Below are 72,089 nucleotides of genomic sequence, written 5' to 3' on the forward strand. Positions count from 1 at the left end.
GGAATCCATTAAAGGCCATTTAGATCATCAAATAAACAAACAAATATGTCAAGAAAAACTATGATCTAGATTAAACTCATATGAACAAGACAGTTCAAATCAAACAATTTTCATGTAATTAGCATAACCATTAAACTAATACAAAACATGAATCTATTGACAATTATCTTTGGAATTGGATTAGAATGATCATTACCACATCAAAAACAGGTTTATAGGTTCAAAAACAGCTTAGGGTAATGATTCTAGTCCAATTTCAGCCTTAAAAGTCGAAAATATGTTGTCAGGGGCTCCCACTCGTCGTGTGTATGAACCTACTCGACGAGTATGATGAATTTCTTCATGGACTCAGCGAGTTCATTAGTGGACTCGGTGAGTCCACAACCCAGACAGCCAGAAAATCGATTTTTTCAGCTTTTTTCAGCAATTTGCATCAAGTATAATTGAAAACAAGTCTAGGCTCTGATACCACTGATGGGTTTTGAGCATTCTAAAACTCCTATGGTGTACATGCAACCCTAAAAACCTTGGATCTATGTTTTCTCTATTATACATGCAAATATTTGATATTCCAAGGTTTTAATCCTAACTAGCATAATATGAAGTAACTATACTACAAAAGCCTAGTTAGATGACATACCTTTTGATGGAGCTTGAAGTCTTGAACTTTAAGAGCTTATTCCCAATCGTGTGGAAGCCTCAAGTGGAATCACAAATCACCAAAAACACCTTGGAAAGCTTGAGAGAATAGTAACCACACTAGAAATCGGCCCACTCTTGTATATTCACACACTAGTGCAATTTTATGTGCGAAAGACCTCTTTATATAGTATGGAGGATTAGGGTTATATCCATGTAAACCCTAATACCCATGACCTTTCATTTCCATAGGATCCATGGGTTAAAAACTCCATGGACTATCCATGCAAGCTTAGCTCAACCTAAATGAACTTTGCCCATGCTATATATATATATATATATATATATATATATATATATATATATATATATATATATATATATATATATAAGAGTCCATATTTAATTAGTTCCTGTTGATCACTAAATTAATTCTTGATCAATACTAATTAAATAATATGATTCCATATTAATATATTAGAACTTATACTATATTAATATAAATCATAAACATACTATTCTCAAAAGACCATCCATATAAATTGTTCCGGTGAAGTGCAACCCAAATGGACCATGCTACTCTCGGGTCGAATACATACCAATAATAGTTATGGGCTTAGACATCTAATCCAACACATATATGATTACCATGTTGAAATGATTCAACATAAGGAAATTCTATATATGGAAATATTATAGCAAGAGACTAGTAAAGTATCATGTCTTTATGTAAGACATTATGTATCGTATCCTTCGGGTATAGGATCGATTGCATATGCTATAATATTTGTGTGTTCTGAATTTTCCAAATGCCTAGGGCATTAAGATGGAAATGGGAACAAAACCAGATATGACTAAAGTTTTTAAACAATTGCTAAGAACAATCCAAGGTTCGCCAAAGATTGGTTGCTTATGGACAGCTGGAAGTATGGTAATGGATGGACCATATTGACATGATTATGAATAGATAGGACTCTATTAAGAATGGATTGTCATATGGCAAATATGGAAATGTTTCGATAATGGGAGTTGTATATTAAGAATCTATGTGTAAGCTAGAAACTTTTATGCAAGAAGGATGTTCAAAGGAATGTGCTTTGAATTTGAGACTTCGGTTCCATGGAATTGCTCTTCATTGGAATACTTTGTAACATCTTTTGCCAAGTCTCTGTGACTTTTGTGCATAGTCATTACAAAAAGAGATAATTGCATATAAGTTAAGAATCTAACAAATTACAGTAAATGGCAAGAATTTAGTATTCTTACATTTACGATAAGGACTTGGAATTGTGAAATAAACATCATTAGAAATGTGTTCAATTGATTTATTTCACAAAGCAAGGACCATAGGTAAACATAGTGTGCATGCTTGGAGCATGGGATAACTATTGTTTTAATTCAAGTATTAAGTAGATTAGTCAAAACATTATACAATGAATAATGTGTAGTCAATATGGTGATTAAATAATAAGCGTTATGTTTATATTCAAAAGTGTTGAGACCATATTGGATTCGATTATTCTTGTGTTTCACTTTGCATGGTTTACTTCCCGAATAACTAGGTTATTCAAACATCCACAGTCAATCATACTTTGGAAGTAAGTAATGAGGTAAGACTGTCATGAATCCGACTGTAGATTGTCTAAGTGCTTAGACATAGCACAAGTTTGCTGCAGTGTTCATGATTGCTCCTGAAATAGGATTTAAGTATTGGACTAAACCCACGCTCACGTGAATCACTTCATGGATTTTATCACGAGTGATTGTGAGACGATAATATCTTATATTCTTGAAACCAAGACATATGAGTTGTAGTTTACAAATCGGTTGCGCATTGATGATATGTAAACGCACCAGTAACTTGGTGTTATAAAACGTATTGTTGTGTGTGATTTGATGAGTAAATTAAGCAAGCATATGCGTCGAAGTTTATCCATTCCTTTTACCCAATGCGGGGTAAAAGCAATATCTATGGGCCCCTCGATGATTTAGTGATGACAACCCTAAGCGGTTGGCCAAGCCTGGACTGATTTGATTTGTTCAATTAGTTAGTCGTCATAAATCGGAAATCGGGAAACAACACATGGACAGAGAGAATGATTATAATCTATGTCTCAGTTCATATGATATCTTGAAGAATGGAGGAATATATTATCCCTTTTCTAAAGGACGCATTACTGATAAGATCAGAGTTCAACAACGGCTTTTCAGAGCTACGATTGCTAATCGATTTTAAAGTCGTACTTGCAGTTATAGTTATTGGACTTATCCAAGTAGGAGACTGTTGGATTAGGTGTCTAAGCCCATAACTATAATTGGTATGTACTTGACCCAATAGTAGCATGGTCCTTTTGGGTTGCCTTCACCGGAGCAATTTGATAGGATGAATATTTGAGAAAGATGTTACTTGTGATTTATTAATATATTATAAGAATAATATATTAATTGAGAAATCATATTATTTAATTGGTATTGGTCAAGAATTAATTTGGAATTAATTTAGTGATCAAAAGAGACTGATTAAATTAACGGGGACTGATTAAGTAAATCAGTAATACATATAGTTTGGGCTAATGATCCATGTTGATTAGGATCGACTAATTTTATGTGGGAGTCCATGAAGAGTTAGTCCAAAGGGATTATCATATGGATTATTGCACTAAAGGCCCAAGGAAGTGAATTACGTTTACAAGTGAAACCATAGGAATTCCACACTATAAATGTAACCCCTAGCATCACCAAAAAGCCCCTAAGAGTTCCAAGAAGAACCCTAGTTGTTTTTGTGTGCCTCCTAGCCTCTCTCTCATTATCCTCCATTTGCTTATGGTGTTTGTGACTTATTAGAGGCATTACATTTGAGGTGCTAAGCTCTTGAAAGGCCAAGTTCTACAAGCTACAACAAAGATGTAATCATCTAACTTGTTTTATATTATAAAATATCAATGTTGTATGCTAGTTAGGCTTCATGCTTTGGATAATATGAAATTGCATGTATAATTAGAGAAAACTTAGATCCAAGGCATTAGCGTTGTATGTGCACCATAGGAGTGTTATAGTACTTAAAACCCAACAGTACACCCAGCATACTAGGGCACGCCCTAGTACGCTCAACGTACACACTAATACGCTTGGTGTACTTCTCCTTGCCAAAATTATGAAAATGCCACTAGGTCTCCAATGTACATTTTCTTGGACTTAGGGACCAAAACGCAATATAATAAAACTAGAGGGTTGAAGATTGAAGTACCTTAACATCGGGATGTTAGAAAAAATCCCCGAAGAACCCACCATCATATCAACATATGAAATACAATTGAAAATTCAAATTGAGGGAAATAAGCTTAGATTTAATTACCTGAAGAAACAAAATACAAGCCCTAATATTCAGATTAAAGTAGAAGTAACAATTCCATAAAGGAAGATGGTTTCTAAAGGTGTGTAACATCCCGACTCCCAGGTATAATATTTATATATTTATTTATGAGTTGTTTGAGCAACTCGGTGAGATGGCGCCCCAACTCGTCGAGTAGAGAAGAGATTGGCTACGTGAGTTTTATGACAAACTCGATGAGTCGGAGAGCCAACTCGATGAGTTGGCGCTGTGAGAGGAAACCCTAAATCTCCAGGGTTGGGTCCTATTTAAAGGACCTTAAGCACTCATTTCTGCCTCACCAGTCACCTTACTCCCCTGTGTGAAATCCTAATCGCCTATATTAAGCTAAGAGAGAGAGAGAGAGAGAGAGAGAGAGAGAGCTAATATTTGGGCATTTTAGTGCACTTTTTAAAGACAAGAGTGGAGAATACAAGCAAGGAACGAGAAGAGACTGTTGGATCTGGTGTTATTTCATCTAGAGCTTCTTTTGAAGGTAAAAAGTCTCCACCTTGCTCATTAGTTTGATTAGATATCATTTTATGGAGTTTTAGGGCTTATTCCATCTTTCCTTAAGGCTTTGAGTGTGTTGAGCTTAGCAAGAGATTGAGACTTCAGATCTGGACCTTGTGAGGTCCCTAGAGTCCAAAGGTCCCAACTTTATCCAACTAATAGAAGAGCTTTCATGATTAAGACCCTAAATGGAAGTTGTTTTGGCATTTCAAGCCCTAAGTGCCATGCATGGACGTAAAGCTTGAAGCTTTACGAGGTATATTAGCCTTGGGAGGCTAGATCTAGAGTTTGGGGTTGTAAATCTACCTTAAAACGTCTGAATGAGACTAGAGTCTGAAAGGACTTGACGAGTCGGAGAATTTACTCAATGAGTCGGTTGGGGTTTTCCCCGACGAGAGTGGACATGTGTGACTCGGCGAGTTGATGAGACAACTCGACGAGTTAAGGGGGACTTTCATGACTTTTATGAAGGAACAAGGGGACTCGACGAGTCATATAGATGCACTCGACGAGTCGGGTCAACATGGATTGTTGACTCGAGTGTTGACTTTAGTTGACTGTAGGGTTTGGTCAAGACAGGGAGTATGGATACCATGGAGGGGTAGAATGGTCTTTTACCCATTCCAAGAGTTAGAGAGAGAGAGAGATAATAGCCCGGGTTTATTTAGAGTTGTGAATGGAGTGTTAATTAGAGATAATTATCATATGTGTTAGGCGGAGGCTAGATCGGTGATTCGTGTACGAGATTTATTTGCTTGATTACGAGGTGAGTCTTCTCACTATACTTACCTAGAATGGTAATCTTTGTGTGACCGGAGGGTCTTATGTGCTTGTATTGAGTATTGTGATATCCTGCATTATGTCTTTGTGATTTATGTTGTGTATTATTCTGAGCTTATTGAGTTAGGACCCAAGGGTCCACCCGAGTTGTGGGACCGGAGGGTTCCACTGAGACACATTGACCGGAGGGTCTTATTTGAGATATAGCCATGAAAGGCTAATGAGCTATGTGTGGTCTTTTGGGGAACTCACTAAGCTTCGTGCTTACCGTGTTATGTGATATGTGTTTCAGGTACTTCTTTGGATCGCGGGAAGGCGCCGACTTGATTGTACACACACACGAGATGGAGTTTACATTTTGCTGATACTGGATTGTGCTTAAACAATTTATGAGCATGTGTTTTTGATAAATTGTCATTTTGGAGATTTGTGAACTGGGTTTATGAGAATTATGTGATTTTAAAAACGAAAAATTTGTTTGAAAATTTACGGTGTCAGAAGTTGGTATCAGAGCCTTGGTTTGAGGGATTCAGATGTACCCTCGGGTATGTCTGGACTCAACTGAGTATTTGAGAAAAAATTTCAAAAGAAATGATTTTTTTTAAAATAAGAAGGAGTTTTAAGAGAAAAACGAGTTGGAGCAGTGTGTACAATCAACCAGAGCCCGAACGGTGATTTCCCAAAATACCCTTACTTATTTGTGTTATGAGATATTTATGAGATGTTAGGGATGCTTGCTAGAGGATTGGCTAGGTATTTCATATTGTAGGGCTGAAGTTGCATGATTCGTGATGCCTTAGCCTAGGAGTTGCTGCTATCTATTGTTTTCCTTGAGTATGTGCTGAGTAGGAGTATCTAGCAGGAATCACTTAGAAAGAGTTCCGAGTCGAGGGATAATATAGGAGAGATATCTAGATGAGTATATGAGGATTCTACTGAGAGAGTAGTCTGATATTCGTGAGGGATAGAGTACTTGTGAATTGGAATCCTAGGAGGAGGACTTGGGGTGACTACAGGTTGGTGTGGAAGGTAGTATTGGGCCCGTACTACTGAAAACACCGGATCTGTATGTAACCCAAGTAAGAATCTTTGGGATACTAAGGAGCATGTAGGGGCGGGAAATCAAGTGTGAGTATGCTCGAATGAGTCTCTGATTATTTTCGTGTTGTGTTTTAGAGACATTATGGTGGGTACACGCCACAACCCCGAGGGCACCAGTGGTACCAGTAACGAGGAGATCCGTAGGATCATCCATGCTGAGGTGGGCGCAACTATCCGAGAGGCGATACCGAAGATGTTTGAGTCTATTAAGACCACATTGATTGAGACCTTCGATGAGCGCTATGCTGCTGTTACTGAGGTTGTTGCTGCCGCAGCCACCGCAGCCCTAGCTGCTTCGAGACCACATGGGGGTTACTCGTTGTTGTTTCGGGAGTTCAGCAACACGAAGCCACCAGAGTTTGATGGGACACAAGATCCGATTGCTGCTATGAGATGGATCTCCGACATTGAGGGATGTTTTTACACGTGTTCATGCCCTGAGCACCTGAGAGTTTGGTTTGTACCGAACCAGCTTCGCTTGGGAGTGAAGGACTGGTGGAAGTTTGTGACTGCCAACTTTACTCCTGCAGATCATGCTGCAGTGACATGGGAGAGGTTTACACAACTGTTCCGAGATGAGTATGTTCCCCAGGTGGAGAGGGAACGGTTGGCCCAAGAGTTTCTGTCTCTCAAGCAGAAGACAGAAACTGTGACCAAGATCACGAGGATGTTCCATGAGAGGGCGTTGTTTTGCCCTGAGCATGTGTCTACTGAGCAGGCACGTGTGAGCCGATATTTGAACATACTGATGAGGGATATACGAGAGTTCGTGGTGAACACGTCATACTGGACATTAGCTGAGCTTCAGACCAATGTCAGGCGCAGGGAGATTGAGCTAGAGTTACAGGCTAGGGAGGAGGGGGAGTCTCAGGGGAGAGACCGGAGGCCAGTGCAGTCGCAGCCAAGGATGAAGCGGGCAAAGCCCGCTGATACGAGAGTTGGGGGCCAGAAGGGCCGCACTTGTGGCAAGTGAAGCAAGAGTCACGAGGGATCGTTTCGGGCAGGGATTTGCCACAAATGTGGCAAAGAGGGGCACCTGGCGAGGGATTGCCCCAAGGGGTTTGCAGTTTACTTTCACTGCAACCAGACCGGCCATCGGAAGGCCGAGTGCCCTCAGCTCATTCAGGGATCAACCCAGGGTTCCGCTCCTGCTACTTTGCGAGCTACTGATAGTCGACCAGCGAAGGTCGAGGCACCGAAGGCTCGCGAGAGAGTTTTTCAGCTGACAACGGAGGAGGTCCGCGCAACACCTGATCTCGTGGCTGGTACGTATTTCCTTATTCCTGTTATTTTGAGATTTGTTTTGCTTACATTGTGTTGTATATAGGTACTTTTCCTATGAGTTCTGTACCTGCTTTGGTGTTATTTGACTCGGGTGCGAGGCGATCCTTCGTGTCTTTAGCTTTTAGTCGTCACATCAGTGTCAGACGAGAGGTGTTGAGTCGACCTCTGAGGGTTTCTATAGCCAACGAGCATGCGGTTTTTGCCACTGATGTATTCCGAGGATGTGTACTAGAGATTTTTGGTGTTGAGTTTCTGATAGATCTGATGCCGATAGCCATGGGTGATGTCTGTGTCATAGTGGGCATGGATTGGTTGAGTCGGTTTGGAGTTGTGATCGATTGTGAGCGTCAGATGGTGACCATACGAGACCCTAGTGGGGGAGTACGTATGGTGTATGGCGAGGGTACCAAATCTGGATCAGCTTTCTGCTCTGCTGCCAGAGCGAGATTGCGTATACAACAGGATTGTATGGGCTTTTTGGCGTGCGTGACGGATACGCGGGTTGCTACAGAGAGGCTGAGTTCTATCTCCAAGGTTCCGATAGTGTGGGAGTTTCCGGATGTATTTCCCGAGGAGTTTCCGGGTGTGCCTCCCGAGAGGTAGGTGGAGTTCCGGATTGATTTGGTTCTGGGTGCGGTGCCTATTGCCAAGGCACCATATTGCCTTGCACCGCCTGAGATGCAGGAGTTATCCTCACAGCTCCAGGAGCTGCTGGGGAAGGGTTTTATCAGACCGAGTAGCTCACCATGGCGAGCTCCGATCCTTTTTGTCAAGAAAAAGGATGGTTCACAGCGGATGTGCATCGATTACCGGGAGTTGAACAAGCTGACGGTCAAGAACCGTTATCCACTTCTGAGGATCGATGATTTATTCGATCAGTTGCAGGGAGCATCTTGGTTTTCCAAGATTGATTTGAGATCTGGATATCATCAGATGAAAGTTTGCGAGGAGGATATCCAGAAGACGGCCTTCAGAACTCGTTATGGCCAATGAGTTTGTGGTGATGCCTTTCGGGCTCACCAACACACCGGCAACGTTCATGGATCTCATGAACCGGGTGTGCAGGCCCATGTTGGATCGATCAGTGATCGTGTTCATCGCCGATATTCTGCTATACTCGAGGTCCAGAGAGTAGTACGAGGAGCATCTTCGGGAGATTCTTGGAGTATTGAGGACGGAGAGGCTTTACGCCAAATTCTCCAAGTGTGATTTCTGGTTACGAGAGGTCCAGTTCCTGGGGCACCTTGTTAATCAGAATGGGATTTTGGTCGACCCGGCCAAGATTGAGGTAGTTATGCGGTGGGAGGTGCTGAGATCCCCATCCGAGATCAGGAGTTTTCTTAGCCTGACAGGTTACTACCATAGATTTATCAGGTATTTCTCCAAGATTGTCGTTCCTCTTACGAGATTGACCCGGAAGGGTGTTACTTTTTCCTGGGGGCCCGAGCAGCAGGCCTCATTCGAGACTCTTCGCCAGAGAATGTGCGAAGCTCCAGTGTTAGCCCTTCCCGAGGGAGTGGAGGACTTCGTGGTTTACTGTGATGCATCTATATCAGGGATGGGAGCTATGTTGATGCAGAGGGGACACATGATTGTATATGCATCGAGGTAGTTGAAGCCTCATGAGACGAGGTATCCCACCCATGATTTGGAGTTGGGGGCGATGGTGTTCGCCCTCAAGATCTAACACCACTATCTGTATGGAGTCCGGTGGACCATATACACGGACCATAAGAGTTTGAAGTACCTTATGGATCAGACCAACCTGAATATGAGACAAAGGAGGTGGTTGGATGTAGTGAAAAACTACGACTGTGAGATCTTATATCATCCATGCAAGGCTAATGTGGTAGCCGATGCCTTGAGCAGTAGAGCAGAGAGTGCTCCGATTCGGGATATGTGTATGAGGATGACGGTGATGACTCCAGTCTTAGATACCATCCGAGAGGCCCAGGTGGAGGCCGTGAGACCGATTAGTCGGGGGCTTATGACTTTTCGAGTTTGAGACGGATAGTCGGGGGCTTATGACTTTCCGTGGGCGGATTTGGGTTCCCTATACCGGTGGAGCTCGGCGCATACTGATGGAGGAGGCACATAGATCGACATTCTCGATCCATCCAGGAGGCACTAAGATGTATTTGGATCTGAAGAGAGATTACTGGTGGCCCTGTATGAAAAGGGATGTGACATGGGTAGTCGAGAGGTGCTTAACCTGTCGTCGGGTTAAGGCGGAGCACCAGTGCCCACATGGCCCGTTACAGCTTCTAGAGATTCCCCAATGGAAGTAGGAACATATTTCCATGGATTTTATCACCAAGTTACCGAGGACCGCGCGAGGTGTCGACGCGATATGGGTGATTATGGACCGGCTGACGAAGAGTGCTCACTTCCTTGCTTTCAGTGAGAGCTCTTCTGCAGAGAAATTGGCCGAGATCTATGTGAGAGAGGTGGTGACACGACATGGAGTGCCAACATCGATAGTGTCAGATCGGGATGTGAGTTTTACCTCCTGGTTCTAGAAGAAGTTTCGTGAGGATTTGGGTACCCGATTGCACTTCAATACCGCATACCACCCACAGACAGACGGGCAGAGAGAGCAGATGATTCAAATGCTTCAGGACATGTTGTGTGTATGTGTTATGGACTTCGGAGGAAGTTGGGACACCTATTTGCCCTTGGATGAGTTTTCTTATAACAACAGCCATCATTCCAGTATTGGCATGCCTCCCTTTGAGCTCTTATATGAGAGGAGGTGCCGGACTCGCATCTGTTGGGGAGAGGTAGGGTAGAGAGTGATGGGTAGCACTAATATAGTGCTCAAGAAGACTGAGCAGATTCAGCAGGTCAGACAGAGGTTACTGATAGCTCAGAGTTGCCAGAAGAGTTACGCAGATCGGCGACGATCCGAGCTAGAGTTCCAGGTTGGAGATTTTGTCCTCCTGAAGGTATCCTCGTGGAAGGGGGTGATCCGATTCAGGAAGCGGGGAAAGTTGGGTCCCAGATATATCGGTCCTTTCAGAGTGACTGCCAGAGTGGGGAACGTAGCTTATCGGTTGGAGCTACCGCAAAGTTGAGCCAAAATTCATAACACCTTCCACGTGTCCCAGTTGAGGAAGTGTGTAGCCGATGAGATGGCAGTGGTACCCTTAGAGGACATTCAGGTAGATGCTAGCCTGAATTACATTGAGAGACCGATAGCAATTTCGGATAGAAAAGTTAAGACCCTGAGGAACAAGGAGGTGCGACTGGTTAAGGTGCAGTGGCAGCACCGCAGGGGATCCGAGTGGACTTGGGAGCCGAAGTCCGAGATGCACGAGCAGTACCCACAGTTGTTTCTGGAGCATGACTTCGAGGGCGAAGTCTGATTCTAATGGGGGAGAATTGTAACATCTCGAATCCTAGGTATAATATTTATATATTTATTTATGAGTTGTTTGAGCAACTCGGCGAGTTGGCGCCCCAACTCGTCAAGTAGAGAAGAGATTTGTTGCGTGAGTTTTATGACCAACTCGATGAGTCGGAGAGCCAATTCGACGAGTTGGCGCTGTGAGATGAAACCCTAAATCTTCGGGGTTGGGTCCTATTTAAAGGACCTTAAGCCCTCATTTCCGCCTCACCAGCTACCTTACTCCCCTGTGTGAAACCCTAATCGCCTATATTGAGCTAAGAGAGAGAAAGAGCTAATATTTGGGCATTTTAGTGCACTTTTTGAAGTGAAGAGTGGAGAATAAAAGCAAGGAACAAGAAGAGACTGTTGGATCTGGTGTTATTTCATCTAGAGCTTCTGTTGAAGGTAAAAAGTCTCCACCTTGCTCATTAGTTTGATTAGATCTCATTTTATGGAGTTTTAGGGCTTATTCCATCTTTCATTGAGGCTTTGAGTGTGTTGAGCTTACCAAGAGATTGAGACTTCAGATCTGGACCTTGTGAGGTCCTTAGAGTCCAAAGGTCCCAACTTTATCCAACTAATAGAAGAGCTTTCATGATTAAGACCCCAAATGGAAGTTGTTTTGGCATTTCAAGCCCTAAGTGCCATGCATGGATGTAAAGCTTGCAACTTTACGAGGTATATTAGCCTTGGGAGGCTAGATATAGAGTTTGGGGTTGTAAATCTGCCTTAAAATGTCTGAATGAGACTAGAGTCTGAAAGGACTCGACGAGTCCGAGAACTGACTCAACGAGTCGGTTAGGGTTTTCCCCGACGATTCTGGACATGTGTGACTCGACAAGTTGATGAGACAACTCGACGAGTTAAGGGGGACTTTCACGAATTTTCTGAAGGAACAAGGGGACTCGACGAGTCACATAGATGCACTCGACGAGTCGGGTCAACATGGACGGTTGACTCGAGTGTTGACTTCAGTTGACTGTAGGGTTTGGTCAAGACAGGGAGTATGGAGACCATGGAGGGGTAGAATGGTCTTTTACCCATTCCAAGAGTTAGAGAGAGAGAGAGAGAGAGAATAGCCTTGGTTTATTTAGAGTTTTGAATGGAGTGTTAATTAGAGATAATTATCATATGTGTTAGGCGGAGGCTAGATCGGTGATTCATGTACGGGATTTATTTGCTTGATTACGAGGTGAGTCTTCTCACTATACTTACCTAGAGTGGTAATCTTTGTGTGACCGGAGGGTCTTATGTGCTTGTATTGAGTATTGTGATATCTTGCATTATGTCTTTGTGATTTATGTTGTGTATTATTCTGAGCTTACTGAGTTAGGACCGGAGGGTCCACCCGAGTTGTTGGACCAGAGGGTTCCACTGAGACACATTGACCGGAGGGTCTTATTTGAGATATACCCATGAGAGGCTAATGAGCTATGTGTGGTGTTTTAGGGAACTCACTAAGCTTTGTGCTTACCGTGTTATGTGATATGTGCTTCAGGTACTTCTTTGGATCGCGGGAAGCTGTCGGCTTGATTGTACACACACATACATGAGATGGAGTTTGCATTTTGCTGATACTGGATTGTGCTTAAACAAATTATGAACATGTGTTTTTGATAAAAAGTCATTTTGGAGATTTGTGAACTAGGTTTATGAGAATTATGTGATTTTAAAAATGAAAAATTTGTTTAAAAATTTACGGTGTCACAAGGTGGGGTTCATGGCAGGCGGTTGTATTGCTAATGAAGAAGATTGTACCAGAGCGACCATATGAACCGGTAAAGGGGAGGGACGCTTACGACCGAAGGTAACTGAAAATGTGTGTTGGTTCTGAACCCGGTGACGCTACTATGTTTCCGACGATGAAATTGAAGTGTTCGTCATTTTACGGAAAGAAAGAGAGATACCGAGGAAGGGGAAGGAGAAGGGAGGTGGACGTGTGTGAGTTTTCTTTTCACCTGAGTTGAAACATGGGTACCATATTCCTTTAAAAGGGGATGGGGGTGGTGGTGACGGAGGAGGCCGGGTAAAAGGAGGGAGGAGATAGGGTGAAGACGAAGAAATAGGGAAAGAGAGAAGTGAAAGGTGTGGTCGGACCAATTTATGGGTAGGATTTTCGATTATTGTTTTTCCTTTTTTTAAAAAAATGATTAAAAATATCATAAAATTAAAAAAGAAATGCACAAGGGGATAATAGTCTTTTTACATCAATCAGTGACCAACGACGCAACAAAATCAAACTATAGGGACGATCCGAGTTAAAAAAATAAGTTATGGACCAAACGTGCAAATTACCCTAAATCACATGTAACAACCGAAAATTCCAAGAAAAAATTTTCTTTTAAACATTAACAACCCAGGTTTAATAATTAGAAATTACCATCACAATTTGTTTCCAAATCTATTACATCATCATATTATTCGAAAAGATCAAAGTGTCCATAATAACAAGTCGGAAAAATGTTGGAGAGTGCACGCTGCACTATAAAGTCGGGCCCTTTCCCTTAGAGCTAGAAGTACCTGAAACAATAAACAAAACTATAAGCATACGCTTAGTGAGTTTCCCAAAACACCAAAACATATAATCACATAATGCCATGCACACATACATACAAGACTGCCATGGACTCCCTCCATGGTCTTCATTTGGAATGCCATGGGCTCCCCCCATGGTCTTACATCCCCGAGCCATGGGGTCCTCCCATGGTCTTACCAAGTGTGATGGGCTACCCCATGGTCTTCACATAATTCAGCATATAGATTTAGTAGCAAACCATTACATATTCTAAAACAACATAACATATCAATAAATGGTTCGGCATTGGCGCCTTCGACCCATGAGTGCAGTGAGAAGACTCACCAAGAATACTGAACGATAGCTAACTAGGTCCAGACTCTGAATATCAGCTCTACTCAATCCCTAAACAATAACAATTTCTTAGATTCAACTCAAAATGCCCTAAAACCCCTTATAGGTCAAACTTGGTCAAAGATTAAAGTCAAAGGTTGAAGTGAACGGTCCGAGTTGACCCAACTCGCCGAGTTTTACTTCAACTCGTTGAGTTCCTTCCTTAACTGCACGAATCGGGAAAACTTCCATCAACTCACCGAGTTCACTAATGAACTCGCCGAGTTAGACAGAAATCCAACAACTTAATGCATTAAGTTGTTTCCATCTAATCTAGGAACTCCAAATCTTAGAACCTATGAAAGTTTGCAACTTTAAGCCAAGAGAGGTCATGAAAGGGCCAGATCTAGCATAATATCCCCTGTAACTCTCAACTTCTTGGACAACCCAACTATAATCCCAAAATCAAGATAAAACTTCAAACATATAGATGTAGATGATAACAAAGCAAGGTGTCGACTTTATATTGTTAGATTAGGTGTCTAAGTCCATAACTATATTTGGTATGCACTTGACCCGACTTGGCGTGGTCCATTTGGGTTGCATGGCATTTCAACAATTGGATAGAAAAAATGAGAATAAGGACACTTATGATTTGTTGATATATTCTAATATATTAATATGAAATCATATTATTTAATTAGTATTGATAAAGAATTAATTTGGAATTAATTTTGTGATCAAAAGATACTAATTAAATATATGAGGATTGATTGTGTAAATCTTTCATTCTTATATAGTGGGCTTATGGTCCATGATTCACTAGATTGGGCTAGGACCCATTGGGTGCTCAATAGATGCTCCATGGAGGTTAAAACCCATGGATCATGGGGGAAATGAAATGACATGCACATTAGGGTTTACATGGTGTGACCCTACATGTGACACACTATATAAAGAACCTCATATGGAGCAAAATCGGGATCTAAGACAAAAGAGTGAGGGCAAGCTGATTTTGTGCTCAAGTGTACTTCTCTCAAGTTATTCCAAGAGTTGTGGTGTTGTGTGAAGCATTTGAGGCATCACATTTGGGGTGCTAGGCTCACAAGGTCTTAAGGAATCCAAGCAACAACAAAGGTATGTCATTCTACTAATTTTTATATTACAAGTACCCCTTGGTATGCTAGTTAGAATGAGAACCTTGAAAAAATCATATTTGCATGTATATTAGAGAAAACATAGATCCAAGGTTTCTAGGGTTGCATGTACACCATAGGAGTGTTAGAATGCTCAAAACCATCAGTGGTATCAGAGCCTAGGCTTGTTTTCTATATACTTGATGCAAACTGCTTGAAAAAGTCGAAATTATGTTCACTGTTCAGTGGACTCGCCGAGTCCATGGGGGGACTCGACGAGTCCAAGTGAAAATTCATCCTACTCGTCGAGTAGGTTCTTGCACTCGGCGAGTAGGAGGCCCTGTGTGCAGATTTTTGAGTTTTGCTGCTGGAAATGGACTAGAATCATTACCCTAAACTGTTTTGGACTTATAAAACCTGTTTTTGATGTGGTAATGATTATGCTAATTCATTTACAATGGTTATTATCAAATTTTCAAGTTTTATATATGTTTTATATGATTCTTGAAATTGTTGATTTGAATGTTCATGCTTATGAGTTTTAGTAGATCATAGGAATTATTTGCAAATTGTTTGTTAGTGTAATTCTTGATCTTAATGCCAATTAATGGACTCCATAACTTGTCCTCAAGTTATGGAATTCCAAAAGTCTTTTCTTGAAAGTTATTAAAAACTCATAAGTTATTGAATATAAAAGGTTTTGAATAGTTTCAAAACTTGCCCTCAAATTTTGGAATTTGGAAAGTCACTTTAGAAAACTTTAATTCCAAACCCTAGAGTTTTAAAAGTTAAAATTCAACCCTTATACTTTATAGTATTATAAGTTAATAATATATATATGTATAAGAGCAAGTCAGTTTTACCGTTAGTAGGCCTCATTCACAAAGCCGGTCTATAAGGGGGGTATAAGGTTGTTGTCTATAAAATGGCAGCTTAATGGGTGTCCACTCTCACCCACCGCTTCCTTGACTGGTGGAGGGTCGTTAGCCGAACGGGTAGGACAAGGACTATAATTCTCATTAAAAGTATAATGATAAATATAAAGTAACTAAATCTTTTATAAATTCCCAATCTTAGTTACTTTAGGAAAATGTGAAATTTGTGCTAACCCATGAAATTACACTTTGTACCGTACTAAGTCGTTGGTGGAGCGTGTGTGGGTAACCGGCACACTAACATGGACTAGTAAGAGTGGAAAAGGGCGACTTAATGTTTATCATAGATCGGTGGAGCGCGTGAGGGTAACCGGCACATCAATTAGGTGATAAAGATTAAGGGTACCAAGCTAATTTGCATGGTTATTCACACCTTGTTTGTGATCCTCGACATCCCAGTCACAAACTTGAGAGGGCACAATCAAGATTTAAACATGCCATTGAAAAGTTCAATAAATCTCAAAAGATCTAGGAGTTTCAATCCAATTAAAACCTAATAATTTATTTCGTTTTTCATGGTGGAAATTGGTGAATCGTCATTCGCCTACCTTCAAATATTTTATAGCTTGGATTACGGCATCCCTCTTCCAAGTTATAAAGTATGGTGTTGGGTCCTAGCCTTTATTTTACATTTGGGTGTCTTATTAAGGATTCCATATCTAATCTAAACTTGTCTTTCTTCTTTTTAGATGTCTTCCAACTATGTTGCTTCTGGCTCAAACCCTACCGACTCCTTCTCTCTCATGAACCTTTGTGGGAGAGTCATCTTTGATGGTTCAAACTTTAATGATTGGATCAGGAACATCAGGATGGTCACACGTTACGAGGACAAGGAATATGTCCTCGATAAGGAGCTGAAAGAAATTGATGAGTCTACTGCTACTCCAGAGGAGATCGCTGACTTTAGGGCACATGAGAGAGATGCTACCAAAGTGGCATGTATCATGTTGGCCACAATGACAGTTGAACTCCAGAAGTCCTACAAGGACTTTTACCCTTTTGAGATGCACATGGACCTGATGGACCGCTACCATCAGAGTGCTCATCAATAGAGGTATGAAATCATCTCTTCCATGATAACAACCCGAATGAAGGATGGTGAATCCATCACGGGCCACATGCAAAAAATGCAAAGGTTTGTGGACCGTTTGCTGAAGTTGAATGTGAACTTCCCTGAGGAGTTGGCTATTGACATCATACTGCACTCCTTACCTACTTGTTATGATCAATTCCGAATGACCTATCACATGAACAAGGAGGAGGTCACACTCAGCAAGCTTCAAGGACTTTTGAAGACCACCGAAAGTGGTCTCAAATGTACATTCGGTTGTTACTACTCCTACTCCTAACACCGCCCCTGTTCTGGCAATCGGGCAAAGTAGAGGGAAGAAGAGGAAGACCCCTTCGAAGGGTACCAAGGGAAAGTCTCTTGATGGCTCCTCTTCGAGTGGAACCAAAGGTGGTTCTGTCACTCCTTCTTCCAACCCAAAAGAAGCTCAATGCTTCTATTGTCAGGAAAAGGGGCATTGGAAACGAAACTGCCCCAAGTGCCTGCAAGATGTTAAGGATGGGAAGGTCAAACTGACCCATGCAGGTATTTACACTATATTGTCTAATAACTCACCACATACTACTTCTTGGGTTCTTGATACAAGTTGCGGTATTCATATATGTTCTGATTTGCAGGGCATAAGAAGAAGTGAGGATGTGGAGCACGGAAAGATAAACTTGATCATGGGGAATAGGAAAGCTTCACCTATCACCAATATTGGAGTTTATTCTTTGTTGCTAAGTAGTGGGTTAGTGTTAGATTTGAATAAGTGTTGTTACTCGTCCGAAATGGCGAGAAATATTATTTCTTTTCACGGTTTATACAAACAAGGATTTACTTTTTCATTTGATAATGAATATGGTGGTATTAATGCTTTTTTTAATAATGTTCTTTATTTTAAAGCATTACCTTGTGATGGTGTATATGAAACTGTGTCGGTTATAGATAACTTGGGAAATAATGTATTGCATATCGATTCTTCCACTAGTTTGGATAAAGCATCCTTGTGGCATTGTCGTCTTGGACATGTTAACAAGAAGCGCATAGGCCAACTCCAGAAGGCTGGAGTCTTGGGGTCATTTGACTTAAGGTCAGATGATAGTTGTGAGTCTTGTTTGCTTGGAAAAATGAAAAAGTCACCCTTCACTGGTACTTGTGCTAGGGGTGAAGGTTTGTTGGACCTCATACACACAGATGTATGTGGACCCTTCAGAACCGCCACAACGGATGCTAACCGCTTCTATGTGACTTTTACCGATGATTACAGTAGATATGGTTATGTCTACTGAATCAAGCATAAGTCAGAAACCTTTGAAAAGTTCAAAGAGTTTAAACAGGAAGTGGAGAATCAGTTGGGCAGGAACATTAAGATGCTCTGATTCCCAGAACACCACAGCTTAATGGTGTGGCTGAGAGGCGCAATCGAACCTTGTTAGACATGGTTCGTTCCATGATGAGTCGAGCTTCGTTACCAATCTCATTCTGGGGGTATGCCTTAGAGACTGCCGCCCATATCCTTAATCTAGTCCCTACCAAGAAGGTTGCCAAAACACCTCACGAGATGTGGACTGGGAAAGTTCCTAGTTTAGACCACATCAAGATTTGGGGTTACGAGGCTTTCGTGAGACGTGAGACTTAAGACAAGCTCGAACCTCGTAGTGAGCGATGTATTTTCATCGGCTACCCACATAATTCTTTTGGTTACCTCTTCTACAGACCCAATAAGAATGTGGTCTTTGTGGCAAGGAGAAGAGTCTTTCGTGAGAGAGAACTCATAAGCCAAGGAAACAGTGGGAGGCAAATTGGCCTTGAAGAACTTCAAGAGTCAAGCGATGAAGGAACCTCAAACCCTAGCAATCAACCTGAGGAGGAAACTCATATTGATGAATCCATACCTCTGAGGCGTTCCACAAGAGTTAGGAACCCACCTGAGCATTACTATGGTTTTCATATTACTGTGGAAGGTGATGTATTTATCAGTGATAGTACACTGGTAAATTTGGATGAGCCTAACAACTTTAAGAAACCCATGGCAGGCCCTGAGTCTGCCAAATGGAAAGAGGCCATGGATAGCGAGATTCAGTCCATGTATGACAATCAAGTTTAGAACTTGGTTGACAATGTACCAGGTCGTAAGACGGTCGGGTGCAAATGGATCTTCAAAAAGAAGACCGACATGGATGGGAATGTACACACTTATAAAGCGTGAATGGTTGCGAAGGGCTTTACTCAAACTCCGGGAGTTGACTATGATGAGACCTTCTCACCAGTAGCGAATATTAAGTCTATTAGGGTTTTGCTAGCCATAGCTACATTTCATGATTATGAAATATGGCAAATGGATGTCAAAACCGCTTTCCTTAATGGAACGTTGGCTGAGGATGTTTACATGAGTCAGCCAGAGGGTTTTGTAGATGCAAACCACCCTAATAGAGTGTGTAAGCTTGAGAAATCCATCTATGGATTGAAACAAGCATCTCGTAGATGAAATCTTTGTTTCGATGAGAAAGTCAAAGAGTTTGGCTTTTTGAGGAGAGAGAATGAGTCCTGTGTATATGTTAAGGCTAGTAAGAGTATAGTTAGTTTTTTGGTATTGTATGTGGATGACATACTACTCATAGGAAATGACATCCCAACGTTGCAGGAGGTTAAATCCTGGCTTGGGAAGTGTTTTGCTATGAAGGACCTTGGAGAAGCTGCCTATATCTTAAGAATAAGGGTATTGAGAGATAGGAGTAAGAGACTAATTGGACTTAGTCAAAGTACCTACTTGGATAAGGTGCTGAAAAGGTTCAGCATGTAGGATTCCAAGAAAGGTGACTTACCAATCCAGAGTAACGCCAAACTGAGTAAGACTCAAAGCCCGAGTACAGAGGCTGAGATAGTTGAGATGAGTCGAGTGTCGTATGCTTCCGCTGTAGGCTCGATCATGTACGCTATGACTTGTACTCGCCCTGATGTGGTTTTTGCTTTGAGCATGGTCAACAGATATCAAGGGAATCCGGGCAAGGCTCACTGGACTACGGTGAAGAATATTCTCAAGTACCTACGGAGGACTAGGGACTGGGTCCTTACCCTTGGTGGGAGTGATGACTTGAGAGTAGTGTGGTATAGTGATACTAGCTCTCAGACTGATCGGGATAATTTCCGCTCTCAGTCGGGCTGGGTCTTTACCCTAAATAGAGGAGCAATTACTTGGAAAGGTTCCAAGCAGGAGACAGTAGCTGATTCAACTTGCGAATCAGAGTACATAGCAGCAAGCGAGGCGGCGAAGGAGGCAATATGGCTGAAGAACTTCATTGGAGACCTTGGAGTTGTACCAGCTATAAAGGAGCCTATGGAGATTTTCTGTGATAACGAGAGTGTAGTTTCCTTAGCCAAGGAACCAAGGGATCACAGGAGATCCAGGCACATCGACAGAAAATACCACTTCATTAGACATCGAATAGAAGAAGGACTCCTCGTGGCAAAGAGGGTATCATGAGATGAAAACCCAGCAGACCCCCTCACGAAGGGACTGTGTAGGGTTAAGCATTTGCAGCATAAGAGGCGCATCGGGCTGAAGGATGATATTAGTTTTAGTAATTAGATAGCTATTTCTGAAACTTGTAAAATGTAATTGACATTTGATGATTAAATAAAAGTTGTTGTTTATATATAAGTAAAGTGTTACTATCTTGTGTCAATTGTTTACTATTGTTTAAATTTTGCTTGTTTTGACTTCCAGAATAATTACTTTATTCAAACTCTCCACAGTCAGTCATATGTTGGAAGTAGGTATGAATTAAGACTGTCATGAATTGGGTTTGTAGATGTCTACGGTGTTAGACATAGCAAAAGTTTCTACAACATTCATGAGTGCTCATAAGTTCTGAGTATTGAATTTAAACCCACGTTCACTTGTATCACTTCATGGAATTTATCTCGAGTGATCGTGAGACGGTAATATCATATAAGTCTTCAAACCTAGAGATATGAGTTGTTGATTATGAGTTGGTTGTGCATTGATTGCACGAAAACACATCAGTAACTTGATGTTATAAAACGTGTTTTTGTGTATGATTCAACAAGTAGTTAGTACAAGCATATGATTCGAAGTTTATCTATTCCTTTTAATCCTTGGAGGATTAAAAGCGATATCTGGGCCCCTCGATGATTTTGTTTTGACCTATGTGACGGGCCCGGTCAGAACCAATTTGATGTGTTCAGTTTAGTTCTATGTCAAACAAATCGGAAATCGGGAAACAAACTGCTGGACAATAAGTACGACATTGTTCCATGTATTTGTCCGGCTGATATCTAGAACAGAGGAGTATATGATCATTTATCTTAAATGGCGCATCATCATCTTAGTTCCACAAGACTTTGAAAGAGCTACGATTGTTGGTCGGATCCTGAAGTCATACCTGTAACTATAGTTATTAGACTTATCCAAGTGGGAGACTGTTAGATAAGGTGTCTAAGTCCATAACTATATTTGGTATGCACTTCACCTGGCTTGGCATGGTCCATTTGGATTGCATGGCATCTCAACAATTGGATAGACAAAATGAGAAGAAGGACACTTATGATTTGTTAATATATTCTAATATATTAATATGAAATCATATTATTTAATTAGTATTGATCAAGAATTAATTTGGAAATAATTTTGAGATCAAAAGACACTAATTAAATATACGAGGATTGATTGTGTAAATCCTTCATTCTTATATAGTGGGCTTATGGTCCATGATTCACTAGATTGGGCTAGGACCCATTGGGTGCTCCATGGAGGTTAAAACCCATGGATCATGGGGGAAATGAAAAGCCATGCACATTAGGGTTTACATGGTGTGACCCTACATGTGACACACTATATAAAGAACCTCATATGGAGCAAAATCGGGATCTAAGACAAAAGAGTGAGGGCAAGCCGATTTTGTGCTCAAGTGTACTTCTCTTAAGTTATTCCAAGAGTTGTGGTGTTGTGTGAAGCATTTGAGGCATCACATTTGGGGTGCTAGGCTCACAAGGTCTTAAGGAATCCAAGCAACAACAAAGGTATGTCATTCTACTAATTTTTATATTACAAGTACCCCATGGTAAGCTAGTTAGAATGAGAACCTTGGAAAAATCATATTTGCATGTATATTAGAGAAAACATAGATCCAAGGTTTCTAGGGTTGCATGTACACCATAGGAGTGTTAGAATGCTCAAAACCCATCATATACCTCAAAAAGACTGCAACAAGTTGAGATTTTCTGGATCTATAGCCCTCCTTCCAAACTAGAGACCTCCAACTTCAAATCTCCTTCCAAAGAATACCAAAAATCAACTCTCAAAGCTCACTAAAAGCTCACACACACACAACCTTGAAAGATGATGCACGAATTTGGGGTTTCTGGACAGGGGAGGCTGGTAAGGTGGCCAGCCAAGGGACTTAAGGTCTTTAAATAGGGTGCAAAACCCTAAAATTAGGGTTTCTTCACAGCCGCCAACTCGCCGAGTTGGGACACCCCGACTCGCCGAGTTGGTCCATAAATGTACGCGGCCAAAATCCCTCTCGACACGACGAGTTGGAGCTTCCAACTCATCGACTTCCCATTGAAAATACAATTAATTAAGGAATTAAGCTTATACCGGATCCAAGCGTTACAAATTTGTAACAGCCCAAAATTCCAAGTAAAATTTTTCTTTTAAACATTAACAACCCAGGTTTAGTAATTAGAAATTCCCGTCACAAATTGTTTCCAAATCCATTACATCATCATATTATTCGAAAAGATCAGAGTGTCCATTATAACAAGTGGGAAAAATGTTGGAGAGTGCACGTTGCGCCATCAAGTCAGGCCCTTGCCCTTAGAGCTAGAAGTACCTGAAACAATCAACAAAACTGTAAGCATACGCTTAGTGAGTTTCCCAAAACACTAAAACATAAAATCACATAATGTCATGCACACATACATACAAGACTGCCATGGACTCCCTCCATGGTCTTCATTTGGGATGCACAGGGCTCCCCCCATGGTCTTACATCTCTGAGCCATGGGCTCCTCCCATGGTCTTACCGAGTGTCATGGGCTCCCCCATGGTCTTCACATAATTCAGCATATAGATTAAATATTAAACCATTACATACTCTAAGACAACATAACATATAAATTAATGGTCCAGCCTTGGTGCCTTCGACCCATGAGTGCAGTGAGAAGACTCGCCTCGAATAATAAACGTTAGCTGACTAGGTCCCGGCTCCGAATATCATCTCTACTCAATCCCTAAACAATAACAATTTCTTAGATTCAACTCAAAACGCCCTAAAACCCCTTATAGGTCAAACTTGGTCAAAGACTAAAGTCAAAGGTCAAAGTCAACGGTCCGAGTTGACCCAACTCACCGAGTTTTACTTCAACTCGTCGAGTTCCTTCCTTAACTGCACGAATTGGGAAAACTTCCATCAATTCGCCGAGTTCACTAATGAACTCGCCGAGTTGGCCAGAAATCCAACAACTTAATGCATTAAGCTGTTTCCATCGAATCTAGGAACTCCAAATCTCAGATTTCCTTCAAAATGATGTCTAGAAGGGTAAAGTTTCCAACTTTACCCTTAGGAACCCCCACAAAGAGCCCAAACCCGAACCATGGACTCAAAGGGGTGAGGCTTAACCCATTAAGCCCTTAAACTCCAAAAGCGTAGACCCAAAATGCAGATCTGACATCCAAAGGCTTGGAGATCACGTAATGTTTCCAACTTTACGTCCATGCAAGCTAGAAGGAAGCTTTAAGACTCAACATGGGCTTAATAAATAACTTATTGCATGAATGGGACCTAGAACCTATTAAAGTTTGCAACTTTAAGCCAAGAGAGGTCATGAAAGGGCCAAATCTAGCATAATAGACCATGGAACTCTGAACTTTTTGGACAGCCCAACTATAATCCCAAAATCAAGATAAATCTACAAAGAAAGAGATCTAGATGATAACAAAGCAAGGTGTCGACTTTATACCTCAAAAAGACTGCAACAAGTGGAGAGTTTCTGGATCTATAGCCCTCCTTCCAAACTAGACACCTCCAACTTTAAAGCTCCTTCCAAAGAATACCAAAAATCAACTCTCAAAGCTCACTACAAGCTCTCACACACAACCTTGAAAGATTGCATGAATTTAGGGTTTCTGGACAGTGGAGGCGGTAAGGAGGCCATCCAAGGGACTTAAGGTCTTTAAATAAGGTGAAAAACCCTAAAATTAGGGTTTCTTCACAGCCGCCAACTCGCCGAGTTGGGACACTCCGACTCGCCAAGTTGGTCCATAAATGTACGCGGCCAAATTTCCTCTCGACAGGCCGAATTGGAGCTTCCAACTCATCGAGTTCCCATTGAAAATACAGTTAATTAGGGAATTAAGCTTATACCGGATCCATGCGCAAGTCTCCCCCACTTGAATCATACTTTGTCCTCGAAGTCCGCTACATCAAACAATCCTGGGTAATGCTCTCTCATCTCCTCCTCGGGCTCCCCGTCCATTCTGAGCCCTTCCGATGTTGCCGTTGCACCTTCTTTAACTTCACTTCTTTGTTCCGCAAAGCTTTTGTTTTTCTATCCAGAATCGCAATGGGCTTCTCCACATAATTCAGGCTCCCATCAACCTGAATATCATCAAAATAAATGACTGTGGCCTCATCAGCAACACACTTTCGAAGTTGAGACACATGGATGGTATTGTGGATCTGAATGAGCTCATTCGGTAGATCCAATTGATAAGCAACCCTGCCAACGCGGGCAGAAATCCTGAACGGACCAATGAATCGGGGCCCCAGCTTGCCCCTCTTCCGAAACCGAATGACACCCTTCCATGGGGACACCTTCAACTAAACAAAATCCCCCACCTAAAATTTGAGATCCGATCGACGCCGATCAGCATAACTTTTCTGACGGCTCTGCACGACTCGCAACCTGTCACGCACCTGTTGAATCAACTCACTAGTCTTAAGTACCACCTCAATGCTTCCCATAACTTGATGTCCAACCTCCCCCCAACAAACTGGAGTCCTACACCTCCGACCATACAACATCTCAAATGGGGGTCGGTCAATAATAGCATAATAACTATTGTTATATGAGAACTCTGCTAGTGGAAGATAAGTATCCCAACTCCCTCCGAAATCCAATACACATTCCCGGATCATATCCTCGAGTGTCTGGATCATCTGCTCGCTCTAACCATCGGTATGGGGGGTGGTAAGCAGTTCTGAAATGCAATTGAGCACCCAAATCCTCATCAAACTTCCTTCAAAATCTGGAGGTGAAACGAACATCGCGGTCTAAGAACATTGATACTGGCACTCCATGTCTAACCACCACCTCCCGCACATAAATGTCTGCTAATTTCTCGGTGAAGATACTCTCGGAAATCGGAATAAGATGTGCACTCTTAGTCAACCTGTCCACATTAACCCAAATGGAATCCACACCCCGCGTCGTCTTAGGTAGCTTCGTGATAAAATCCATGGTGATCTCTTCCCATTTCCACATGGGAATAGGTAGCGGTTGCATCTTTCCGTGAGGCCTTTGATGTTCGGCCTTGACCTTCCTACAAGTAAAACACCACTCGACAAACCATGCAACCTCCCGCTTCATGAAGGGCCACCAATAGCTCAATCTCAGGTCTCGGTACATCTTTGTGGCCCCCAGATGGATAGAAAATTTGGATTTGTGTGCCCCTCCAAGATTCTTTGCCTCACACCTCCAGATGTCGGAACCCAAATTCTGCCACACTGAGTCAATAAACCCTGACTATCTCGAACAAACAACAGAATTTGCCCCCGAATCCGCACGATCTTCCAGTTCTCCTTTTTTAAACCCTCTACCTGAGCCTCCTTGATCATATCCAACAATGGTGAAATCACCGCCATCCTCAAGCAGACATCTCGGATCGGGGTACTTGCCGCCTTACGGCTCAAAGCATCGGCCACCACATTGGCCTTTCCGGGATGATATAAAATCTCACAGTGATAATCTTTCACCACATCTAACCATCTCCTCTGACGCATATTCAAATTCTGTTGATCCATCAAATACTTCAAACTCTTGTGATCGGTGAAGATGGTACATCGTACCCCATATAGATAATGCCTCCAAATCTTGAGGGCAAAAACCACTTCCCCTAATTCCAAATCATGAGTGGGGTAATTCGCCTCATGAGGCTTCAGCTACCTCAAGGCATAAGCGATCACATGCCCCATCTGCATCAGCACAACTCCTAACCCTGAAATAGAAGCGTCGCAATACACTACAAAATCATCCAATCCCTCGGGCAGAGCTAGAATCGGGCCCTCACATAATTTCTGCCTCAATGTCTCGAAGGCCGAATGTTGATCTGGACCCCACCGAAAGTTCACACTTTTCTTGGTCAAACGGGTCAAGAGTACAACAAATTTGGAGAAATCCTGGATGAATCTCTGATAATACCCCGTTAATCCCAAGAAACTTCTGATCTTGGATGCGTTTCTCGGAACCTCCCAACACATTACCGCCTCAATCTTGGCGGGATCCACCAAAATACCCTCTTCGTTGATGATGTGCCCCAAAAACTGCACCTCACACAACCAAAACTCACATTTGGAGAATTTGGAATAAAGCCACTCCCTCCTCAAGGTCTCCAACACCTTTCTCAAATGCTGCTCCTTGGTGTTAAAATAGACAAAAATAGCATCAGTGAAAACGATCACGGACTGATCCAACATCGGTCTGCAAACCCGGTTCATGAGATCCATGAACGCTGTTGGAGCATTGGTGAGCCCAAATGGCATCACCACAAACTTTTAATGACCATAACGAGTCCTGAAAACCATCTTCGGTAGATCCTCATCCCTAATCCACATCTGATGATACCCTGACCGAAGATCAATCTTGGAAAACCACGAGGCACCCTGAAGCTGATCGAACAAATCATCAAACCTCGGAAGCGGAATACGGTTCTTCACTGTTAGCTTGTTCAACTCCCGATAATCAATACACATCTTGTGCGACCCATCCTTTTTTTCACGAATAGGATAGGTTCTCCCCAGGGGAACTGCTCGGACGAATGAATCCTCGGTCTAGCAGCTCCTGAAGCTGCGTAGACAACTCCTGCATCTCACTAAATCAATATGGAACCACTTGCCTCTCGGGAGGCACCCCAGGCAACTCCTCTGGAAATACATCAGGAAATTCTCGTACAATCGGTACCCTGCTCCTATCTGGCGTGGCCCCCACCCTTGTATCCGAAACATAAGTCAATTATCCAGAACAACCCTGCTGAAGGAGTCTCTTAACTCTCGCAGCCAAATAGAGAGTTGGCTCATGGAAGGCTCTCTCTCCATGAATAACCAGTTCTCCCTCACTTGGGTTTCGAACTCTCACCAGCTGACGCTCGCAATCTATCATGGCCCCAGTCGGCCCCAACCAATCTATCCTGATGATCACCTTCAATCCTCGCAAAGGAATCGAAACCAAATCGATAGGAAACCTCTCCCCGAACATATTTAGAACACTCCTTCGAAATACCCTCGAAGCACTCGCGGTGCGGTCATCTACGATATCCACCTCAAGTGGGGAATTCAAAGTCCCCAGTGTATCACGAAACTTCTTGCTGAGCGCAAAAGATACAAACGATCGGGTAGCCCCCGAATCAAAAATAATCTGAGTCGACAAACCATTGACCAAAAAGGTCCCTATATAAAATCATAACATCATAAGCATAATAATAAAATAAACCAGACGGAAATAGATCACATACCAGACACGATATCAGGCATTGCTCGAACCTCCTCATTAGTCAGCTGAAATGTGAGGCTCTTCACCGCAGGAGCTTCCGCCTTGATCGAGCGGCCATCTGTAATCCTTATCGTGGTGGGCGCAGGCACCGCCACCGCTCCTCCTCCTCCTCTATCCAATCTCGGACAATCGGCCTTTTTATGGCTGGTCTGGTTGTAGTGAAAACAAATCAAGCCCTTATTGGGGCAATCCCGACTCATGTGACCCGGCTGGCCATACGCATAAAATGCTAAGCTTGCTGCTCGGCAGGCTCCACTGTGCGGCTTACCACACTTAGCACAATAGCCACGACCCTACTGACTCCTGATGGGAGGATCAGAGGTCTTAGGCTTCTTCTCCTGACCTACTGCTGCCTGAACCTGCTCCGGATTCCGCTTCGTGCGGAGCTCTAACTCGATTTCCCGCTCTCGGGCCTTCTCCACCATCTCATTCAGGGTCTTGCACCCCGAAAAGCTCACAAACTCCCGAATATCATCCTTCAGCATGGAATGATACCTCGTCTTCTTCATCTCCTCATCCACAGCGTACTGCGGAACCAAAAGTGCCCTCTCTCGAAACTTGGCGGTGATCTCCGCCACAGTCTCGGTAGTCTGCTGTAAGTCCTGGAACTCTCTCACCAAACGTTGCACCTCGATGGATGGTGCAAACTCCTGATCAAACGTCCTCACAAACTCCTCCCAAGACATCTCAGCCACACCCGCGGATCCCACCTCGCGGGTCACCTCCTCCCACCAATCTCGTGCTCGATCCCTTAACATACACGATGAAAATCCCACCTTTGCCGCCTCAGGGAAAAAGCTCGTGTGTTGGGAATTCTCCATGTCTGCCACCCAGCGTCGACTAGTGATGGGATCCCTGACCCCGAAGAACTCAGGCGCTCCATACACCTTGGACTCGCCCAATCTGGTCTGCAACAATCTCGACTCGGAAAGATCTGAGCCGCTCCTCCATGATCTCCATGATGCCCTCCTTGACGGTACCAAAGATCACCGGGGTAGCGTCAAGTATGCCACGAGTAACCTCAGCTGTGATAAGATCGTGCAGCCTCTTGTCAATGGGCTCTACACTAGAGCCTGAACCTGAACCTGATCCTGAACCTGAACCTCGCGTGATCATCACCATCCCCAACTGAAAATATTGCAAATATTATGATAAGGAATTCGAAATGGATTCCTTCTCGTCGGACTCCTAAGAGCTTTCAGGTCTGTCATTGATTTGGGTACAGGTCCTGTGCTTTCAGTAGTACGGGCCCAATACTACCTTCCACACCAACCTGTACCTTCCCCAATGCCATACCTAATAACCCTAAATCATCTAATCATAAATCATGACTCATAAACACAACACTAACTCAGATCCTAGAGTGCTCTAGGATTCTGAACCCTCACCAAACCAGAAACTCAGATTAATCATAACACGTTTCTCTATGCATGCAAGTTATACACAAAGAGAATCACATAGACTGTCAAATAAAGCTTTTACCCTAAACCACAACCAAACAAGGAATAGGAATAAGGCAAATTCCCTCATTCTAGGGCTATGCAATCCTAAGCATGTACAACTTTGAAAGCATACACTTGGCAAATAATCCATTTAACATCAATTTCCATATATACTATAGATATGGCTAAAACATTAGGAACAGTTACTGGAGCTCGGCCGATTCCGCGCATTGCACTCTCTCCGTTTACTTACAAAAATCGAATTCAAGAAAATTTTAACTTTTTTTTTTCTTTTTGAAAGATAATTTTACAATTTCCCCAGTTTGAGTTCTAACACACCCAAAGATGTGCCCGAATCCCTCAAACCAAGGCTCTGATACCAACTTGTAATAGCCCAAAATTCCAAGTAAAAATTTTCTTTTAAACATTAACAACCCAGGTTTAATAATTACAACTTCCCATCACAAATTGTTTCCAAATCCATTACATCATCATATTATTCGGAAAGATCAGAGTGTCCGTAATAACAAGTGGAAAAAATGCTAGAGAGTGCACGCTGCGCCATCAAACCGGACCCTTGCCCTTAGAGCTAGAAGTACCTGAAACAATCAACAAAACTGTAAGCATACGCTTAAGAGTTTCCCAAAACACCAAAACATAAAATCACATAATGTCATGCACACATACATTCAAGACTGCTATGGACTCCCTCCATGGTCTTCATTTGGAATGCCATGGGCTCCCCCATGGTCTTATATCCCCAAGCCATTGGTTCCTCCCATGGTCTTACCGAGTGTCATGGGCTCCCCCCCATGGTTTTCACATAATTCAACATATAGATTAAGTAGCAAACCATTACATACTCTAAGACAACATAACATATCATTTAATGGGCCGTCCTTGGTGCCTTCGGCCCATGAGTGCAGTGAGAAGATTAACCTCGAATACTGAACGATAGCTGACTAGGTCCCGACTCCGAATATCAACTCTATTCAATCCCTAAACAATAACAATTTCTTAGATTCAACTCAAAACGCCCTAAAACCCCTTACAGGTCAATCTTGGTCAAAGACTAAAGTCAACGGTCCGAGTTGACCCAACTCGTTGAGTTTTACTTCAACTCGCCGAGTTCCTTCCTTAACTGCACGAATCGGGAAAACTTCCATCAACTCGCCGAGTTCACTAATGAACTCGCCGAGTTGGCCGGAAATCCAACAGCTTAATGCATTAAGCTGTTTCCATCGAATCTAGGAACTCCAAATCTCAGATTTCCTTCAAAATGATGTCTAGAAGGGTAAAGTTTCCAACTTTACCCTTAGGAACCCCACAAAGAGCCCAAACCCGAACACTAGACTCAAAGGGGTGAGGCTTAACCCATTAAGCCCTTAAACTCCAAAAGCATAAACCCAAAATGCAGATCTGACATCCAAAGGCTAGGAAATCACGTAAAATTTCCAACTTTACGTCCATGCATGCTAGAAGGAAGCTCTAAGGCTCAACATGGGCTTAATAAAGAACTTATTGCATGAATGGGACCTAGAACCTATTAAAGGTTGCCACTTTAAGCCAAGAGAGGTCATGAAAGGGCCAAATCTAGCATAATAGCCCCTGGAACTCTGAACTTCTTGGACAACCCAACTATAATCCCAAAATCAAGATAAAACTTCAAACAAAGAGATCTAGATGATAACAAAGCAAGGTGTCGACTTTATACCTCAAAAAGACTGCAACAAGTGGAGAGTTTCTGAATCTATAGCCCTCCTTCCAAACTAGACACCTCCAACTTCAAAGCTCCTTCCAAAGAATACCAAAAATCAACTCTCAAAGCTCACTACTAGCTCACACACACAACTTGAAAGATGATGCACAAATTTAGGGTTTCTGGACAGAGGAGGCTGGTAAGGAGGCCAGTCAAGGTAATTATGGTCTTTAAATAGGGTGCAAAACCCTAAAATTAGGGTTTCTTCACAGCCGCTAACTCGCCGAGTTGGGACACTCTGACTCGCCGAGTTGGTCCATAAATGTACGCGGCCAAAATCCATCTCGACACGACGAGTTGGAGCTTCCAACTCGTTGAGTTCCCATTGAAAATACAATTAATTAGGGAATTAAGCTTATACCATATCCAAGCGTTATAAATATTTTACCCTAAATATTTTACCCATGGTTCACGTGTCTATCTATCACCATTTTTTCTGAAAAAGTAAAATTACTATTATACCCCTGCTTCCTCTATCTCGGTTTCAGACCTTTTTTTTCAAGTGATCTATTATAATATAATTTTTATTTATTACATACCTTATTCAAATAGTTACCAAAAGCATTCTTCAATCTCGGTATAAATTACTTCTGCTAGCTTTGAATTTTGATCACCGAATTTGTCCCCACCTTTTTAGACTCTGTATTCTCTTTTTCCCGCTTAAAGATGTATCTCCTCATTCATCCCTTAGACTGGAGGGTGTGTGTGGCAAACTCCCCTCACTTTCTCCATGCCACGTCATCTTTTTTCCCACTTTCCTTTCCCTCACTAAAAGCTAGAGTGTGTGCGGGAAGTTTCCTTCACTTTTTTTATTTAAATAAAAATAATTGATTTTTATTATTTATATATTTTTTTAAAATTAATAATAAACATAAAATTAATTAAAAATAAAAACCACTTCATTAATTAAAATAAAAATTACATAAAAAACACAAGATTAAAATAATTAGAAAAAAACCAAAAATAAACAAACAAACAAACAAACAAACACCAATCTAAGAAAAATATGTTTGCATAATCCGTTCCTTTTTCTTCAAAACGAGTTCCAAAGCCGATCTCAAAAGATGGTCGGTTTTTTTCTATCAAGAACCTCATATCCTTCATTTCTTGTCTCTCCGCGCTCTTCTTTATTGTTTATTCTTTTTCTTTGTCGAACACCAAACGTTCAGCGAAATTAAAATTATATCGATGAAACGTCTCCGTCATTTTCTGCATTTCCTCCGCGTCCATGCTGAAATCCGAAGCACCCGAAGAAGTCCATTTTCCCTTCCTCTTTGCTTTGTCCCTTCCTATCGGGCGGACAATTTCTTCTAGCTCGAGTTCGTCTCCTCATTTAGATCTAGACCGACCCGAGCATCGGAGGAAGTTGTGTAACCACTAGAGCCCGTTTTCGTTCACTTTGATTGTTGTACTCCAAAAATAAAATCTTGCTCGTATTTTTTCCACTTGGGACTTTTAATCAATATTTTCTAACAATCGTGCCACTTGAATGGTTTTCCGACTTCCTCAAGATAAAAATGTAAAGCTTCTTGAAGTATTTCTTCATCTCCTTAGCCGTTTCTTCTTGGGTTTTTAGGTTGTTGTACAACCCGCTTATTTTTGAAACGCCCTTCACTATTTATCGAAACTTCGAATTCACTTGATGTTTCGTGCAGTACTCGTCACCTTTTCCTATCTCCCCACGAAACCTCTCTAAAATGCGAAGCCAAAAATGATCCCCTGGTTGTGCATTTCCCGTCCTCGAATCTTCTAAAATGTCAACTCAAGCTTTTACGACAACTAGCTCTTCATGTGGAAGCCATGGTTTTGGCTTTTGTCTACCCGGTTGTGCGACACCCTCGCGCAGTTGTTGTTTTCCTTTGCGGCGTTGTGGGGTGGTGTGGGTTGAGTTTCCCGAACAATCTCTTCATCCGAGTCATCCAACTCATCGATGAGTTGGTATTGTGGTTGGGGTTGGGTTTGGGTTTGGGTTTGAGATTGAAAGAGTGGGATTTGAGTTTGAGGATGATTTGGCGAATGTTGATCGGGAAAAACAACAAAGTTTGAGAACATTTGGGAAGTAACATTTGGAGCTTGGACCAAGTAAAATTGTTTAACATTTTGGTATTGGAATTGTAGTGGAGATTCAGTGGGAGCATCGAGTTGGGGATGATAAACCCCTTGTGATAAATTGATAGCGAAAATGTTTCGAGTAGGGGTGCTTGAACTCGAAACATTAGTTTTTTTTCCATCTATCGGAGATTGGGGTTTGATTGTAGGGAAAAAATATTTAAATTAGGCTTGTAGCCGTTGAAAAAAAAATTATATTTCATTTCCTACCGTTTTTTAACGGTTATTTAAAAAAAATTGGTGGACCAATAGGAGGAAGAGAGAAACAGCGGCACCCCCTCACCCACCACTTTCCCTCACCCGGCTTCCCTCACCGGCAGTACGGTGTTCCGGTGAGTGGGAAGCGTCCCGCCCTCCCCTCCCGCATACACTCCGTCCAGTCAGCAGATTCCTTAAAATCAACAAGAAATCGTTAAATGGTTGCCCGCTGCTTTGACGGCCCTCCTAATTTATCGTACTTCCCATTTTCTCCAATAAACAATCAAATTTTGAATGAACTCTTTCTATCTCTCTCTCAAACCCTAACGTCGAAAAATCTCCTTTATCAACAACCACCCTCAAACATATAGCGTTAAACTACAACTGCACCACCGGTGATTTTGCCTTCCATAATTTTTTATTTGAATTTTGAAATTACAAGAACAACAAACTCACCGTCTATTCAAATCAGTATAAATTTCTCGGTCAAGTCGATGTACACTGTAATACTAAATCTTTGAACCTTCATTATTTTGATTATCAGTTGATACGCTGTTGAAGCTAATTAAAATTATGGTGTATATTTTTCATCATCATTTGTCTTCTTTCTCTATATCACGTTCCTTTATAACAAATAGGTTTGCGTTTCTGTATAAACAAATCTGTTTTTTTTTTTTTTTTTTTTTTTTTTTTTGCATATGACTGTTTATTATAAAGCAATTTCTGGTATGAAGTTTAAATACTTATTACCTGTTTGGTAAAATGTCACACTGAGTTCCCTTATGGAATTCAAAAAATGAAATGTAGTTTCAAATATTGATTGATTTAGTTCATTATGCATTGTTTGGAAACAGGAACAGACATCTTGTGTATATAAAAATAGGGCTAATTATCTTGAGATGTTTTTCATTATTTTCAGAATTATTTGTCAACCGTAACCCTTTGATAATATTTTAATTTCAAAGTTTTGTGAGATATGCATTTGCCTATTATGGTAAGGCCACAACTTCTAATTTTTATGTTTGTGACATGTTATGATCTTTTATTGTATGTTATCCTGGTTTTGTTTTTCTAGCATTTACATGTCTTCATTTAGTATTAGCATTTACCTGTTTCATTTAACAATCAATTTGTATTTTTTTTCTTATTAGATTGTTATGTACTTATTTTATTTGACTGGTTCATTTAGGATTGTGTTGAAAGTGGTAGAATTTTATGTATTTTTAATAGATCTTTAACTAATGTTTTAGATGCTATTTTTTCATAACATTGTGGCAAATACAATGATGTTAGTAGAGGAAGCTATTGCTTTGGATGACGTATATCACATTTTCATTTTTTTTCATATTGGTTATGGTTGGGTTTTATATTTGCATAAGAATGTATGGGTCTTATCTGGTTTATTGATCAAACACAGTGCATTGGTATCTTGGGTTATATAGACTTTTTTTCTCCTATTCTTCATATAACACTGTAGCTTAAGATTTTATTCTATAATTGAAAAAATTTGCCACTATCTTTTTAATTCAAAATAATGTGCATGTTATTCTATTAATATCAAAACAATTTTAATTTGTACATGTTTTGTATCAACGTCATCCATTATGATATGTTTATTTTAAGTTTTTAATTTCACCTAAAACATAAGTATGCAACTCCAAATTTTCATCAAAAAGATCATAAGGATCTTGAACTTTCTAAAGAATAATTTACATGTGAGAATTTACCAAATAAAAATATATTGATAATTTGTAGATTTTATTTTTTTATATCATATTTTACTTATATTTAGTAAATCATCTTGAACTTTCTTAATCATTTTAATTTGGAATTTATTGTGTTGAGTTTATGTATGAATATTATATACCATAATTTCTAATTTGTCATATAACAATGTCATTTTATTCTATTTAAATTTATATTGCATTGTACAAAATCATGATTTTATTAAGATATTCATATTAATGTATATATTAATTTTTATGAACTTAGAGACTAACTTTTATCTTTTTAAATTAATAAATTTTTGCAAATCTTTGATTAATCATACGATTTGAAGTTATAATATTGTTTTTTTTTTTAACCGTGGTTTCCACGGGTATTAACCTAGTGTATAAATATAATAACAGCTCAACAATAAATAAAATGTAGAATGAAGAACAGCTAAACAGAAACTATAAGATGATCAACAATTACAACATCAACATAAAGCAAGTAATAAACAACATAGTTGTATCTTAACCATGCTTGTTTGCAATACTTGAAGTTAATGAATGATAAACAACATAAATATCAAAAAGACAACTTGTATTACTGATAATGTGAAGAGTACAAAACACATTTATAAGTATTATTAAATACATGTGTAAAAACGGTTAAATGAAAAAAAAAACATTAAAAATGTTTTTTAAAGGTAAAATTATTTAAATACATATGAAAAATGTATATATATATATATATATATATATATATATATATATATATATATATATATATATATATATATATACCTTAAAAATTGTTTCTAAAGTTTTTCTATTTAACTTTTTTTATATATGTATTTAATAAAATAATAAAAATATATAAATATATAAAAATTTCCATATATATATATTTATACGTACTTTTTATATATAAATATGTTTTTATATGTATAAATATGTATTTAAAATTTTATTATACATGTATTTATTTAATAACATTAACAATAACGAATTTAAAAAAAATTATATATTTATTTTTGTTTTTAATAAAATAATAAAAATAAAAATAAAAATTTTTGCAGAAAAGTCTCAATATTTTGATTTAGTTTATGAAATAGTTTCAAAGTAATTTGTTACTGGCTGAAATAGAAAAAATTGGTCATTATGCAACATTTTATCGGTTTTTATGATTTTTTGTAAAAGAAAATAATAATAATAATTTGAGACTATCTGGTAAACCGACCGAAGATATTGAAATTTTTCTAAAGATTTTGTTTTAATTTTAACTAGTAAAGAACCCGCGGCTATGCCGCTTTTGGGGTAATATAGAAAAAATCGGCCAACATTAAAAAATATGTGCTGAAATTGTAAATCACTATAAATAGGGAGAAAGTCGACAACCCCTAAAATTAGATGTCAAAAGTGTACAACGAAAAGAAGGGACATTGGTGGAGAAAATCCAAAAATCTTGTGGCAATAATGTTAAAGTGGTCAAAGTTGGGAAAATATGGTGGCAAAATTTTAAAGGAAGTTTTCTGTGTTTTTTATGTCAAAATGTAAACGTTTTGACTACAAGGACGAAAAGTGTCAAATTCATTAAAGATTTGTGGCAAAAACACCAAAATGTAAAACCTTTGACTGCAAGGACTAAAAGTGTCAAAGTCATTAAAGATTTGTGGCAAAAACCTTAAGGCACAAAAACTTAATTAAAAGGCAAAAATGTAAAAATTTTGACTTTAGGTACTAAAAGTGTCAAATTCAGTAAACTTTTGTGGCAAAAACCTAAAGCCTAAAAAGGTAGTATTCCTAAGCTCATTTGGATTTAATATATATATATATATATATATATATATATATATATATATATATATATATATATATATATATATATAATATAATGTGCTAGGTGGCTGGCTATTTATTTTGAAGATGGAAGAAGCCTAGTCATTATTCGGCGCACTTCAATCTCAATGTTAAGGCTAAGGATCATGTATTAACCTAAGAATGGGGGTATTAGTAAGTATGTTTCATTACTTTTTACTTCTATTTACCCACATCATATACTGGGGATTTTGATTATTGTGTTCAAACATATCTTCTAATGAATTTAATTTAAATGTATGCAATTTGGGATTTTTTTAGTCACTATAATCTGTGATGCAAGTTTGAATTTATTTTTTGTGATGCAAAATGGATTTTTTTTTCTTTTTTGTCATCATATGGTCAATTATTTTCACATAAACAGTGGATTGTTGAGTTTTACCTGGACAACAAATTTGATTGATGAGTGCTTTATTGCTTATCAACTTCGTAAATTTGATTGATGGATGCTTTATTGCTTATCAACTTCATTATTTGGTTCGTATATTAGAAAACTAAAGTGATATATGATTTGAGAAATTTTATACGACCCCTAAATTGTTTTGTGTACCCTCATGTGTGAATGTAATAGTGTTTATATACCCTCTCCCCTCCTATGATGTAACGATTTATATAAGTGGGGTACATATAGTAACACATATGATTTTTCTATTTTTATTTTAAATTTTAAATTGTAAATCTTATTGTTTTAGTTTTTTTTATATGGAAATTCCAAGTATCATTACACAGTTTTTTTTATATGGAAATTGTAAGTCTTATAACCACGTCATAACATCATCAAAGGGATTTAAAGGTCGTTCAAAGAGTTCCGACATTTACTGGAAAAATAGAGATTGTGTTATTTGGAATGACATTCTCTCATTATTCTTTGAGAATTCATAGAAAGAATATATTATTTACTGCATATTCTTCAAAAATATGTTATACCATGTAACATCTAATTATGTGTAAAGGAATAGTTCATATTTTGTTTGGTGTTATAGTTTTGGCGAATCATTGAAATATTATATAAAAAAAATATTACATATTGCCTATATTTTGAGAGAATAGTTATATTCTCAAAGAAAACACATATTTTGAAAAATTCTTATGTGTTGTTTTTTACATGATTTTTTTTTTTAAAAAAATGTGTCTGAAATTGCAATAAAAACGATTATTATTTTGATGCAAATTGTTAATTCTTGAGATATGTAGGAGTATTCTTTTTAAGAATGTTAATTCTTAAAAAACACTTCGATAAGCATGAAAAAAGAAATATGTGTTCATAAAATGATAGGAACTTGGGTTTTAAAAAAATGAGGTAATGATTCATGTAACCTATAAAATAAGATAAATAATTATTTAATAAAATTTTATCAAATTAGGATGTAAATAAGGAATCTTCATTTTTTTTAAATATATGTTAATAAATTAGAATACAGTATAATTATATAATAAATGTTATCTCATGTTAATAACATAAATTTTCGTATGACAACCATTCATTGTTTTAAATTTAATAGACAATAAGTGATCATACATTCACACAATATATGTATTTCACATTTATTCTTTTATATATATATATATATATATATATATATATATATATATATATATATATATATATATATATATATATATATAGGTGCAACTACTATTTTATCGGTGTTACTACTATCTAAAAATCCTGTGTCCGTCACTATATATATATATATATATATATATACATACATACATACAATCCCTATATATAGACCACCTTATTACTTTCTAACATATATCTTCCTTGATGGCTTCGGTGTGCTTTTTTTATGGGTCAATACTCAATTACAACTATAATCATAGCAAAACTAGATCTTTCCGCATTTGTAAACCATCATCTTCATTACAATCGACATCAAAGGAATTCATTGCAGCTGAACCCCTTGTTAGACGATCTGCAAATTATAAGTCATCATTATGGTCCTATGATCATGTTCAATCGCTCTCTAGCAAATACATAGTAAGATTCCCATTTTCTTTTATATTATGATTGGTAGTATGTCACATTCAAGAATTTAACCTATACAGGGAGAAGATTACACGGCAAGAGCACATACTCTAAAGGAAGATGTGAAAACGTTGATACAAAGTGTGGGAAATCCGTTGGGTACTCTGGAGCTGGTTGATGAGTTGCAGAGACTAGGTATATCATATCACTTTGAAGATGAAATAAATGTGGTATTGGAGATGATTTACTATAATTACTACAAAACTCAAAACAAGTGGAATAACTTGGATTTGAACACTAAAGCCCTTGGCTTTCGACTACTAAGACAACATGCTTATCAGGTTCCTCAAGGTAAATCTAATAAATGATTCATATTCATTGAGAATTTTAAGATTGTATAAGGTTAGGCACCTGAAAAAAAAAGGGGACTTTCATCACCTTGTGTACATCTTCATTGGTTCCCAATGCACTAGGTTTAGTTTATATTAAAATATACACTAAAACTTTTTTTATTTTGCTTTATATTTAGAGATATTTCTAAACTTTAAGGACAAGACACAAAATCTAAACCCACAATTACTCGAGGATGTGGTGGGAATGCTGAACTTGTATGAAGCTTCTTATTATTCATTCGAGGATGAAAGCATATTGGACGATGTTAGAGACTTCACAACCAAATATTTCGAAGAAAATCTTGAGAAACTTGATGGAAATACGTCATCATTAGTAAAACATGCTTTGGAGCTTCCGCTGCATTGGAGATTACCAAGGGTAGAGGCGAAATGGTTTATGGAAGTATATGAGCAAAGAAGTGGCATAAATCCCACATTGATAGAGCTTGCAAAACTAGATTTTAACCTGGTCCAGGCTATCCACATCGAGGATCTAAAACACTCCTCAAGGTATATCATCATATGGATATAAATTATTTTATCTTGACTTGTTATACATGTACATGGTGTACCCCTTAAATAGGTGGTGGACAAATACAATGTGGGACAAGAAGTTAAGCTTTGCTCGAGACCGGTTAGTGGAGAATTTTTTGTGGGCAGTTGGTGTTAGTTACTTACCTCACTTTAGTCTTGGAAGGAGAACGTTGGCAAAGGTTATTGCCATGATTACTACAATTGATGATGTCTATGATGTATTTGGCACTTTGGATGAACTTGAACAATTTACTGATGTTATTAGCAGGTAAATGCAGTCGATTGTATATATATATATATATATATATATATATATATATATATATATATATATATATATATATATATATATATATATATATATATATATATATATATATATATATATATATATATATATATATATAGGGGATGATTCATTTGAGATTTAAAAACTCAGCCACATATTTCTCATTTGCCGCTCTAACGCTCCAGCGTACCGGTAGTAGTGGGGTATGCCTAATCATAAATGATTACACATATATCTCTGTTCACAGATTGAGTAATCATATATGATTATGACAGTCGGTAGCGGAAGAGTTGTGATGGCAGAGGTGGCGGTGGTATAAGTGACGGAGATGACAATAGTGGGGTCGAATGGTGTCAGAGGTGGTGGTAGTGGTGGTGGGGATGATGGTGGAGGAGAAAAGAACGAGCGGCGCTATATAATCATTTATGATTATAACATGTTTGTCGCGCCGGTACGCCAAAGGGTTAGTGCGGGAAATATGAAATATGTGGCTGGGGTTAAATCCCAAGATCTCTATTTTATTTTTAATCTCAACGAAACTTACCTCTCTCTCTCTCTCTCTCTCTCTCTCTCTCTCTCTCTCTCTCTATATATATATATATATATATATATATATATATATATATATATATATATATATATATATATATATATATATATATATATATACACTCGACACTTCTGTTAGAATTACATGCTTAGTTATTTATTAACTGCTATTTGCACAAATTTAATGAGAACTAAAGAATTTTTCTTTCATAGATGGGATATCCATGCAATAGGAGAACTCCCAGATTATATGAAAATATGTTTCCTTGGATTCTACAATTCGGTAAATGAGATTGCATATAACACCTTGACGAACACGGGATTTCTCATCCTTACGTACCTAAATAAAGTAGTAAGTAATCCTTCTTCATAATAGTCACACTATTATGTTGAGTTAATTACTAAAATGACCAATAGAGATAAAGATCGACATAACACCATGCATGATTACCTTTTTAAAATATATTATGAAATTGATCACCAATTATGTGTAAAAGATTTGTAAATTTACAAAATTATACTATTTCAGTGATCGATGTTGACATTATATTTTATAATGTTTAATTTTTTTCCCAAATAGGATATTATATCCTGAAAATATCATTTTAACATATTAAAAAATAGATTCATTAAGAAAAGAAATATGGCACACTTCTTTTTGCAGATCTCTATCTAATTTGTTTATGTAGTTGGGAATCAAACGTGTTTTCTTTTCATGATCCAAATCGGTTTGTCTTCTGGAAAAGGAAAAAGGACACCTCCTTTTGATTAATTTTAATCAACTAATGATCCAAAACCCACTCTCATCCGTCTCTTCTTTCCTATTTCCTCATATATCACTCTTTTATAGGCTTATTTCCGTTATTATTAATTTAGAAAAACAAAATTTACATTTTGTAAGAAAATAACATTACTTGTGAAATTTTACCTCAATAACGATTGGCAACAGTTTTGCTAATCCTCATTTTGTTTTAAAGAAATGTGATTAATGTTGAAAATGTTGTGCTTTGGTATTACACTCTTTCCCTTTTTGGTGATTTTTGTGACAAACATCCGTCTCCTCTTTCCCTTTTTGCTAATCCTCTTTTATGTTTTGAATGCCAACATTGCAGTGGGGAGACTTATGCAAGTCATATCTAGTAGAAGCACAGTGGTACCACAATGGATATACACCCACGCTCGAAGAGTACTTGGAAAATGCTTGTGTATCGATATCGGGTCCTTTAGTACTCATGCATGTTACCTTTTTAACATCAATTACTTTAACCAAAGAAATCCTACAGTGCATAGATATGTCCAATAATATAGTTCGCTACTCATCAATAATCTTCCGACTTGCTGATGACTTAGGGACATCCTCGGTATGCTCTAGCATTATTCATATTTTGCCTATTTTCCTTTGCACACGTACATTAAATTTGGAAGTGGAAGTGTTTTCAATGATATAGAATATAAACAAGTTAAACATTTTCTTCTTCCTTTAAGGATGAAATGGCAAGAGGAGATACTCCAAAAGCAATTCAGTGTTACATGCATGAGAGTGGTGCAACAGAAGAGGAAGCTAGAAGGTATATAAAAAAACTAATCAGCGAGACATGGAAGAAACTTAACAAAGAACGAGCAGCTGCTAAATCAAAGTTTTTATGGGAGTTTATAGACCATGCAACAAACCTGGATAGGATGGCACTATTCATGTATGCTAAAGGAGACGGGCATGGTTGTCCAGATGTGATTAAATCTCATGTATTATCATTGCTGTTCAATCCAATTGAAGGACAACAATGGTAATTTTGAATGTGTGTTTTTATTTAAAATGCCAAATAATCCCACGTTATATGTTGCTAGAAGATCTATGAAGGACATGGAAATTATGATATCTTAACATGTTAACGTTGATGCTACTTTGAAGTCGACTTCTATGTAAGGGACTGTTTGGCAGGATCTGAATTTTTAATAGCTGAATTTTTAAGAGGTCTGAATTTCTAAGAGGGTCTGAATTTTTAAGATCTGAATTTTCAAATACTGTTTGGTTGAAACCTCTGAATTATAGTGTTAAATTATAAAAATGACCATTTTACCCTTCTGTGTTATTTTTTTGTTGAATTTAACGTTTTTGTTTATAAAATAACCGAATCAACTACTTGAATAATTATAAAAAAAAATATACAAACACCATATAAAATCCAAATTAAACATTAATGAAAATTAAACATATATCCAAATCAAACATAACTCTATCATTTCTTGATTATATTCAAAGCAACCAATTACAATAATACAAGAAAATCAAGATTTCATATCACAAATGACAAACCTATTTCTTAATTGTTGTACCCAAAACAATTAAAAGCTCCAAAACAATGATAACCTAAAACATATCTAAAAAGGTAAAAATCTTCTATTCTCTTGTTAATTTTCAATTATTCCCCAAAATACCCTTTCTGTGTAAAACATAATTTCTTTACTTCAATCCATAATAAATGATGTTAATGAATGCCTGTTCAAGATATAGCATCATACTTTTAGTTAGTGAATCCATAACATGTTTATAATCAATTTCACAGATTTCAACATAATTTCGCAAGATTTCACAGATTTTTCAGAATTCATAAGCATACTTTCATAACAACATTTCAGAAAAACAACAAATCAAAAGAAAAAATACGTCATTTGTTGTTGTTGGAAAGTAGAAAAACAAGAGACACAACAAAAATCAAGATTTCACAGCAATGTTTTCCACATATTTCAGCAACATTTCACAATAAAAACGAAGAGAAACAAGAAATCAGCAAAATTTTCAGAAAAATCCAAGAGAAAACAAAAAGAAACAATATTTCACAGGAAAAAACAAAGGAAAAAAAGAAACCCACGATTTCATAAGACTACACCATCTGATTTCAGAAAAAATAAAAGAAAAAAACAACAAAATTTCTATGAAATCACCGAATTCAGGGACACATAAACTTGCAAAAATCATCGGTAGTAGAAAACGATAGCAAATCTGAGTAATCACTGATTTCAGAAGTTATTTGTGTGTGTGCGTCGATGAGAATAAAAGAGCGGAGACGTGATATTACCTGTAGAAGTCGTTGCAGAAGTCGTCGGAGGCGGAGCCGGAGGTGCTGTGGTGTAGCAGTCGGAGTTGAGGCGGAGAGGAGGCCGACGACGGGGAGGGAACACAGCTTCGACAGATCGATGTAGGTTTTTGTGTGCGCGTTGATGAGAAGAAAGGAGTGGAGGCGTGATTTTGAGAAAGAAAGAAAGAGCGAGAACTAAGGGGCAGCTGCATCTTTTTTTTTGTTCAGATGCCGGGTGAAGTCTGATTTTTAAGAGGTATTTAACAAATTCAGATGTATATTTTAAGAGGGTACCAAACAATCAATATCTGAATTTTTAAGAGATTGCCTCTTAATTTTTCAATTAAGAGGTAAACAAACAATCCCTAAATTTTATATTATTTTCTTGCTATAAAAAATATAAAAAATAAAAACCTTTATGAATCAAAGTCCAGTGATTGTTTGGAGACGATGCTTCTTGTATTTGCTTCTCAATTAAACATTGCGCATGGGTTATTTTGTTTGAATTTGTGATACGAGGCATCCACTATGGTAATGAATTTTAAGGCCCAATATATTGATTAAGTAAATAAATAACATATCAATAAAAGTAAGTTCATATTTTTTGCTTCATCAAACCTAAAACTATCTACGATGGGGTCAGTTTACATTTTTCGCTATTAAAATTGCAAATAAAAGAAAAAGAATAGTAAAAGTATTAGTTAATTATATCTGTCAAGAAAAAAAAATATATTAAAAGAATAGTAAAAGTAAAAACAACAATGAAAAGTAAGAGAAAAGTTCTGCTACTGTTGTTACTCTTGTTGCTCCTCTGTATGGCTTCAGTTAGTTTCTTATTATCTATCTCAACATTTTTTGTTGCTGCAACCACCTATAATAATAAATAAATAAAACCACTCAATCAAATGCTACAAAATATAACATTCTACTTTATTCACCACATATTGCTTTTAATTATAGGTAAATAAATGTAAGCATATTGCATAATTATAGGTAAATATATGTAAGTATGTTGATACAAGTTTTATTCAATTAGAAAAACAAAATAAAGCTACAGTGTATGCTTATATTTGGATTTTGGAGTACAGATCAAGGGAACCTGAGAAGCAACAGGTTTTGAGATAGTTGTGTAAAAGCAGGGGATAAGCTCCCTCCTCCTCAAGATGACGCTTTCTGAGAGCTCTCATGGCATACTTTATTGCATTTGATTCATATTTGCATTTGAATAATTAGAACTCAGAAAGAAGCAAAACTGAACTTCCAAATTAGGAACTATATCAACGTTAAACCACTACTGAATAACCAAAAACCTAATTTGGTATAAATCAAGTCGAACAAACTATAACAACCACAAACAATTGATAACTTAAGAGATAAAGTAGATGAATTTTGTTCCATACTTGGATACATTAATAACAGTCAGTCAATCAATCTACCATGAAGATGAAGTAATCTGAGCTCAATCATCCAAATACGCTTCTGAAATTTGGAAATTGGTTATGGTGAGTTATTATGGTAGTCAACATGGTGTCGGTGGCGGTCATCATGGTGGCACGATCCTGTGAGAAATCGATTTTTAGAAATCGATCATGTACAGCTTTAGAGTGCAGATTAATTTTCAGACATCGAACCACAAATCAAACAAGGAGTCTGCTAGGGTTCGAGCGTAATAAGAGAGGAACAAGACGAGAGGAAACCGAAGAGTTTTCAGAAGATGTTACCTGCTAGAGAAAGAGGAACGAGGCTAGGGTTCGATTTCTTATGTGGTTTCGGGTGATCAATTGATAAAAATGGGGTGGGGTTTTTTTAGTTAGATAAAATTTAAAAAAGGGAAAATGACTTATATGGTAACTATATTTTAAAATCGTTCAAAAAATACCATTTAAGTTTGGTGTGTCCAAAAAACATCATCCAAGTAAAGCATTTGTACAAAAAACACCAACGAAGTACATTCTTTGTTCAAATTTGACATTGTGGTAACCGGCAATTACCGGTAAAAAATAAGTAAAGGAAAAAAAACAAAAGCAAATGACTCAAAAGGGTAACTATGTTTCAAAATCGTTCAAAAAACACCATCCAAGTTTGGTATGTTCAAAAAACACCATCCAAGTAAACTTTTTGTACAAAAAACACCAACAAACTATATGTTTTGTTCAAATATTACCCACCGGTAACTGACTATTACATGTTAAATGATGACTTGGCTTAACTATTATGACATGGTATAATAATTATTGACAAAACAATAAATGATATATTCCTCCTTTAAAAATCGATTTAGGGTTTCTTCATGAACGAATGACTTCTTCTTCTCATATGATTGCTCTTCTTCTTCTAAAGTGATGATCTCGAACTCAAGTCCAAAACCCTAATTCTTGACTTAAGGCAAAAATGGCTCCTTTACCCTTGCCTCAATGGGCCCCATTTATTATCCGGTCTACAGACACGCACCTCTCTTGTCATTTCCTTGTTATTTTATTGTTTCGTACCATTTCTTTTGCATGTTTCTTGGCATATGGTTCTGATACTTGTGTACGATGTATTCAAATTTATATTCGTTCGTAACACGTCGTGGTGTCTGTAATGCCCGTTCGTAACAAGTTATGGCCTTCAGAAGATTGGCGGTTCTTGACCCTAGCCGAGTACGTTGGGCGTACGCTAGGAGTACATCGGGCATAATTGCTCGACATCCGGATCGCAGAGGCTTCAACATATGTTGGGCGTATGCATGGACTTGTTTAAGTTAGGGCTCGGGCCCACCTGATTGTAGCAGGTCATTTTTTGGGCTTAAGGCCATGTTGGGGGTTCTTGGGCCATATTGGGCCTTGAGGTCTTGTAGTTGGGCTTAGATGCCTTTTTGGACTTTTTATGGATTTGGGCCTTAAGGGGAGGTACCATTGAGGCAGTGGTAAAGGAGCCCTTTTTGCCTTAAGTAAAGAATTAGGGTTTTGGACTTGAGTTCGAGATCATCACTTTAGAAGAAGAAGAAGAGCAATCATAGGAGAAGAAGAAGTCATTCGTTTATGAAGAAACCCTAAATCGATTTTTAAAGGAGGAATAAATCATTTATTGTTTTGTCAATAATTATTATGTCATGTCATAATAGTTAAGCCAAGTTATCATTTAACCTGTAAGAGCCAGTTACCGATGGGTAATATTTGAACAAAACATATAGTTTGTTGGTGTTTTTTGTACAAAAAGTTTACTTGGATGGTGTTTTTTGAACATACCAAACTTGGATGGTGTTTATTGAACGATTTTGAAACATAGTTACCATTTTGAATCATTTCCTCTTGTTTTTTTCCTTTATTTATTTTTTACCGGTAATTGCCGGTTACCACAAGGTCAAATTTGAACAAAGAACGTATTTCGTTGATGTTTTTTGTACAAATGCTTTACTTGGATGGTGTTTTTTAAACACACCAAACTTGAATGGTATTTTTTGAACGATTTTGAAACATAGTTACCCATATAAGTCATTGGTACATGTGGTTTACAAAAAATAGCAACTTAGGATATCTTTTATTAGGGTAAGATTAGTGGTTAAATACGTTTTCAAATCCAACAAGGATGGTCCCTTTGTCGTTAAAATTAACTTTTAAGTTGTTAGTTTTTCGAAATGACTGGTTTTTCCTTTGGACCAAATTTAAAATATAAAAAGTACTACAAAGACCAATACTACAAATGTATCTTATTTTGATTTTATTTTGTAACATTCATAAAATTCTCAAAAATTTTAAAATTTTAAAATTTTAAAATTTTAAAATATACTCAAAACCATCATTGTTTACAAATTGTTTTCAAAATAAGTTCATATCATAGAAATCCCAAAATCGTGAAATAAAAACATGAGGAGGTGCACGATCACGCCTTCGTCTTCCCACGATCCTCTAAAGTACCTGAAACATGATCCAAAACTGTAAGCGCAAAGCTTAGTGAGTTCCCCCAAAATACCAATACATAACAAATAGCACAAGTATAATAACAGCATGTAATGGGTCCACAGCTAACAGACTGGATTACCCCTAAGCCCACAACATAAGTCTGGCTTGCCCCATGGGCCCACAACTTATGTCTGGCTTGCTCCCCGGCCTGATCAGTCCTCAGACTGAATACCACTAAGCCCTCAGTACGAGTCTGGCATGCCCTTCCCGGCCCTCAACTCGCATCTGGAATGCTAATGAGCCCACAGTACGAGTCTGGCATGCCCTCCCCGGCCCTCAGCTCATATCTGGTATGCTATAGGGTTTTTTGGCTACAGCACGGAGCAGTACGGCCTCAACCCAACCCACACAATATGTCGACATATAACAGATAATAACATACTCAGATAAATAAACAGTATCACAGGTAGCCTTACAGACCTACCAGACTAGCATATCAAGACTAACATGCATATTAATTCGATACTCGACATATCAACGATATTAGGTTATCAAACCAAAGGGTCGGCCTTGGTGCCTTCGATCCGAAAGTACAGTGAGGAAAACTCACCTCATAATGTCAAACCACACTAAAACCTCCGGCTGTTGGCTCACGAAGAATCCCAAACTATCACAAAAAAATAAACATCCAATTAACAATTGGATTACCAATCTTGACTAAGGATTCATGCTTAGGGTAAATGTCCATTTTACCCTTTCCCCAATTGGGCCAAGGCCTAATGTCTAATTTTGATTCAAAGGCCCAAATTACTTCAAGACCCATAATTGGCCTAATTTTCCAAATTGGGCCCAACCCCTTATTGGGCCTTATCCAAAGGTCCAACTCTCTAACTGGCCCAAAACACTCATACTCAGAAAGTCCAATGAGGGCCCAAGCATACAAGCCCAAAAGGCGGCCCAAAACTCGAAGCCCAAACTCAAAAGCCCACAGACGACGTACGCTGGGCGTACACCGGAGGTATGCAGGGCGTACGTGAACTTCACATTGACCACCAGCGGGGTTGTTGACTGAGTACACGGGGCGTACTCCTCCGTACGCGGGGCGTACCCTCGCAGATCCAAAATTCCATTAAGTGCTTAATGGCTTAAGCACTTAAGCCCATATTAGAGATCCATGATCCAAATGCACCCTAGAGTCATAAAGTCTCCAACTTTATGACTTTACACGTCTATAAGTTCTTAATACAAGGCCTTAACCCATTAAGATGTAACGCCCGGGTTTCGGGGCTAAGCATTTTTAGACGATGTAATAGTCTAGGTCAACTATTGTAACTCTTTTGATGTAATAAAAATGAAATATTTGAGTATTTTGTGAATTTATGTGCTTATTATTTAATTATAAATGTATAATTAATAAAGAATAAAAATAAGCGTCAAAATTAAAATATGAGATAAGCCCGATATCTTTACATAAAGTTGTAGTGGTCAAAACAAGGATTCCGGAGATATAAAGAACGCCGAAATCCGAGTTATAACGAAGAAGTTATGACCCGACGAAGTTTCACGACGGAACCGGCACGATATCGGGAAGCGTGAATAGTGAATTTATGATAAAGCGAGTTTTTAGCCGACACGACCTAAACGAGAATCGAAGAGCTCTTTAATTGTGGCGTAACAATAAAAAGACAGACGAAAACGGACGTCGGATGAAGAAGTTATGAATTTTTAACGGACCAATCATGTCCCGGCCTGTTAAAAATATAACTTTTAAAATAAATTCAAAATTATCCAACGGAGTCTAAACGAAAGTTGTAGATTACGTTCCCGCCTTCGCGTGGATATAAATAACGTCAAAAACGGAGCTCGTATTCGAGAGTTATGATTTTTCTAAGACGGGAGGCCGATACGTGATATTGGGTGACATGGCACCACCAGAAATTGGACATGTGGCACCACCAGAAATTGGACACATGGCACCACCAGAAATTGGACATGTGACACCACCAGAATTTGGACAAGTGGCACCACCAGAAGGCCACCACATGCCCCAACTCACTATAAATAGAAGTGTCGGGTTCTCTTATTTCTTACACCTTTCCTCTTCCACTTTCTCTCTCTAAACTCTCTCTCTAAGCTCCCTTGAGCCCCTAAAGTCTAGGTAAACCCCCTAGCACCCGAAGGAAGTCCCGAGGCTCCCGGAGTCCCGAGAAAAGAACCTTTCGGCTCGGAAACGCTGCTCCAGCGAAGCCCGGTTTTGAGAAAAAAAAACCCGCTGTAAGTAAGGTACGCCTACGAAATTTTTAATATAACTTTTAAATAATTATAGTAATGTTATTAGGTCCTTAAAATAATTATTTGGGCTATTATTATTTATATATTGAGTGTTATTTAACGCTTGTATAATAATAATAATAGCCAGACTATTAATTAGTCGCAGTTAACGTTAAAACTAAACGCTAGTGGTATTAATACTAGGTTTTGATCAAGGAAAAATTGTTTTGAGATAACGGAGTGCTGTTCGAGTACCGAGTCACCACCTAATCAGGTGAGTGCATAGTTACTTTCATCTTACACATAGATATGAAGTATTTTATATTAATTACGTGCTATGTGTGCATATTATCTGAATACTTGCTGCCTATACTGATGAAAGATTTTTATACATGTTTTAAATAATTTAAACTGTATATGTATTTTATATCTACAAAAATGTTGGGGTAAAACATGGGTAGATATAATAAGACGATGTGTGATAAAATGCTGAGAGGCCTCGATGTTGTTGTTGTTGATTCTGTCATCTAGCGGAGTATGGATGACGACCACGGACTCTTCTAGACAGTCCAGTGGAACGCTAGCAGGCTCGCAACCTGTAGGTGTTTGTGAACGATGTGTTCACCGGTGTACTCCATCCCCCTCATGGTTGCCTTTAGGACATTTATTGCTGAGGAAATCCCTTGGCAGTAGTGTCCATCCCGATATTGATCCTTAGTCTAGGTCCCTTATGATAGGTGTTTTAGGGACGTAATGTGAGGATAACGGGAACGGGTAATCGGGTTATTGTTGATTGATGAAATTAATAAACTTATTTATTGTGGGTTGAAAACCCTATGTGCTCACCAGGCTCCCAAGCCTGACCCACTCAGTTTCTTGTATTACAGGTAGTGGCGCACGAGCATAGACATGATGTTTGGGATGAGAGATTATGAACAAATGTAGTAAGGTTATATTGTACTGTTTATGCTTTTGATCTGTATCGAACATGACATCCCGAGGCTTTTAATGAAATACATTTCTACGAAAATGTTTTGATAAATCCTTATCATATTTTATTTTGGGAACAAATTCCGCAACACTTTTATTTAAAATGTTACTCTGATTTTTAAACAAAGCATAAACAAAATCGGTCTTTTCTGGCCGTGAAAATGGGGATGTCACAGTTGGTATCAGAGCATTAGTTTAAGCGAACTAGGAATTTGTAGGATTTCTAGACTTAAACTTAGAATGCTAAGCAATGATTGTGAGGTGTGAGCACTAGCTTATTTTAGGAATTGTGCCTAAAATGCTTTTATGTGCTAAATGATTTATGCCTTATATGCTGTTATTTGTTCGGATCTATGGTCTGTTGCCGACCGGATCTGGAAACCTTATGTGTTTAGGATTCTAAACGTACAAATACGATATTAGAACTAACATGTAAACGTTTCGGAGAGATAAGGATGATTTAAACGTCTATCCTGAATAAAGATCTAAATTCACCTTATTCGGGGTATAGATCAAAATGGCAAGAACCCGCAGTGGAGCTGGAAACGCAAACGAAAACAGGAATCGACCACCTGTAATTGAGCAAATACCTGTTGTAGCTGCAGCACCTGAGCCAGTAACGATGGCTGGTGTACAATTGATGATTCAGGCGATGTTGGATAATCAGATGGAAGAAACTAGACGTCTGCTTCGACAAAATCGTGAAGAACTTTCAATCCAAGTTGAAGAGCCCGAAGTGAATGGAGGGCCATCGGAAGGTGGAAACTTCAGTGGTACCGTTGGTCAAGACAACCCACAAATTGTTAGACAAGGCAATCGTAATGGAGGAAATGATGGAAGAGGATGTAAATACAAGGATTTTATGGCGTCTAAGCCACCGTGTCTATCCGGAAGCCCGACGCCGGTGCAAATTATGGATTGGATCTCCGAAATGGAGACAATGTTTGAAAGTTGTGAATGCAGCAACAGGCAGAAGACCGCTCTTGCGATCCCGTTGTTGAAATCTGGCGTGTTGAGTTGGTGGAAGCTGTTAGCTGACTCTATGCCCAAGGGAGAAGCGAGTAAAATGTCTTGGGAAGATTTTGTGGAACAACTGAAACTGCAATACTGCTCAGAGCAGGACCTACTGGAAATCAATAACGAGTTTCAGAATTTGAAGAAGGGAAAGATGAGCGTTGCTGAATACGCTGCAAGTTTCACGGAAAAAATGAAGCTTATCCCATACCTAGTTCCAACAGAACTCTCAAAGGTCAATAAGTTTGCCCTTGGACTACCAGCGGACTATGGTCCAATGGTTAAGCAAGCAACCACGTTGAAACCCGCCGTCTGGGCTGCCAGAAATGTTGAGACCCAGATCAGGGAGAAAGGTCTGGAAAGGTCAGAGGTTGGTGAGAAGAGGAAGTTTGACGGACCCTCGGGGTCCAGCAAAAAGGGTAAATTCTCAAAGTCTAGTTCGAAAGGAGGTGGAGGAGGCGAAGTGAAGTGGTGTGACAAGTGCAAGAAGAAGCACTCTGGGAAGTGTGACGGAGGGGTCACTTGTTTCAAATGTGGGAAGCCTGGGCACTATGCCAATGAATGCACATTCACTAAGAAGGTCTGTTATGAGTGCAACGAGGAGGGGCACATTTCGAGGGACTGCCCGAAGAAGAAGGAAGCAGGAAGACCCAACATTCCACCAAAGCCGAAGGCTAGAGCCTTCCAGATGACACTGGAAGCTGCTAAGGAAGAAGCTGATGTCGCTTCAGGTACCTTTCTCGTAAACAAATTGCCTGCCCAAATTTTATTTGATTCTGGAGCCAACTACTCCTTTATTTCGCATGAATTTGGTAGAAAGCTAGCTTTGCCTGTCGATAGACTAGATAATGCCTTATTAGTCGAAGTTGCTAGTGGCAAGTTTGTACCTGTTAGCCATCGTATGAAAAACATCTTAATTGATTTGAACGGGAATAAGTTTCACGAGGAATTATTGCCTATCGAACTTAACGGTTTCGACATCGTGTTGGGAATGGATTGGCTTAGCACCAATGATGCGGAAATACTGTGCAAAAAGAAGATCGTAAAAGTAAACCCGCCTGGGAAAGAGTCGTTTATGGTGTATGGGGACAAACGCAGGGTAAATTCTGGAATCATTTCTCTAATGAAAGCCAGAAAATGTTTGACCAAGGGATGTACATCATATTTAGCATTCGTGATCGATGCTAAGAAGGAAAAGAAGGTGATACAGAGCATTCCTGTCGTGTGTGATTATCCGGAAGTATTTCCCGAAGATCTTCCCGGATTACCGCCTGATCGACAAGTAGAATTCCGTATTGACTTGTTACCAGGAACGACACCAATAGCAAAAGCACCTTACCGATTAGCACCGACGGAGATGAAGGAGCTGATGATGCAACTTCAGGAGTTATTGGACAAAGGTTTCATTAGACCTAGTTCATCACCCTGGGGAGCTCCGGTGTTATTCGTGAAAAAGAAAGATGGAAGTATGAGAATGTGTATTGATTACAGAGAGTTGAACAAGGCAACAAAAAAGAATAGATATCCGTTGCCAAGGATTGATGACCTGTTCGATCAACTGCAAGGTTCAAGTTATTTTTCAAAGATCGACCTAAGGTCAGGATATCATCAGCTGAAGGTAAGAGAGCAAGATATAGAGAAGACTGCATTCAGAACACGATATGGACACTACGAGTTTTTGGTTATGTCGTTTGGACTAACCAATGCTCCAGCAGCATTCATGGATTTAATGAACAGGGTTTGTAATCCGTTTCTTGATAAATATGTGATAGTGTTCATAGATGACATTCTGATTTACTCAAAAAGCCAAGAAGAGCATGGTAGACACTTGCGGGAAGTGTTAGAAGTCTTGAAGAAGGAGAAGCTGTATGCTAAATTCTCCAAATGTGATTTCTGGATTCGAGAAGTCCAATTCTTGGGTCACGTGGTCAACCAAGAAGGGATAATGGTCGATCCAGCAAAGATTGAAGCGGTAATGAAGTGGGAGCAACCAAAAAGTCCCACGGAGATCCGAAGCTTTTTGGGATTAGCCGGATATTACCGAAGGTTTATCCAAGGATTTTCTTCAATCGCTAGTCCATTAACAGCGTTGACCCACAAAGGAGCTACCTATGCTTGGAGTGATAAGCATAAAGAAGCATTCGAGAAGCTAAAGAAGAAACTATGCGAGGCACCGATACTTTCTCTACCCAATGGAGTTGAAGACTTCGCTGTTTATAGCGATGCGTCTGGTGTTGGGTTGGGTTGTGTTTTGACCCAAAGAGAAAAGGTGATCGCATATGCGTCTCGACAGTTGAAGGAACATGAAAAGAACTACCCGACTCATGACTTGGAGTTGGCGGCGGTAGTTTTCGCTGTAAAAATATGGAGGCATTACCTCTATGGCACGAAGTGCAAACTTTTCACCGATCATAAGAGTCTCCAATATCTCTTTAATCAGAAAGAATTGAACATGAGGCAACGACGCTGGCTAGAATTACTCAAGGACTATGACTGTGAGATACTTTACCACCCCAGTAAAGCAAACGTTGTCGCTGATGCTCTCAGTCGAAAAGTCAACCTTGAAAGAAAAAGGCCAAGAGCGTTGAGAATAGAAGTTGTCTCGACCATTGTGGAAAGTATCAGGGAAGCTCAAGAAGAAGCTTCAGAGAAGAGTGACCGAAAAGAAGAACGTTTGGGAAAAACATTAGTGTTCGGTACAAACAGTCAAGGACTAAAGGTATTCCAAGATCGGATTTGGGTACCTTAGACTGGAGGAATAAGAGATCTTCTGATGGAAGAAGCTCACAAGACCATGTACTCGATTCATCCCGGTAGCACTAAAATGTATAGGGACCTAAAACCCTACTACTGGTGGCCGACAATGAAGCTCGACGTTGCGAAATATGTGGCCGAGTGTGTAACTTGTGCAAGAGTTAAGGCACAACATCAGAAACCATATGGGAGTTTAGAACCCTTACCTGTACCCATGGGTAAATGGGAAGACATCACCATGGATTTTGTGACTAAACTACCCAGGACGAAGAACGGTCACAACATGATTTGGGTGGTCGTGGATCGTTTCACAAAGAGTGCACATGGATAAGCTTGCAAATGCTTACGTGAAGGAAATTGTGAGACTTCACGGTGTTCCTCTAACAATTGTATCGGATCGTGATAGTCGTTTCACGTCAAGGTTTTGGAGAAGTCTACAAGAGGAATTGGGTACGAAGTTATGTCTGAGTACAGCTTACCATCCGCAGACTAATGGTCAGAGTGAAAGAACGATTCAAACGCTTGAAGATATGTTGAGAGCATGTACCCTCGAGTTCCAAGGTAACTGGGATGAGCACTTACCTTTGGTAGAATTTTCCTACAACAACAGTTTCCACTCGAGCATCAAGATGGCACCTTATCAAGCTTTGTACGGACAAAAGTGTCGTACGCCTTCTTGTTGGCTTGAGGCTGGAGAAAAGCAGTTTATGGGCCCCGAGATAACCCATGAGACTGCTGAGAAACTGAAGGTGATAAAGGAAAGGATGTTAGCAGCTCAGGATCGTCAGAAGAGCTATGCTGACAAGAAAAGACGACCGATGACCTTCGAAGTTGGGGATTCCGTTTTGCTTAAAGTCTCACCGTGGAAAGGACTTATACGATTCGGGAAACGAGGAAAGCTGAGTCCAAGGTTTATTGGACCGTTCAAAGTTCTTCAGAAGATTGGGAACCAAGCTTACAAGCTGGAATTGCCCGAAGAACTCGATGGTATTCATAACACCTTCCATGTATGTTATCTGAGGAAATTCACGGGAGAAGTTCCCGACATAATTCCGATCTCGGAGTTAAGAATGGATGAGAACAAGAGGCTAATCGAAGAGCCCGAGGCAATTGTTGACCGTAAGATTAAGAAGTTACGACGCAAGATGGTCGACTTAGTGCTAGTCCGATGGAAACATTCGAATGGGCCGAATCTCACTTGGGAAACAGAGGATGACATGATGAGTCGCTACCCGCATCTGTTTGCTGACGCATGATTCCGGGACGGAATCATCCTAAGGGGGAGAGAATTGTAACGCCCGGGTTTCGGGGCTAAGCATTTTTAGACGATGTAATAGTCTAGGTCAACTATTGTAACTCTTTTGATGTAATAAAAATGAAATATTTGAGTATTTTGTGAATTTATGTGCTTATTATTTAATTATAAATGTATAATTAATAAAGAATAAAAATAAGCGTCAAAATTAAAATATGAGATAAGCCCGATATCTTTACATAAAGTTGTAGTGGTCAAAACAAGGATTCCGGAGATATAAAGAACGCCGAAATCCGAGTTATAACGAAGAAGTTATGACCCGACGAAGTTTCACGACGGAACCGGCACGATACCGGGAAGCGTGAATAGTGAATTTATGATAAAGCGAGTTTTTAGCCGACACGACCTAAACGAGAATCGAAGAGCTCTTTAATTGTGGCGTAACAATAAAAAGACAGACGAAAACGGACGTCGGATGAAGAAGTTATGAATTTTTAACGGACCAATCATGTCCCGGCCTGTTAAAAATATAAATTTTAAAATAAATTCAAAATTATCCAACGGAGTCTAAACGAAAGTTGTAGATTACGTTCCCGCCTTCGCGTGGATATAAATAACGTCAAAAACGGAGCTCGTATTCGAGAGTTATGATTTTTCTAAGACGGGAGGCCGATACGTGATATTGGGTGACATGGCACCACCAGAAATTGGACATGTGGCACCACCAGAAATTGGACACATGGCACCACCAGAAATTGGACATGTGACACCACCAGAATTTGGACAAGTGGCACCACCAGAAGGCCACCACATGCCCCAACTCACTATAAATAGAAGTGTCGGGTTCTCTTATTTCTTACACCTTTCCTCTTCCACTTTCTCTCTCTAAACTCTCTCTCTAAGCTCCCTTGAGCCCCTAAAGTCTAGGTAAACCCACTAGCACCCGAAGGAAGTCCCGAGGCTCCCGGAGTCCCGAGAAAAGAACCTTTCGGCTCGGAAACGCTGCTCCAGCGAAGCCCGGTTTTGAGAAAAAAAAACCCGCTGTAAGTAAGGTACGCCTACGAAATTTTTAATATAACTTTTAAATAATTATAGTAATGTTATTAGGTCCTTAAAATAATTATTTGGGCTATTATTATTTATATATTGAGTGTTATTTAACGCTTGTATAATAATAATAATAGCCAGACTATTAATTAGTCGCAGTTAACGTTAAAACTAAACGCTAGTGGTATTAATACTAGGTTTTGATCAAGGAAAAATTGTTTTGAGATAACGGAGTGCTGTTCGAGTACCGAGTCACCACCTAATCAGGTGAGTGCATAGTTACTTTCATCTTACACATAGATATGAAGTATTTTATATTAATTACGTGCTATGTGTGCATATTATCTGAATACTTGCTGCCTATACTGATGAAAGATTTTTATACATGTTTTAAATAATTTAAACTGTATATGTATTTTATATCTACAAAAATCTTGGGGTAAAACATGGGTAGATATAATAAGACGATGTGTGATAAAATGCTGAGAGGCCTCGATGTTGTTGTTGTTGATTCTGTCATCTAGCGGAGTATGGATGACGACCACGGACTCTTCTAGACAGTCCAGTGGAATGCTAGCAGGCTCGCAACCTGTAGGTGTTTGTGAACGATGTGTTCACCGGTGTACTCCATCCCCCTCATGGTTGCCTTTAGGACATTTATTGCTGAGGAAATCCCTTGGCAGTAGTGTCCATCCCGATATTGATCCTTAGTCTAGGTCCCTTATGATAGGTGTTTTAGGGACGTAATGTGAGGATAACGGGAACGGGTAATCGGGTTATTGTTGATTGATGAAATTAATAAACTTATTTATTGTGGGTTGAAAACCCTATGTGCTCACCAGGCTCCCAAGCCTGACTCACTCAGTTTCTTGTATTACAGGTAGTGGCGCACGAGCATAGACATGATGTTTGGGATGAGAGATTATGAACAAATGTAGTAAGGTTATATTGTACTGTTTATGCTTTTGATCTGTATCGAACATGACATCCCGAGGCTTTTAATGAAATACATTTCTACGAAAATGTTTTGATAAATCCTTATCATATTTTATTTTGGGAACAAATTCCGCAACACTTTTATTTAAAATGTTACTCTGATTTTTAAACAAAGCATAAACAAAATCGGTCTTTTCTGGCCGTGAAAATGGGGATGTCACATAAGACCCTTTTTCCTCCAAATGCATGAAACACTTCTGGCCATTGGGACCTCATTTTTATGACTAAGGACCCTTCCTAGGGCCTAGAAGGACATCTCAAAACGTCCAAAATCGAATATGCACAAAAATAGGACTTTTAGGGACAAAAGAACATCATAAAGCTACCATGATGAGATCTAAGAAAACAAAACATAAAGGTAGCAACTTTATATGTCACACCCCCGAACCAGACGGCGGAAACGTTCGGGGGCTTGGGTGACTTCATTTTTGTAGTATCATCACAGTGTATATAATTGAAACCAAACATCATCATCATCACACATGTAATATTACAACTGTCATTGTTTACATCAAGTATTGTATTTTAATATTACATGCCAAAATATCCTAATATAGTACTAACAAAACACAACAAAATATCCAGGTAGTCTTTGTAACATCCCAAAATTCAAGACCAAAAATTTCATTTTAATTAAGTTATTATATAAAGCCAACAGTATAAAAAAATTCATAATAATATCTCATGTCAAAACCAAAGTGTCAATAATCAAAACATATTATCATAAAACCATATCAGAGTGTAATCCCAAAGATCCCATGTGCGGAAAACATAGTGTGATGCGTTGCGATCAAGCCGACTCATTTCCTTTGAAAACGAGTACCTGAAACCAAAACTGTAAACCGTAAGCACGAAGCTTAGTGAGTTCCCCATCATACCACATAACATACAGTAAACATACTGTCAGACATATTTGGGTGCCCGACCTACCCTGCTAGGCATACCGGGGTGCCTAACCTACCCCTGTCAGACATACCGGGGTGTCCGACCTACCCCTCCGGTTTATCTCAACCGGCTATGGGGACTATTTCACCCCTACTACTACCACATGATAACATAACAAAATCATACTGTCTAGCATAGTTGGGTACTATACTACCCCCCCCCCCTTTGGCCCTATCGACCGATAACCGGGGACTATTCCCCTTACTACCACAAACTCATAACATCATATTATACTAGCATGTAAAACATATCAAACAATAGCAAAACTAGATAATTATCACAATGACAATTATCTAGCAAACGACTCCTACTAGTGGGCTGGCATTGTGGCCTTAGACCCACTTTTACTAGAAGGTAACTCACCTCGAACTGTTGAAGTCCACTGCAAGAGATCCTTAGTTGTTGTCCTGGCAACTCCTCGAGCTACCAATACCAAAATATCACCCAATTAGCAATTGGGTTCTATACCATGATCCATAATCCATACTTGGGGTAAAATGACCATTTTACCCCTGGCCCATCAAGATACATAATTGAGGACCAAGCCCAAAACCAATCAACCCAAAACTCCAAAATCCATAAAAGCCCACTAATGGCCCAATTTTCCAAATTGGGCCCAAACCCTTTCATGGGCCTTATCCTAAGGTCCAATCCTCCAATTAGTCCATAATACAACTACTTAGATAGTCCATTAGGGCCCAAGCATCAAGGCCCAAACAGATGGCCCAAACTGAAGCCCAAAACCCGAAATCCCACTCTGCTGAGTACGCGGGGCGTACTCAGCTTGTACGCTAAGCGTACTGGCTTAAGAGCTTGTACGCTGCGCGTACAGGCATGTACGCCCAACGTACTCCTCCTGATGACCAACTTTCAATTCTAGCTCTTAATCCATTAAGTCAAGACGTGCAACACCTCAGAATAGCCAAATATAAGTGACTTGATCCATAAAGTCGAATGCTTTAAGCCTTTGCATGGCTTAATGAAGCCCAAACACCAAAGATGAATTCCAAAAGGTCAAAATCACTCCCAAAATGTCTTAAAACTTCTTAACACCTTAAGACCTCAGTCCAAACTTCCAGATCTGATTTCAAGGGACTTCTTAAGTCATAAAGTTTCCAACTTTATGACTTAGCATAACTCAATGGGGCCCAAATCAAAACCCTAAGTCCCAAAATTCGTCAAATGACTACCAAATCATGCATGGAAGGTTTATACCCATCAAGATCCAAACTTTATGACTCCATAACCTCAATAAGGGCCAAATATGAATCTCAAAGGTTCTGGAGTAACTTCTACTCACAAGAACCACCTCAAGGGACCAAAACCATAACAATGTACCACTTAGCTAGATCTACATGAAAAAGCTGTCAAGGTTAAGACTTTATACCTCCAGAAGATAGATCTAGGTGCACAAAGCTTGGATCCAAAAGCTCCAAGTCAAACAATGACTCTTCAAGAAGTTCCTTCTTCCTCCTCAAGCACCAAAACACACAAAAATCACTTTGAAGCTCTACAATCACTCAAATGGGGGCTATGGGTCTATTTCTAGGGCTTAGAGGGATGGAGGCTAAAGATATTAGGGTTAGGTTATGAGATAAGGAGCTTAAATAGGGTCCAAGACCCTAAAATAGGGTTCTGATCTGACTAGCGTACGCCCAACGTACATATGGTACACCCAGCGTACTCCGAGGAACATTAGTGACCATCCTGGTCAGTACGCCCAGCGTACTCCAAGGTACACCCTGCGTACTGCCTTCTTCACTAGTACACAAAGCGTAAGCCCAACGTACTCGGCTAAGCCTGAAACCCACGAAACTTCCGAAGGCCATAACTTCTTCGTTATAAGCCCGATTCCGACGATCCTTATATCAACGGAAAGGTAACGAGAAGACCTACACTTCTAACAACTCAAACCTTTCTTAAGACCTTCCGAACAAAAATCCATTTTCCACAAAAGCCTGAACTGACACTTTACCAAAATACCTCTAGGCTCTAAAACACGTACCGAACACCCAGATCACTTCTAATACATCACCCGCACCCTAATGGGCATAGATCATACCTATTCAAAAGCCCTAATCCTTATGATGATCGATCTTCGGGCCACAGCCTCAGACTAGGAATTGATTCGGAACAGGGCGTTACAACTTTCCCCCACTTAATTTAGATTTTGTCCTCGAAATCGCTCTTTATTAACACTTATGCCAACACAATAAACTTGATGATCATGACCGGTAGTCCTACACGTAAAATAACCTTCTCCAGGCAACCAGAACTCCTATCCTGGAAATAACACCCGAACCTTCCGCCCTTGCAGCCACTTCTACCTTCCGATACCCGACATCTATAATGACGCGACTTCCCTACAGCTCGCCTGTGCGGAAACAACCCATGCCTTCTCCCAACTGATGGAAAAGCAGTCATAACCCTTCCAACTTTGATCATATAATGAATCCTTAGATTAATTCTTTAAACCCGGTGAAGACGAATCCTCAATCTCTTTAAATAAAACGTACCCTAATTCACCTGAAATTTGAAGTTGGAGTCTCAAGGGCCTGACTCCCTATCAGATATGCCACCAACCATCCTCATATAGTCTTGCACCATACAAATTGCTTCAAATCCCTGCTCACCCTGCTATCTCGAGCAGAGCAAAATTACCGACCATATACCGCTACGGAACACTCATATTGACAGAAGGCTCAGATAATCCTTCGAGTAGAAGACTCATCTGTTGGGTTATGAGCATTCTAACACTCCTAAGTGTACATGCAACCCTAAATAACTTGGATCTATGTTTTCTCTATTATATATACAATTATGAACATCCAAGGTATTATCCTAATCTAGCATACAAAATAATAAATATAACAAGATAGAATACATACCTCTTTGATGTAGAATGTCTTCATGAAGCTTGAGTGCCTAGTGCCCCAAGTGTGACACCTCAAATGGTTCACACAACACCAAATACACTTGGAATAACTTGAGAGAAACTTGAACACTCCTTGAAATCGTCTAGTCCTCACACTCACACATTAGTGCACGATTTCTTGAGCCATGGGATTCTTTTATATGGTGGCTATCAGGGTTACACCATGTAACTCATAACTTTACCCATTCCTTATGCTCCATGGATTTTAACCTCCATGGAGTATCCATGGGTCACCCCATGGACTTAGTCCAACATAAGGAATCTTGGATCACAAGCCCACATATATAAGAATGAATGATTTACACAATCAACCCATATATTTAATTAGTCTCCTTTTGATCACTTAATTAATTCCAAATTAATTCTTGATCAATACTAATTAAATAACCTTATTAATATATTAGAACTTATAATATATTAACCAACCTTAAGTGTTATTTCTCTCATTATAGTCTATCCAAATGCATGATGCCATGCAACCCAAATGGACCATGTCGGGTCGGGTCAAGTCTTACCAATTATAGTTATGGACTTAGACATTAATCCAACAGTCTCCCACTTGGATAAGTCTAAAACTATTATTGCGTATGACTTCAGGAACCGATCAGCAATCGTAGCTCTCAAAAGCTTCTGTCGAACTCTGACCTTGTCGATGAACTCTGACCTTTGTCAATGACTTGTCCATTAGATAAGGGATCATATATTCCTCCATTCTAGATATCATATGGACCGAGACATGGATTATCAATCATTCTCTCTGTCCATTTGTTGTTTCCCGATTTCCGATTCATGATGACTGACTGATTGAACAAATCAAATCAGTCCTGGCTTGGCCAAGCACTCACATGTATCATCTTTAAATCATCGAGGGGCCCACAGATATCGCTTTTATCCCGAAGGTAAAAGGAATGGATAAACTTCGACTCATATGGCTTGTTCTACTACTTGTTGAATCATACACAAAGGCACGTTTTATAACATCGAGTTACCAATGCGTTTTCGTGCAATCAATGTATAACCAACTCATAGTAACAACTCATATCTCTAGGTTTGAAGAATATAAGATATTATCGTCTCATGATCACTCGTGATAAAATCCATGAAGTGATTCAAATGAGCGCGGGTTGAATCCAATACTCAGAACTTATGAGCACTCATGAGTATTGTAGCACCACTTTGTCCACCAACTTGGACCTCTACAAACCAACCCATGACAGTCTTGATTCATATCTACTTCCAACATATGACCGACTGTGGATGGTTTGAATAACTTAATCATTCAGGAAGAGCGACTTAGTTATTCTGGAAGTCAAAACATGCAAAGTGAAACACAAGAATAAATGAATCAAATATGGTATCAAACCCTATGAATATAAATAAACACTTTTATTTATCACCATACTGATTACTCATTATTCATTGTTTCGGTTTTATCAACTTTATACTTGAATTTAAAACAATAGTTGTCCCATGCTCCAAGCATGTACACTATGTTTTCTAAACACTAGTCATGACATACACTAAGTATGCATACTATGTTTGTCTATGATCTTTACTTTGTAAAATATATCAATTGAACATCACTCCAATGATCCTCTTTTCCCAGTCCCAAATCCTTACTGCAAATGCAAGAATTCCAAATTCATGCCATTTACTGAAATCTGTTAGATTCTAAACTTATATGCATTGATCCTCTTAATGATTATGCACAAAGTCAGAAAGACTTGACAAAAATCATTACAGAGCATTCCAAAGGAGACCAGCTCCTTGGAAACATCCTTCTTTCATTAAGTTTCCTAATCTTACACAGATTGAATAATTTCTAACTTTGAAACATTTCCATATTCCATTTTGACTATCATTTCTGAACAAGAGTTGCCTCCTTACAGATTATGTCAATATGGTCCTTCCAGAATTAACATTATACTTCCAACTGTCCTTGAGCAACCAATCTTTGGTAAACCTTAGATTGTCCTCGACAATTGCTTAATCATTTTAGTCATATCCAATTCTAGACCTTTTCCCTTCATAATGCCCCAGGCATTTGGAAAATTTTAGAAAGGATGAATATAGCACATGTAATCGATCCTATATCCGAAGCATATGGGACACGATTCATGATGTCTCACATAAAGACTAAACTAGTCTTTTGCTATAATATTTCCATTTCAATTTGCCAAGTTCTCAAAATTCAGATTATGAAAAGGGATGTCGTAATCATAATCGAATTTTAGAACGCAAATAATGGACCCATATATAGAATTTCCTTATGTTGAGCCATTCCAACATGAAATTCATATATATATCCTTGATTAAATATGATTAAAATCTCAATCTAAGCTTTTAGAATTGAAATGAAGTATAATTTCCTCTCCCTTAATTATAGCAAAACAACTTTTTCAACCCCTGCAACCTCACGAATTGAAACTTTTGTTTTCTATAATTAACATTGCTAACTTGCAACCTTTGTCATAATTATCATGCTCCCACTAACATGATGATTATTAGCATAACACTTATGCTCCCACTAGCTTTGACATGTACTGAGAAATCAGCTGACTTTCTTACCAAAGTTCAGATTTTTGATACTAGATTGTTTTGATAAAACTTTATCAAAATCATACACCTCTCTTAGATAGCTCACATGTGTGTCTAAACAATTTTAGAACTATGAAAAGGGATGCCGTAATCATAGTCTCAATTGTTTAGACCTTTGCCACTTCTCACAAGTCCATGTTAGTGTGCCGGTAAACCACACACGCTCCACTAACGACTTTGAGAATGCAAATATCACAATTGCTATCTAGCTAAAATCTACTTAGTGAAAGTGTTTCCTCACCATCATTTTCATGAATCGGAGAGAAACCTTATGACACTTAGATTTAACAGTGTATGTGTTCTTATCCATGTGAATTTGTCAAAACCATAATCACAAGACAAGGTTAGTGACAAATCCAAACTCATATTGATTAAACTTGTGCAATCTTAAATTCTTGCCATTTGGCAGCTCAGGTGCCTGCCATTGCTTCCAAGTAGTTGTGCAACCAATTGAGAACTCTCAGAACTCCTATGCAAAGCCAACTTGAATAGGCACAAAAATTTCAACACGATAGGTTATAAACCTCAAGTCGTGTGCTAGTGAAGGACTTTAGGTTTTATTCTTGATTAAGTCTTGAAACTTTCAAGAGCTTTAAGACTCCCACTGTCCTCTTGACATATAAGACTCCCTTGTCAAATATTCAAGAGATAGTGCGGATTCTTTATCAAGACTAACACTTTACACAATTGGCCTAAGTTGGTCTCTGTTTTATCCAAAACATCACAACTTACCAATTTCAAATGTACAAGAGTAGATAACCTTTTACTCTTACATTTGACTAGTGTTAACAAACCCTCTTTAAGATATGTCACTCAAGTTACAATCTTGGAGTATGACTCTAAGAATTGTTTTGGAACGAAGTATGACTCATCTTTTTGATTTAACCATTTCAACAATTCATGACTCCTCTTCTTAGTCATAAGAATGCACTAAGATGACTTTAGAGGACCAATTGTGATATGGTATCTTAATCATTAAGATGATCATAAACATGATACTAAAGTACTCTCCCATCTTTTCAGATTTGAGAAACTTTTATCTTTCTGCCATACTTTGATTCTTCTTATTCGTTCTGTCTCACATTGAAACTTCTACAATGCTACAGACTTATACTTAAACTTATAAGTATAACCATATTTACTGAACTTAAGTAAATCATGACGAATAATCTTCTTGATCTTTTGTGGTGGACTTGACCAGTGCACAAGAATGTGTACTCGATCCCTTAGTCCTTTCCTTATTCACATAAGGAATTAGTCTTAATTTTCCAAGCTGAAAGTTCTCATTCATCATACTATACAACTTGCATGATTCCAAGTTTCGGTCCAATTGAACCTTGGGTGATGAGAATCTTTCCTTATTTGGTAATATTAGACACTACCACAACCGAAAGAATCAAATCCATTTTTCCAATATTGCTATCAATGGAATCTTATAAGCAACAACTTTTCACAGATGCCATTGTAAGGATACATAAAATAAATAAAATCAAAACCTTTTTCTTTTATTTTAAAACTTTGCGGAAAAACTTATCCTTACAATCCATATAAAAACCTTGTTGTTATCTATTCCTAAGCAATATAAATATCATAACTCTTAAGTAATAGCCCAAAATTCTGATCACCGAACCATGCGATTGAAATCCATCTTCGCAATCAGAATCAGCATGTACTTAATAGAGTTAGACAATGGACTTTACCTGAAGTAGAGCCAAACTTATTGACTTTAACATCCTTAGGTAAATTTGGCAGCTTCGTAACCAATGCCCCTTCCTTTGGCAATAGTTACCTATGGACCCTTGATAATGGGACTATCTCAGACTTCGCCTCTCTCTTTACCATTGGGTCAACCGAGTTGACTATGGCCGATCCCTTTCCATTGGGAAGAGAGAGCTTTACTGGATATCCAATGTCATCATTGTCAATGTCCATAGCGTTTTAGGAAGTTGATCTTAGCAAATAGATAAGATCATTAAGGGTCTTGTCTTAGTCTGTTTCATAGGATTCCCAAAAGAACTCACTATGTGACTTAGAAAGTAGTTGAGCCACCAACTTTCTCAAGACTTTGACACCCAACTCTCCCGGCTTGTCAATATGTGACTACATCTCCAAGATGTGATCACACCTAGACCTTGCCTTGCCAATAGGGCTTGAGTGACCTTAAACTTTTTAGGAACTTGTGGGTTACGGAGAATAATTGGAGGAGGTGAAAGAAGTATGATATCCATGGGACATCATCTTCATTTAGGAAAGCTTGTTTCAAGAGATTTGGGAAGATCATAAATGTCTAGACCAGACATCTTTTTGGGAGATATTCAAGATAGTTGATTTAAAGTCCTTAATATGACACCCAATATGAAATATTAAGGCTAGGACCCAACAAACTATTTTATAACTTAGAAGAGGGATGCCGTAATCCAAGCTATAAAATATTTGAAGGTAGGTGAATGACGATTCACCAATTTCCACCATGAAAAACGAAATAATTTATTAGGTTTTAATTGGATTTGAAAGTCCTAGATCTTTGAGATTCATTGAACTGTTCAAAGGCATGTTTCAATCTCGAGTGTGCCCTTCAGGTTTTGTGACTGGGATGCCGAGGATCACAAAACAAGGTGTGAATAACCATGCAAATATACTTGGTACCCTTAATATTTACCCCTTAATCAGTGTGCCGGTTAACCACACACGCTCCACCGATACTATGATAAATATTAAGTTACCCTTTGCCTACCTTGTTAAGTCCAGGTTAGTGTGCCGGTTAACCACACACGCTCCACTAACGACTTAAGCAAAGTGCAAAGTGTAATTTCATGGGTTAGCACCAAATTCACATTTTCCTAAGTAACTAAGATTGGGTATTAATAAGAGTTTAGTTACTTAGTATTTATCATTAATACTTTTAATGAAAGGAGAATTATAGTCCTTGTCCTACCCGTTCGGCTAACGACCCTCCACCAGTCAAGGAAGCGGTGGGTGAGAGTGGACACCCATTAAACTGCCATTTTATAGGCAGTAACCTTATACCCCCCTTATAGACCGGCTTCGTGAATGAGGCCTACTAACGGTAAGACTGACTTTACTCTTATACATATATATAAATATTATTAACTTATAATATTATAAAGTATAAGGGTTGAATTTTAACTTTTAAAATTCTAAGGGCTAACTTGGAATTAAAGTATTCATAAGTGAAAACTTTTCAAATTCCAAAACTTGAGGGCAAGTTTTGAAACTATTCAAAACTAATTAATTCCATAACTTATGAGTTTAAAGTAGTTTTAATTAAAAAAAAAAAAAAACTCTTCAAGTTCCATAACTTGAGGACAAGTTATGGAAGACTTTAAACTAATTAATAAAAAAAATAATAATAAAAATAACTTTTTTTTATTGTAACTTATGGAACTAATTAAGGTTACACTTTTTTTTTAATTTAATGAAGAGACTCTTGAACCTCCATAACTTGAGGACAAGTTATGGAGTCATAAAACCATTTAATTAGAACTAGACTCTTCATTTTGTAACCTTTGCCAACTTTTATGAGTTTTATGATTCTTAAATGTGATTTTTCATATAACTTGAGGACAAGTTACAAAAACACACTTTGGAATCCACTCTTAGATTAAAATGGATTGAAAACAACTATTTCACACAACTTTTCTATTAATCTAAGAACCTCATAAGAACAAGATAATTCAAATCATCAATCTTCAAGAAATTAGCATGAACATACAAACTAATACAAATCTTGAAATTATGACAATTATCTTAGAAATTGGATTAGCATGAACATTACCACATCAAAAACAAGTTTATAAGTCCAAAAACATCTTAGGGTAATGTTCCTAGTCCAATTCCAGCCAAAACAATCGAATATATGCATCCGACTCGATTTTTCAGCTACTTTTGCAAGTATAACAAGAAAACAAACCAGGCTCTGATACCACTGTTGGGTTATGAGCATTCTAACACTCCTAAGTGTACATGCAACCCTAAATACCTTGGATCTATGTTTTCTCTATTATACATACAATTATGAACATCCAAGGTATTATCCTAATCTAGCATACAAAATAATAAATATAACAAGATAGAATACATACCTCTTTGATGTAGAATGTCTTCATGAAGCTTGATTGCCTAGTGCCCCAAGTGTGACACCTCAAATGGTTCACACAACACCAAATACACTTGGAATAACTTGAGAGAAACTTGAACACTCCTTGAAATCGTCTAGCCCTCACACTCACACATTAGTGCACGATTTCTTGAGCCATGGGATTCTTTTATATGGTGGCTATCAGGGTTACACCATGTAACTCATAACTTTACCCATTCCTTATGCTCCATGGATTTTAACCTCCATAGAGTATCCATGGGTCACCCCATGGACTTAGTCCAACATAAGGAATCTTGGATCACAAGCCCACATATATAAGAATGAATGATTTACACAATCAACCCATATATTTAATTAGTCTCCTTTTGATCACTTAATTAATTCCAAATTAATTCTTGATCAATATTAATTAAATAACCTTATTAATATATTAGAACTTATAATATATTAACCAACCTTAAGTGTTATTTCTCTCATTATAGTCTATCCAAATGCATGATGCCATGCAACCCAAATGGACCATGCCGGGTCGGGTCAAGTCTTACCAATTATAGTTATGGACTTAGACATTAATCCAACATCATCCCTGCAACGGTTAGACTCATACGAGAGCTGTGAAACAGGTTCAAATCAACTACTCTGAGATTATTTAATCCCACTGTAAGTGACTCATCACTTCCCAATCAATCAGTCGCTTCGTCCGTACATGACATCCTATAACACCATTACCGCTCGAGACACCGAAGTTGCCCAAAGCACCGAACTGCCTGAACAGTATGTTGCGTCCTGGCTGCTTTCCAAAATCCACCGAGACCTTCCTGGTCCCAGTTCGTCTGCCAGTCATCTGAGGTACCGAATTCCATTCCGGTTCCTGAGCCTAAAGACTCCCACACAGTCGCCCCACACGACTTCCGAATGCAATCCTCATCTGTCAATAGTTGTCACTAGTTATCTTGCCACTGAGGCTCTATCGACCTGCTGACCCAATTGATCGGTCCATACGTCGAATCCTGACGTCACCTATCCCAAAGCTAAAAGTGAATGCATCATGACTATAGATAGCATTATATCACAAACGACCTTATGTGTCCCATCGCTTCCTTGATCCCACGACTGTCGTGGTATTCCCACGGTCTTCCACGGGCTCAACCAGATCTAATCCATCTAGGTAATTCTGTATCCCAATCCGTGGATTTGCCACGTCCTTACTACTGCACCAGAACTGATGGGTGCTACGGTTCATCCCGTGATCTAACACCACTCCTATACTATCTACTAACCTAGTGAAAGCTACGGCTACACCCGTAGACTTATAGTACTCTAGCACTATCTGTCAACCTTGTGAATGCTACGGCTACACCCGCAGACTTACAACACTTCTATCACTATCTGACAATCTTGTGAATGCTACGGCTACACCCGCAGACTTCCAACATTTTTATAACACTATCTGACAACCTTGTGAATGCTACGGCTACACCCGCAGACTTACAACACTTCTATCACTATCTGACAATCTTGTGAATGCTACAGCTACACCCGCAGACTTACAACACTTCTAACACTATCTGACAACCTTGTGAATGCTACGGCTACACCCACAGACTTACAACACTTCTATCACTATCTGACAATCTTGTGAATGCTACGGCTGCACCCGCAGACTTACAACACTTCTCATGCTAACTCAACCGCTGACCATGGTCTTTCCGCTGATTACTATTTTGGACACACCCAAAGTCGAGTTTATATACCCGATCTAATATCCCTAACTGAACTCATGTCCTGACTGAAATCCCTGACCTGTTTCCCGAGGCCTGCTATCTGATGCCAAGGGAAAACGAGGACCAAATGTTGTAATGTTTTCTGGACTTCCAACTCCCACAATCCTCAAACTAGACTGCCACTCCTTCGTCTTTCTCCCTTGCGGGGATGCGAAACTCATCCTAGTTTCACACCCATTCTGCTCTTGGATACCTGATCGATTCTCCCCCACTTAGATTCTACCAAGTCTTCACGGCACGTGAGAATTGAAGGATTCCCAATCCTTCTTACTTCCTAATAGTCCAGTGTCGACAACCTATGCTTACCAATGTTAGCGTTCCACTACCAATCAAACCTTAAGATCACCCATTCTATGAAATCTTGAAGAGTACTCTTGAAATCTGATATGCTCCGATACCTCAAACCACCTCCCATGCTGGCGAATGGAGGCCTCAATCTTTACCCTGGCTGGCGAATCTTCGCTCCCACTTCCATTCTCACAGCACCACTGAACTCTAACCGAACACAACCCATGCGAAAATACACTTCTCTTGAAACATCCAATGACCAAACACATATGCATCTAACACCCGTATCCTTCTGGTACTGTTCCCAAACAGATGATGAAATCACTATACCCAACGATACAGGGGAGTTAGCCCGAGGAACTAATCACAAACCTCTCACGCAATACCCCGTAGCCGATCTCGACCACAACCCTAAATAACAACCAAACACTTGGAACTCTCTATACGAGATACAATCCCTCTTCTAATCCACTAACAACTCATGGTATGCAATTGGCATATGATATTTCTTGATATTATAATCCACATACAAGTAGAGAAATAAACCCATGGATACACTTACCCAAAACTTAATGAGATTTCAAAGCAAATACAACTGCTGATTAAGAGTAGTTACACCATAATTTCATTATAGAAAGGGGAATTTCAAATTACATATCAGCAATCTATTGTGGCTCAATCTTGACTTCTTGTGGAAGTACCTGCGATGAATCATGAGCAGCCCTAACCTCTATGCGGGGACAATTCGCCCTGATATGACCAGGCTGATGACAACGATGACACAACTCTACCTCTAACGTGCATTCTTGGAGATTGTGACCCTTCCACCCGCTCCTTCCGCACTTAGACCTGCTACGAACATCCTTTTGTACCCCTCCGTCCTCCGTTCAACCGCCACGACCCCTTGGATCTCTGACACTTGATGTCGCCGCACCAACTGCTCGATTTGTCGACCCAGACCATGTTCCCGCTTCCTCTTCCTTAACAGTCCATCCAAACCAATCTTCTTCTCCTGAGTTACCTCGACCATCCCATCAATCGCATGTATAACTGAGGTCCGCCCCTCGAGTCTAACGACCACTCTATCAGTGACACGCCCAATGATGTCGGGTAACTCCTCTCGTAGGGCTCGCGAAACCTCCACAGTGATCCAATCATGTGGTAGACTCTCCTGAAGACAAGGTGCATAACCCACCCCCAGTCCCAAATGACCAGAGTTAACAGTAGGGTCCTCCTTCCTGAAGGATCTCAGGGATCCGCAAGCATTGGGCTCTGGATGAGCCCCCAACGCCCCCACAACGATCTCAGCCCGAAAGGCATTTAGGCGACTATCCAAAAGTTCCAAAATTCCCTCCTTGACCGAACTGAAGATCACAAGATTCTGATCCATGATGCTGCGCGTAATCTCAGCTAATATAAACTCTCTCATCCGATCGCCAACCTGCCCGGCTCCAGAGCCTGAGC

The 72,089-nt window shown here is 39.1% G+C and overlaps 1 protein-coding gene and 1 long non-coding RNA gene across 3 annotated transcripts; one reads left to right on the forward strand and one right to left on the reverse strand.

The window, feature by feature from the left end:
• The first annotated feature begins 38,702 nt into the window (after positions 1–38,702).
• LOC145119724 (R-linalool synthase QH1, chloroplastic-like) lies at positions 38,703–42,638 on the forward strand. The gene is made up of 7 exons (XM_079055439.1): positions 38,703–38,915; positions 38,984–39,254; positions 39,433–39,805; positions 39,879–40,097; positions 40,881–41,019; positions 41,780–42,028; positions 42,153–42,638. The coding sequence occupies exons 1-7, from the start codon at positions 38,703–38,705 to the stop codon at positions 42,453–42,455; spliced, it is 1,767 nt and encodes a 588-aa protein (XP_078911565.1). The 3' UTR covers positions 42,456–42,638.
• A 243-nt stretch (positions 42,639–42,881) lies between these two features.
• On the reverse strand, positions 42,882–44,173 carry LOC145120804 (uncharacterized). 2 transcript variants are annotated; one of them, XR_013714367.1, is made up of 3 exons: positions 44,159–44,173; positions 43,745–43,986; positions 42,882–43,164 (listed from the first exon to the last, which is right to left on the reverse strand). It is a non-coding gene; the product is annotated as an uncharacterized LOC145120804 (long non-coding RNA). The 2 variants fall into 2 exon arrangements; XR_013714366.1 differs by lacking the exon at positions 44,159–44,173 and having other exon boundaries at positions 43,745–44,059.
• Between the last annotated feature and the right edge of the window lie 27,916 nt (positions 44,174–72,089).

This window comes from Lactuca virosa, chromosome 6 (genome assembly GCF_052849685.1).
Source record: "Lactuca virosa cultivar CGN04683 chromosome 6, Lactuca_virosa_CGN04683_v6, whole genome shotgun sequence".
NCBI classification, from domain to species: Eukaryota; Viridiplantae; Streptophyta; class Magnoliopsida; order Asterales; family Asteraceae; genus Lactuca; species Lactuca virosa.

Coding starts and splice junctions, on each gene's coding strand:
- LOC145119724 (XM_079055439.1), top strand. CDS start 38,703: ATGGCTTCGGTGTGCTTTTTTTATGGGTCAATACTCAATTACAACTAT. Junction 41,020..41,779: donor TTACGTACCTAAATAAAGTA/GTAAGTAATCCT, acceptor CCAACATTGCAG/TGGGGAGACTTATGCAAGTC. Junction 42,029..42,152: donor ATGACTTAGGGACATCCTCG/GTATGCTCTAGC, acceptor TCTTCCTTTAAG/GATGAAATGGCAAGAGGAGA.